Source organism: Hydra vulgaris, chromosome 02 (assembly GCF_038396675.1).
Source record: "Hydra vulgaris chromosome 02, alternate assembly HydraT2T_AEP".
NCBI classification, from domain to species: domain Eukaryota; kingdom Metazoa; phylum Cnidaria; class Hydrozoa; order Anthoathecata; family Hydridae; genus Hydra; species Hydra vulgaris.
Window position 1 is genome coordinate 61,043,219 of NC_088921.1, and position 66,782 is coordinate 61,110,000.

Sequence of the window (66,782 nt, forward strand, 5' to 3'; positions counted from 1 at the left end):
TTTTCAAGAACTTGATTCTTATTTTAAGAACTTAATTCTTATTTAAAGAGCTTGATGCTTATTTTAGGAACTTAATTCTTATTTTAAGAACTTAATTTTTGCTTTAATAACTTGAATTTTGTTTTAAAAACTTGATTCTTATATAAAAACTTGATTCTTATTTTAAGAACTTGATTCTTACTTTAAGAACTTGGTTCTCATTTTAAGAACTTGATTCTTATTTAAAAAACTTGATTCTTATTTTATAAACTTAATTCTTATTTAAAGAGCTTGATTCTTATTTTAAGAACTTGATTCTTATTTTAAGAACTTGATTCTTGCTTTAATAACTTGAATTTTGTTTTAAAAACTTGATTCTTATTTTAAGAACTTGATTCTTATTTTAAGAACTTAATTCTTATTTTCAGAAGTTGATTCTTATTTTAAGAAATTGTTTTTTATGTTAAGAACTTGATTCTTATTTTAAGAACTTGATTTTTGTTTTAAAAACTTGATTCTTATTTTAAGAACTTGATTCTTAATTTAAAAATTTAATTCTTATTTTAAAAACTTGATTTTTATTTTAAGAACTTGATTCTTGTTTTAAGAACTTAATTCTTATTTAAATAACTTGATTCTTGTTTTAAGAACTCGATTCTTATTATAAGAACTTGATTCTTATTTTAAGAACTTGATTCTACTTTTAAGAACTTGACTCTTTTTTAAGAACTTGATTCTTATTTTAGGAAATTGATTCTTATTTTCAGAACTTGATTCTTGTTTTAAAACTTGATTCTTGTTTTAAGAACTTGATTCTTATTTTAAGAAATTGATTCTTATTTTAAGAACTTGATTCTTATTTTAAGAACATGATTCTTATTTTAAGAACGTGATTCTAGTTTTAAGAATATAATTCTTGTTCTAACAACTTGATTCTTAATTTAGGAACTTGATTCTTACTTTAAGAACTTGATTTTCATTTTAAGAACTTGATTCTTATTTTAAGAGCTTGATTCTTATTTTAAGAACTTGATTCTTGCTTTAATAACTTAAATTTTGTTTCAAAAACTTAATTCTTATTTTAAGAACTTGATTCTTATTTTAAGAACTTGATTCTTATTTTCAGAAGTTGATTCTTATTTTAAGAAATTGTTTCTTATATTAAGAACTTGATTCTTATTTTAAGAACTTGATTCTTGTATTAAAAACTTGGATCTTATTTAAAAACTTGATTCTTGATTTAAAAACTTAATTCTTATTTTAAGAAATTGATTCTTGATTTAAGAACTTGATTCTTATTTTAAGAACTTAATTCTTATTTTAATAACTTGATTCTAGTTTTAAGAACTTGATTCTTATTTTAAGAAATTGAATCTTATTTTAAGAACTTGATTCTTGTTTTAAGAACTTGATTCTTATTTTGAGAACTTGATTCTTATTTTAAGAACTTAATTTTTGTTTTAAGAACATGATTCTTATTTTAGGAACGTGATTCTTGTTTTAAGGACTTGATTCTTGTTCTAATAACTCGATTCCTAATTTAGGAACTTGATTCATATTTTAAGAACTTGATTCTTGTTTTAAAACTTGATTCTTGTTTTAAGAACTTGATTCTTATTTTAAGAAATTGATTCTTATTTTAAGAACTTGATTCTTATTTTAAGAACATGATTCTTATTTTAAGAACGTGATTCTAGTTTTAAAAATATAATTCTTGTTCTAATAACTTGATTCTTAGTTTAGGAACTTGATTCTTACTTTAAGAACTTGATTTTCATTTTAAGAACTTGATTCTTATTTTAAGAGCTTGATTCTTATTTTAAGAACTTGATTCTTGCTTTAATAACTTAAATTTTGTTTCAAAAACATAATTCTTATTTTAATAACTTGATTCTTATTTTAAGAACTTGATTCTTATTTTAAGAACTTGATTCTTATTTTCAGAAGTTGATTCTTATTTTAAGAAATTGTTTCTTATATTAAGAACTTGATTCTTATTTTAAGAACTTGCTTCTTGTATTAAAAACTTGTTTCTTATTTTAAGAACTTGATTCTTGATTTAAAAACTTAATTCTTATTTTAAGAACTTGATTCTTGATTTAAGAACTTGATTCTTCTTTTAAGAACTTAATTCTTATTTTAATAACTTGATTCTAGTTTTAAGAACTTGATTCTTAATTTAAGAAATTGAATCTTATTTTAAGAACTTGATTCTTGTTTTAAAACTTGATTCTTGTTTTAAGAACTTGATTCTTATTTTGAGAACTTGATTCTTATTTTAAGAACTTGATTTTTGTTTTAAGAACATGATTCTTATTTTAAGAACGTGATTCTTAATTTAAGGACTTGATTCTTGTTCTAATAACTTGATTCCAAATTTAGGAACTTGATTCTTATTTTAAAAACTTGATTTTCATTTTAAGAACTTGATTCTTATTTTAAGAGCTTGATTCTTATTTTAAGAACTTGATTCTTATTTTAAGAACTTGATTCTAGTTTAAATAAATTGATTTTTATTTTAAGAACTTGATTCTTACTTTAAGAACTTGATTCTTATTTTAAGAACTTGATTCTTATTTTAAGAGCTTCATTCTTATTTTAAGAATTTGATTCTTATTTTAAGAACTTGATTCTTGCTTTAATAACTTGAACTTTGTTTTAAAAACTTGATTCTTATTTTGAGAACTTGATTATTATTTCAAGAACTTGATACTTATTTTTAGAAGTTGATTCTTATTTTAAGAATTTGATTCTTATATTAAGAACTTGACTTTTATTTTAAGAACTTGATTCTTGTTTTAAAAACTTGATTCTAATTTTAAGAACTTGATTCTTGTTTTAAAAACTTAATTCTTATTTTAAGAACTTTATTCTTGTTTTAAAAGCTTGAATCTTATTTTAAGAACTTGATTCTCATTTTAAGAACTTGATTCTTATTTTAAGAACTTGATTCTTATTTTAAGAATTTGTTTCTTATATTAAGAACTTGATTCTTATTTTAAGAACTTGATTCTTGTTTTAAAAACTTGATTCTTTTTCAAAAACATAGTTCTAAATTAAATAACTTGATTTTTGTTTTAAGAACTTGATTCTTATTTTAAAAACTTGATTCTTTTTTCAAGAACTTGATTCTTATTTTAAGAACTTAATTCTTATTTAAAGAGCTTGATGCTTATTTTAGGAACTTAATTCTTATTTTAAGAACTTAATTTTTGCTTTAATAACTTGAATTTTGTTTTAAAAACTTGATTCTTATATAAAAACTTGATTCTTATTTTAAGAACTTGATTCTTACTTTAAGAACTTGGTTCTCATTTTAAGAACTTGATTCTTATTTAAAAAACTTGATTCTTATTTTATAAACTTAATTCTTATTTAAAGAGCTTGATTCTTATTTTAAGAACTTGATTCTTATTTTAAGAACTTGATTCTTGCTTTAATAACTTGAATTTTGTTTTAAAAACTTGATTCTTATTTTAAGAACTTGATTCTTATTTTAAGAACTTAATTCTTATTTTCAGAAGTTGATTCTTATTTTAAGAAATTGTTTTTTATGTTAAGAACTTGATTCTTATTTTAAGAACTTGATTTTTGTTTTAAAAACTTGATTCTTATTTTAAGAACTTGATTCTTAATTTAAAAATTTAATTCTTATTTTAAAAACTTGATTTTTATTTTAAGAACTTGATTCTTGTTTTAAGAACTTAATTCTTATTTAAATAACTTGATTCTTGTTTTAAGAACTCGATTCTTATTATAAGAACTTGATTCTTATTTTAAGAACTTGATTCTACTTTTAAGAACTTGACTCTTTTTTAAGAACTTGATTCTTATTTTAGGAAATTGATTCTTATTTTCAGAACTTGATTCTTGTTTTAAAACTTGATTCTTGTTTTAAGAACTTGATTCTTATTTTAAGAAATTGATTCTTATTTTAAGAACTTGATTCTTATTTTAAGAACATGATTCTTATTTTAAGAACGTGATTCTAGTTTTAAGAATATAATTCTTGTTCTAACAACTTGATTCTTAATTTAGGAACTTGATTCTTACTTTAAGAACTTGATTTTCATTTTAAGAATTTGATTCTTATTTTAAGAGCTTGATTCTTATTTTAAGAACTTGATTCTTGCTTTAATAACTTAAATTTTGTTTCAAAAACTTAATTCTTATTTTAAGAACTTGATTCTTATTTTAAGAACTTGATTCTTATTTTCAGAAGTTGATTCTTATTTTAAGAAATTGTTTCTTATATTAAGAACTTGATTCTTATTTTAAGAACTTGATTCTTGTATTAAAAACTTGGTTCTTATTTAAAAACTTGATTCTTGATTTAAAAACTTAATTCTTATTTTAAGAAATTGATTCTTGATTTAAGAACTTGATTCTTATTTTAAGAACTTAATTCTTATTTTAATAACTTGATTCTAGTTTTAAGAACTTGATTCTTATTTTAAGAAATTGAATCTTATTTTAAGAACTTGATTCTTGTTTTAAGAACTTGATTCTTATTTTGAGAACTTGATTCTTATTTTAAGAACTTAATTTTTGTTTTAAGAACATGATTCTTATTTTAGGAACGTGATTCTTGTTTTAAGGACTTGATTCTTGTTCTAATAACTCGATTCCTAATTTAGGAACTTGATTCATATTTTAAGAACTTGATTCTTGTTTTAAAACTTGATTCTTGTTTTAAGAACTTGATTCTTATTTTAAGAAATTGATTCTTATTTTAAGAACTTGATTCTTATTTTAAGAACATGATTCTTATTTTAAGAACGTGATTCTAGTTTTAAAAATATAATTCTTGTTCTAATAACTTGATTCTTAGTTTAGGAACTTGATTCTTACTTTATAAACTTGATTTTCACTTTAAGAACTTGATTCTTATTTTAAGAGCTTGATTCTTATTTTAAGAACTTGATTCTTGCTTTAATAAGTTAAATTTTGTTTCAAAAACTTAATTCTTATTTTAAGAACTTGATTCTTATTTTAAGAACTTGATTCTTATTTTCAGAAGTTGATTCTTATTTTAAGAAATTGTTTCTTATATTAAGAACTTGATTCTTATTTTAAGAACTTGATTCTTGTATTAAAAACTTGGTTCTTATTTTAAGAACTTGATTCTTGATTTAAAAACTTAGTTCTTATTTTAATATCTTGATTCTTGATTTAAATACTTGATTCTTCTTTTAAGAACTTAATTCTTATTTTAATAACTTGATTCTAGTTTTAAGAACTTGATTCTTATTTTAAGAAATTGAATCTTATTTTAAGAACTTGATTCTTGTTTTAAAACTTGATTCTTGTTTTAAGAACTTGATTCTTATTTTGAGAACTTGATTCTTATTTTAAGAACTTGATTTTTGTTTTTAGAATATGATTCTTATTTTAAGAACGTGATTCTTGTTTTAAGGACTTGATTCTTGTTCTAATAACTTGATTCCTAATTTAGGAACTTGATTCTTATTTTAAGAACTTGATTTTCATTTTAAGAACTTGATTCTTATTTTAAGAGCTTGATTCTTATTTTAAGAACTTGATTCTTATTTTAAGAACTTGATTCTAGTTTAAATAACTTGAATCTTGTTTTAAGAACTTGATTCTTATTTAAAGAACTTGATTCTTATTTTAAGAATTTGATTCTTGTTTTCAGAAGTTAATTCTTATTTTAAGAAATTGTTTTTTATATTAAGAACTTGATTCTTATTTTAAGAACTTGATTCTTGTTTTAAAAACTTAAATCTTATTTTAAGAACTTGATTCTTGTTTTAAAAACTTAATTCTTTTTTTAAGACCTTGATTCTAAATTTAAGAACTTGATTCTTCTTTTAAGAACTTAATTCTTATTTTAATAACTTGATTTGTTTAAGGACTTGATTCTTATATTAAGAACTTGATTCTGATTTTAAGAACTTGATTCTTGTTTTAAGAACTTGACTATTTTTTAAGAACTTGATTCTATTTTAAGAAATTGATTCTTATTTTAATAACTTGATTCTTGTTTTAAAACTTGATTCTTGTTTTAAGAACTTGATTTTTATTTTAAGAACTTGATTCTTGTTTTAAGAACATGATTCTTATTTTAAGAACGTGATTCTTGTTTTAAGAACTTGATTTTTGTTTTAAGAACATGATTCCTATTTTAAGAACGTGATTCTTGTTTTAAGAACTTGATTCTTGTTCTAATAACTTGATTCCTAATTTAGGAACTTGATTCTTATTTTAAGAACTTGATTTTCATTTTAAGATCTTGATTCTTAATTTAAGAGCTTGATTCTTATTTTAATAACTTGATTCTTATTTTAAGAGCTTGATTCTAGTTTAAATAACTTGAATCTTGTTTTGAGAACTTGATTCTTATTTAAAGAACTTGATTCTTATTTTAGGAATTTGATTCTTATTTTCAGAAGTTAATTCTTATTTTAAGAAATTGTTTCTAATATTAAGAACTTGATTCTTATTTTAAGAACTTGATTCTTGTTTTAAAAACTTGATTCTTATTTAAGAACTTGATTTTTGTTCTAAAAACTTAATTCTTATTTTAAGAACTTTATTCTTGTTTTAAAAACTTAAATCTTATTTTAAGAACTTGATTCTTAATTTAAGAAATTGATTCTTCTTTTAAGAACTTAATTCTTATATTTATAACTTGATTTGTTTAAGAACTTGATTCTTGTTTTAAAAACTTATTTCTTATTTTAAGAACTTGACTCTTTTTTAAGAACTTGATTCTTATTTTTAGAAATTGATTCTTATTTTAATAACTTGGTTCTTGTTTTAAAACTTGATTCTTGTTTTATGAACTTGATTCTTATTTTAAGAACTTGATTCTTGTTTTAAGAACATGACTCTTATTTTAAGAACGTGATTCTTGTTTTAAGAACTTGATTTTTGTTTTAAGAACATGATTCTTATTTTAAGAACGTGATTCTTGTTTTAAGAACTTGATTTTTGTTTTAAGAACATGATTCTTATTTTAAGAACGTGATTCTTGTTTTAAGAACTTGATTCTTGTTCTAATATTTTGATTCCTAATTTAGGAACTTGATTCTTATTTTAAGAACTTGATTTTTATTTTAATATCTTGATTCTTAATTTAAGAGCTTGATTCTTATTTTAAGAACTTGATTCTTATTTTAAGAACTTGATTCTAGTTTAAATAACTTGAATCTTGTTTTAAGAACTTGATTCTTATTTAAAGAACTTGATTCTTATTTTAAGAATTTGATTCTTATTTTCAGAAGTTGATTCTTATTTTAAGAAATTGTTTCTTATATTAAGAACTTGATTCTTATTTTATGAACTTGATTCTTGTTTCAAAAACTTGATTCTTATTTAAGAACTTGATTTTTGTTTTAAAAACTTAATTCTTATTTTAAGAACTTGATTCTTGCTTAAACAACTTGAATTTTGTTTTAGAATCTTGATTCTTATTTTAAGAACTTGATTCTTGTTTTAAAAACTTGATTCTTATTTAAGAACTTGATTTTTGTTTTAAAAACTTAATTCTTATTTTAAGAACTTTATTCTTGTTTTAAAAACTTAAATCTTATTTTAAGAACTTTATTCTTTTTTTAAGAACTTGATTCTAACTTAAATAACTTGATTTTTGTTTTAAGAACTTGATTACTTTAAGAACTTGATTCTTACTTTAAGAACTTGATTCTTATTTTAAGAGCTTGATTCTTATTTTAAGAACTTGATTCCTGCTTTAATAACTTGAATTTTGTTTTAAAAACTTGATTCTTATATAAAAACTTGATTCTTATTTTAGGAACTTGGTTCTTACTTTAAGAACTTGATTCTTATTTTAAGAGCTTGATTCTTATTTAAAGAACTTGATTCTGTTTTTAAGAACTTGATTCTTATTTAAAGAGCTTGCTTCTTATTTAAAGAACTTGATTCTTATTTTAAGAACTTGATTCTTGCTTTAATAACTTGAATTTTGTTTTAAAAACTTGATTTTTATTTTACGAACTTGATTCTTATTTTAAGAACTTGATTCTTTTTTTAAGAACTTGATTCTTATTTTCAGAAGTTGATTCTTAATTTAAGAAAATGTTTATTATATTAAGAACTTTATTCTTATTTTAAGAACTTGATTCTTGTTTTAAAAACTTGATTCTTTTTTTAAGAACTTGATTCTTGTTTTAAAAACTTAACTCTTATTTTAAGAACTTGATTCTTATTTTAAGAACTTGATTTTTGTTTTAAGAACATGATTCTTATTTTAAGAACGTGATTCTTGTTTTAAGAACTTGATTCTAGTTTTAAGAACTTGATTCTTATTTTAAGAAATTGAATCTTATTTTAAGAACTTGATTCTTGTTTTAAAACTTGATTCTTGTTTTAAGAACTTGATTCTTATTTTGAGAACTTGATTCTTATTTTAAGAACTTGATTTTTGTTTTTAGAACATGATTCTTATTTTAAGAACGTGATTCTTGTTTTAAGGACTTGATTCTTGTTCTAATAACTTGATTCCTAATTTAGGAACTTGATTCTTATTTTAAAAACTTGATTTTCATTTTAAGAACTTGATTCTTATTTTAAGAGCTTGATTCTTATTTTAAGAACTTGATTCTTATTTTAAGAACTTGATTCTAGTTTAAATAACTTGAATCTTGTTTTAAGAACTTGATTCTTATTTAAAGAACTTGATTCTTATTTTAAGAATTTGATTCTTATTTTCAGAAGTTAATTCTTATTTTAAGAAATTGTTTCTTATATTAAGAACTTGATTCTTATCTTAAGAACTTGATTCTTGTTTTAAAAACTTAATTCTTATTTTAAGAACTTGATTCTTGTTTTAAAAACTTAATTCTTTTTTTAAGACCTTGATTCTTAATTTAAGAACTTGATTCTTCTTTTAAGAACTTAATTCTTATTTTAATAACTTGATTTGTTTAAGAACTTGATTCTTATATTAAGAACTTGATTCTGATTTTAAGAACTTGATTCTTGTTTTAAGAACTTGACTATTTTTTAAGAACTTGATTCTTATTTTAAGAAATTGATTCTTATTTTAATAACTTGATTCTTGTTTTAAAACTTGATTCTTGTTTTAAGAACTTGATTTTTATTTTAAGAACTTGATTCTTGTTTTAAGAACATGATTCTTATTTTAAGAACTTGATTCTTATTTTAAGAACTTGATTTTTGTTTTAAGAACATGATTCTTATTTTAAGAACGTGATTCTTGTTTTAAGAACTTGATTCTTGTTCTAATAACTTGATTCCTAATTTAGGAACTTGATTCTTATTTTAAGAAATTGATTTTCCTTTTAAGAACTAGATTCTTATTTTATGAGCTTGATTCTTCATTAAAGAACTTGATTCTTATTTTAAGAACTTGATTCTAGTTTAAATAACTTAATTTTTGTTTTAAGAACTTGATTCTTACTTTAAGAGCTTGATTCTTATATTAAGAACTTGATTTTTATTTTAAGAGCTTGATTCTTATTTTAAGAACTTGATTCTTATTTTAAGAACTTGATTCTTGCTTTAATAACTTGAATTTTGTTTTAAAAACTTGATTCTTATTTTAAGAACATGATTCTTATTTTAGGAACTTGATTCTTATTTTTAGAAGTTGATTCTTATTTTAAGAAATTGTTTCTTATATTAAGAACTTGATACTTATTTAAAGAACTTGATTCTTGTTTTAAAAACTTGATTCTTATTTAAGAACTCGATTTTTGTTTTAAAAACTTAATTCTTATTTTAAGAACTTTATTCTTGTTTAAAAAACTTAAATCTTATTTTAAGAACTCGATTCTTATTTTAAGAACTTGATTCTAGTTTAAATAACTTGATTTTTGTTTTAAGAACTTGATTACTTTAAGAACTTGATTCTTATTTTAAGAACTTGATTTTTATTTTAAGAGCTTGATTCTTATTTTAAGAACTTGATTTTTATTTTAAGAACTTGATTCTTGCTTTAATAACTTGAATTTTGTTTTAAAAACTTGATTCTTATTTTAAGAACATGATTCTTATTTTAAGAACTTGATTCTTATTTTCAGAAGTTGATTCTTATTTTAAGAAATTGTTTTTTATTAAGAACTTGATTCTTATTTTAAGAACTTGATTCTTGTTTTAAAAACTTGATTCTTGTTTTAAGACCTTGATTCTTGTTTTAAAAACTTAATTCCTTTTTTAAGAACTTTATTTTTGTTTTAAAAACTTAAATCTTATTTAAGGAACTTCGTTCTTATATTAAAAACTTGATTCTTAGTTTAAGAACTTGATTCTTATTTTAAGAACTTGATTCTTGTTTTAAGAACTTGAATCTTATATTAAGAACTTGATTCTTATTTTAAGAGCTTGATTTTTATTTTAAGAACTTGATTCTTGTTTTAAGAACTTGATTCCTAATTTAAGAACTTGATTCTTATTTTTAGAACTTGTTTCTTATATTAAGAACTTGATTCTTATTTTAAGTACTTGATTCTTGTTTACAAACTGGATTCTTTTTAAAGAACTTGGTTCTAGTTTAAATAACTTGATTTTTGTTTTATGAACTTGATTCTTATTTTAAGAATTTGATTCTTATTTTAAGAACTTGATTCTTATTTTAAGAACTTGACTCTTATTTTAAGAACTTGATTCTTGCTTTAATAACTTGAATTTTGTTTTAAAAACTTGATTCTTATATAAGAACTTGATTCTTATTTTAAGAACTTGATTCTAATTTTAAGAACTTGATTCTTAGTTTAAGAACTTGATTCTTATATTAGGAACTTCATTCTTATTTTAAGAACTTGATTCTTGTTTTTAAAACTTGGTTCTTATTTTAAGAACTTGATTCTTATTTTAAGAGCTTGATTCTTATTTTAAGAACTTAATTCTTATTTTAAGAACTTGATTCTTGCTTTTATAACTTGATTTTTGTTTAAAAACTTGATTTTTATTTTAAGAACTTGATTCTTATATTAAGAACTTGATTCTTATATTAAGAACTTGATTCTTATTTTAAGATCTTGATTCTTAATTTAAGAACTTGATTCTTGTTTTAAGAACTTGATTCTTATTTTAAGAACTTGATTCTTGTTTTAAAAGCTTGATTCTTATTTTAAGAACGTGATTCTTGTTTTAAAAACTTGATTTTTATTTCAAGAAATTGATTCTTATTATAATAACTTGATTCTTGTTTTAAAACTTTATTCTTGTTTTAAGAACTTGATTCTTGTTCTAAGAACTTGATTCTTATTTTAGGAACTTGATTCTTATGATAAGAAATTGATTCTTGTTTTAATAACTTGATTCTTGTTTTAAGAACTTGATTCTTGTTCTAAGAACTTGATTCTTCTTTTAGGAACTTGATTCTTATGATAAGAACTTGATTCTTGTTTTAAAACTTGATTCTTGTTTTAAGAACTTGATTCTTAATTTTAGAACTTGATTTTTATTTTAAGAACTTGATTCTTATATTAAGAACTTGGTTCTTGTTTTAATAACTTGATTTTTGTTTTAAGAACTTGATTCTTGTTCTAAGAACTTGATTCTTATTTTAGGAACTTGATTCTTATGATAAGAACTTGATTCTTGTTTTAAAACTTGATTCTTGTTTTATGAACTTTATTCTTAATTTAAGAACTTGATTCTTGTTTTAGGAACTTGATTCTTATTTTAAGAACTTGATTCTTGTTTTAAAAACTTGATTCTTATTTTAAGAACTTGATTCTTATTTTAAGAACTTGATTTTTATTTTAAGAACTTGTTTCTTATATTAAGAACTTGATTCTTGTTTTAAGAACTTGATTCTTGTTTTTAGAACTTGATTCTTGTTATAGGAACTTTTTTCTTATTTAAGGATATTTTAATAAAAACATTATGTCTAATTTTATAATATCATAATGGTTTTATTTAATTAGGAATAACAATAAATCCTGCGCAATGGGGATGGTGGTGGTGGTGGTGAGGGGGGAATTTAATCATTTTTGACAAGTCAGTCGTTAAATTAGACCTATCAGACAAGTTAGTCGGTAAATTTAAACAGTCAGTTAGCAATTGTCGATAAGGCAATCGGCATATTCTTAAAAACAAGGAAATTATTTATTTTTATTTTTTTAGTCAGCATAAGCTATAATGACCCCCCCCCCTCCACGCAACACCTACGCGCGCCGGCCCTTTATATATATATATATATATATATATATATATATATATATATATATATATATATATATATATATATATATATATATATATATGTATGTATGCATATATGTATATACAGTACTGGAGTTATAGGTGTATGGTGTACCTGGTATGTACATGGACCCTACAAATATTAGATTTCAGTTCTAAACAAATATAAAAGAAACTTTTAAGCAAAATTTTTAACATTTATGATCAATTTTGAAGTGATGGGGAAAAGAAAGGACCTAGGACCTAGAAAAAAAGGACAAATCTGTATTTTGTTAGAGAAATATGGCCTAAAACAAAAAGAGATAGCTAAGAAACTAAAGATTTCAACACAAACAGTTAGTGCTGTGAAAAGAAAGCTGAATCAAGGTAGAAAAGTTTAAGCTGGAAGAGTTGGTAAATGTTGTCGTAAAAGAATAACTACCACTAGACTTTAGAGAAAAACCAAAGTAATGGCCCTCAATGATAGTATATATATATATATATATATATATATATATATATATATATATATATATATATATATATATATATATATATATATATATATATATATATATATATATATATATATATATATATATATATATATATATATATATATATATATATATATATATATATATATATATATATATATATATATATATATAGGCCTTTCCTTTTTACTGCGTTCGTGATTTTATGTTTGATCGCCATTAAGACTAAAATTCCAAGGAAAAGGAGTCATGTAAACTACAAGAATTCTATAGAATTTCCATTCAATAAGTGCGATTTTCATATCTGTGAATCTGCATAAATCTAATCTAGTATAAATGTGAATCTTTTGTAAACGCGAAGTAGTTGCAAAATAATATAAGTGTTATGTGCAAGCATAACTGCAAACATGCATAAGTGCGATTTGGTTTGAAGAGCTCCAAAGCTGTGCACTTTTTTATAATAATTGAATAAAGCAAAAATGAATATACTGCCAAGCGACGTATCAAGGAATTTTTGCAGGTAAGTGCGTGGCTAAAGGTCTGCCCCCACTAACCTATTTGGGCCCAAAAATCTCAAAAACCTTTAATTAGGCACGGTTGATGCGATATGGTGCGCATATGCCAGATGTTTTTAGAAATATAAGAGATTTTAAAATGGCTGTGGTTCTTAGCTACATAATTTTTTTTATATGGCAATTGTTTTTTTAGTTTATTTTTGTAAAAATTTATGTTGCGACTATATTATTGATCTGACTCAATAAATGTCTTTTTTTTATTAGTAAAAAAATAAAATTGAGGCTATAAGAGAGTGAACAATCCAAAATGTGGACTGTACATATGTTTTTTTTTAATTTAATAACATGGCATGTTATACATAAGCATGTTTTACATTAGCATGATACAAGATGTTTTACATAAGCATGTTACATGTTTATGTAAAACATCTATATTTATGGTAAATATATTGCTTTTGGATGTTGTTGTTGTTGTAATATTGAGTGATTTTATTATTTTTTTGAAATAAACTTTGAGAATTTTTAACTGCACAAATTAAAAGTTTTTTTTTCATTATTATAATTTTTTTTTTATACTTGACTATTTTTCAGTTGTTGCTTAAATTTAATTTTGCTGTAAAAATGTATTTTAAAATTAGGTGTATAAAAACGTATTAAAGATCAAAAGAGCTTTCTGTTTATATGGTTAGGTTTTGATGGCTATTATCATTTTTTTGATTTAGGAATACTTTTTAAGCCCTTTTTTGGAGAAAGAATCGATATATGGTAAATAATTTATGATTTTCATGGATTTTGCTGTGTAATAGAGTTGAGTTAAGTTATTTTGTTTAAAATTTTTAAAGCTTAGTATAAAATGCCAATATTTTCGAAGACTTGATCAATAGGGGAGAGTGGGGAGAAGTGGGACGCGGGAGATGTGGCCTTAAATTTCTAATTAGGAGTGGTGCCTAAATTCTGTTATTTAATGAAAATAATTAAGTTTCTTTCCCTCTATTTAGCAGAAGTTGCATTGTTTCCCTGTGTGCTCTAGAAGCCCTAATTTTGAAATGTACCTTGAAAATTGTTTACATTGCTCTATAGTTTCTGAGATCCGAATTTTTGGCAGAAACCCAATTTTTATAAGTTCTAAAAAAGATTTTTTTTTTGTGGTACCTTAAAGTAAACCCACCAAAGTGATAATAAACGTGGTCTATTTTTAAATTAATTGCCTAGTTTGTTTTTAATACGCACTCAAGTTGTGGATATTTTTAATCTCAGCTTAGTTTGCAGTGAGTTAAGTGAGCTGTTAGTTTAATAATGCATAACTTTTGAAATTAATAACATTTTTGATTGCTGTAAAGAAAATTATTTTTATACAGATATATACTTTTTAAAAATATTTAATTAAATTAAAATACTGCATTATTATATTGATTATATAAAAGAAATAAGCGCGTGTATAGAATTTTTTCTTCCTTAACATTTTTAAAACTTTGATATGACTTTTAAAAAAATCTCCGTATTTCTATAAAAATATTTTTACACGAATAAATTTTGGTAATGTTCAGGAATATATTCCAATTTTCAAAACTTGCCCCTAGTTACCCCAATTAAAAATATATCTGTTTTTTGCAGTGATGTTCCGTTTCAAATACGAGGATTTATTTAATGTATGGCTGGAAAAGAAAGATATAAATGAGAAAAAGTCAAATATTTTTGAGCACGTCATTCAAATAGTTGGAAGTGATGAAACAGTAGTAGCAGTATTAGCACTAGTAGTAGTAGTAGTATTAGAAACAGTAGTAGCAGTATTAGAAAAGTAGTACACAGTATTAGCAATGATATTCAAAAGAAAATATGTCGTTTGTGCAATTCTTTTGAACAAAAATGGTCAGATTGCCAAAGAACAATATGCCGATTTAAAAGTAAAAATTCAGATTGGTTAAAAAGAGAAATTACATTTACTGATGATGCAATTCCATCAACATCTTCAAGTCAATCAATTACATCAACATCTTCTGGACGACCAAGGTTATCATATACCGAAAAATCGGATCGGGCCAAGAGATTGGAAGCATCAGAGTTATGCCGGGATAACTTGCACAAAACATCTCTTATATTACAAGCAGCAGGTATGGCTGCACGTCAGCAAAAGAAACGTGATTTAGCATTAGTTCTTAAAGAATTGAACACAAAGAGAAAGACTATATTTTCACCCAAAAAAGAAACAGTACGTTATACAGCCGAAAAAACATTAGAGTTAATTTTGGATTCTAATTTAAGTAAACAACAGTATCAAAACATTAGACAAGGAGCTGTTATCAAAAGTTGTAAAATGTATCCAGATTACAAAGAGATTTGGAAATGTAATTCAGCATGTAGACCAAATGGTATATCAATTTCTGATATCATTGCACAAGTACCATTAAAGAATTTGTTAGAGCATACAGTGAAACGTATTGTACAATTACAAGAAGAAGTGATTTTTTAGCACATTGAATCCATTAATAATAACGAAATTATAGCCGATATGATATTTAGTGATGGTTTTGATGGCAGTTCCGGTCATTCTGCTTATAAACAAAAATTTGATACAGCTGGTTATCAATCTGATTCAAATTTATTTGTGATAACTGTTGTACCACTTCGTTTGAACTCAGAAGATAATAACATCTTATGGAACAATCGCACTCCCCAATCTGAGCGGTTTTCTTGACCTTTAAAAGTCGAATACATAAAGGAATCCACAGAACACATTTTAAAAGAAAAACAAGATATTGACGGGCAAATAAATAAGCTAGAGCCAATAACAATTTATTTCTCTAATAATAAAAAAATTCAAATCAGCTTTACTTTATTTATGACGCTATCGATGGCAAAATTTTAAATATATTAACTGGAACAAAATCAGACCAAGCTTGTCCAATATGTGGAGCTACTTCCAATGATTTTGTTAAATTGCAGGAATTCAAAACCGCAGAATTATTTAAGTCTAAACCTAATACTTTACAGTATGGCATTAGTCCACTGCATGCTTGGATACGATTTTTTGAATGCATCGTCCACATACCATACGGATATGATTTATGTAAATGGCAAATTCGAGGCACTAGTAAAAAGTAATTTCTTTTATGTAGAAAAAAAGAAATACAACAACGGTTCTTTAAAAATTTACACCTTTACGTGGATAAACCAAAAGTAGGTGGTTTTGGAAGTACTAACGACGGCAATTCTGCACGCCGAGCATTTGAGAATGTTAAAAAATTTTCCGAAATAACTAACGTTAATGAAGAATTAATAAAAAAATTTAAAACTATTCTTAATGCATTTCTTCCCAGTATCAAATTAATTTAGATAAACTTGAAAAATATTGTTTTGATACGGCAAAACATTATATGTCAAAATATCCTTGGTATCCGATGCCTGCAACTGTAGATAAAGTTTTAATACATGGCAGACAAATTGTAGAAAATAAAGTACTACCAATAGGTTATTTTGATGAAGAAGGGTCTGAAGCTAGGCATAAATTTTTTAAACAAGATAGACAATGTCATGCTTGTAAAACCAGCAGAAAAAAAAATCTAGAAGATATTTTTCATAGAGCCTTAGATACCTCAGATTCTACCATATCCAGTATTAACTTAAATGAAAGAATTCAGAATCATCTAAAGTCACCTCTTCTTTCTGAGGTAATAAGTTTACTAACAGAAATACCATCTAATTCCTTGCAACATCAATATAGCGAAAGCGAAGAGGGTAGTGAAAGCGATGACAACTTTGACGATGCAACTTCCGACGAGGACTTAATATTCGTATACTATTTAGATTTAATTACATTGGATAATGAAATATAGTTAAATATTAACTGATTTTTTGAATATGTATTCATCTAATGATAATTTTTAAAACAGATATAAATAAAATATATCTATATATTAAGTATATTTATATATTATATATATATGTATATATATATATATATATATATATATATATATATATATATATATATATATATATATATATATATATATATATATATTTAATCGTATAAAATTTAGTTATGAAATATTTTGAACATATTGCCAATCTTAGAAATAAAAATTATAAGCTATTTTGTTTTTAAATTGAAGTTATTAATTTATGCCAAAAAATCGCGTCTCAGAAACCATAGTGCATTGGAGTGAAGTGGGACAGAAAAAAGAAATATTTATGCCCCGCTTCTTCCCATTGGCATTTGATTATTTCAATTGGTGAAATCTCTTGAACATTTTTATGTCGATAAGGTGATTTTATGATTTTATCAGTTTCTATTTAATAATTTGTGTTAAAATGTTGTTTTAAATTTATTTGTCCCACTTCTACTCACACTAGTCCCACTTTACCCCTATGGCACAATTTCTCTAAAACCAAAAATGTATATACTTAGTTATAATTGGCTGGAAACCTAAGGGGATTGAATTAGTGCCAAAAAAGAAGGTTTGTTTGTAAAAACTTGTTTGGTTATACATCAAATAAAAAAGATATTACCCTAAAAAAAACTTTAACTATTCGACTAACAATTTAAGTGTCCCACTTCTCCCCACTCTCCCCTATGTTTTATCCATGCTATATTCTCAACAAGATAAAATTTTAGAAATTTAATAACTTTAATTAAATTTAATTTTATCTCTTTTATTGTAGTTTCATCAATATAAAATTGACGCATGTTATTTAGTTAAAAACGTTTTTTTGCGCAGGAGTAAAAAATAATCCATTTTGTTAAGCTAAATATTTAAAGTTAAATTATTATCTTTGAACCAATTAGAAATGTGATTGAGTTCTTTGTTTGTAGTTAAAAAGAATTTTTTAAATATCAGTATGGGATAAGAAAAGGTTATGTTCAAGATAATGTACAAGGGTTCGCCGTCATAACTATACCGTCATAACTATACACAATCTGTTTTCGATTTGTTAAATAGCTTTCAAACCATTTTAAAATTCTATTGTTGAAACCATAATATTTAATCAACCTTATCAAAAACTTTTGATAGGTAAATATAATCACCTAGTGTATATTGAGATTTTTTAAAAGATTTAATGATGTTTTGTATAACTGAATAATGAAAGTGAATAATGAAATCTTTAGTTGAACTCCATTTTCTGAAACCATGTTGATTGCTATGTAGAAAGTTATTGTAATTAAAATAATTGTATACCCTATTAAAAATAATTCTTTCTAAATTTTGAGTAACTATAGATAGAACAGAGATAGGACGATAATTACAAATATTGGATCTGTCGCCTTTTTATGGATAGTGGTAACCCTGGCAAAATTTAATAGTTCAGAAAAAACACCTTGATGAATAGATGCTCTAAAAATTTTGATTATAATATTTTTTTACTGTTTGGAGCAATCTATAAAAATATTTTCCTTTATTTAATGTGCAACAGTTGCTTAACTCTTTTTTAAAGATTTTAAAGCTTTCTCAAGCTCATCGAATAATATTTTGGCATATAATTTTTCAGAACAAATATCTTTATCAATAGGTATCAAAAAAGCATAAAATGGCTTAAGTTTTTTGAATTTTACTTGACAGGATTTATCACATTTCAGTGAAATATTTATTAAATTCATCAGCTATCATTTGTGGCTCATATAAGCTATCTTTTTCAAGTGAAAGCATTTGTGGTAAAGAGCCTGTGCATATTTTTTGTTTTCCAATAATTTCTTTCAATACTTTCGATTATAAATTTGTTCTGAAATTTTCTTTAACTTTTTAAACTTAAGATTTTTATTAAAATGAAAGTTGAGTAAGTATATTTACCTATTTATGTTAGAGGTCTTTTTGTTGTTAAAAAATATATAAAATATTTTTTGTAAGTTAATCAAAACTGATTAATTTATGACTTATAAATTAATTTTATTGAATATATAATTGATAAATTTCAATGTATTTTTAATAAAGCTTTTCTACTGTTTTAAAGTTTAGCACTTGTTTTTGGCATTAATGATAAAAATTTGGCATTATTTGACATTTTTTAGACAAGCATTTGTCATTTTAGTTTAAAAAAATCTGACAACCCTGATTACTTCAGTTCTTCATAAAATCCGCTTAATCTTCTTTCCTGGAGGTGTTTTAGGTGGTCCACCCCAATTCAAAACGTACTTTTTACATTTTTTTGAGTTTTTTTTTTAAGTTTTTTTTAAGTTTTTAAATTTCAGTAATTGTAGAACATAATTAGAGCACTTTTTTAGTTAAATTCGTATATTAGTAAGTCTAATTGATCTCTTTAATAGAATAGATATATTTTATTTACCTAACAACGCCCATGGCAACCGTTTTTTAAAGAGTATTTTAAAATTAGCATCTCATAAATCAATAAATACACAACAAAAATAAAACTGTTTAGTCTTACATGGGTTTTTGATAAATTTGGCTATATTTTAAAAGCCAATCGCGATGTGCATTTACTGTAAAGTAATATAAAGTGACAACAGCAGTACAGACATTTAAAGTTATATTTTAAATTGAAGTAAAAATTGTAAGTTCTTTACAAAAATGCCAAGATATACTAAGTATATTTAAAAAAAGAGTACTTCGAGGTAACCAATATGTTAGGAATCAAAGCAAACATAGTTTAAACCAAAAATGTGTTGAAAACAAAAAAAGAAGTGCAAGTGAAAAAAAGTTGCAACAAAATGTTGACTTTAACGATGTAGAAAATGAGCTTGATGAGGATAATTACAATATTATAATAAACTTTAAAGTTTTAAAAACAATGTTTAATAATTGCATATTTAAAGAGTGTTGTTCAAATGATGGAAAACTGTTACTAAAAAACAGTTAACAAAACAAAAATGAGTTCTCATACGAGTTACAGTTATCATGGGATACATGTGAGTTTATCTCAAAATACGATACATCTCTTCAAAGTTAAACAAATCTTAACCTCTCCAGGAAAATCTGTTGCAGCTGTAAATTTTGATGCCATTGTAGCTTTTAGAGAACTTGGCAAAGGTTATGAATCTTTGTGTACTTTTGCAGCAGTCATGAATATGCCACCTCCTATGACGCTAAAAAACTTTATTTATTCGACTAACAAATTATACAAAGCATATGAGACTGTTGCTATATAAATTACTACTAGAGCTGCATTCCAGACCAAAATGAATCTTTTTGTTGATCATAATGAACCTATAAATTGTCAGTTATCTGTTGATGGAACCTGGCAAAAGCGTAGACATCAATCGCTAAATCGTATTGTAACCATAATTTCAAATGAGAATGGAAAGTGCTTCGATGCTATTGTTCTTTAAAAAAAATGCAGAGGTTGCTTGTTCTGGAAAACAAAAACCCTTAATCCTGGATATCTTCATTAGAGTTTAAATCATGTATGTGATGGTAATCATGAAAAATCATCTGGAGCAATGGAATCATGTGGGGCGGTGATATTATTTTCTCGATCGTTAATGAAGAATAATTTAAGGTACACTTCATATATTGGGGACGGTGGTAGCTCTTCATTTACTGATGTTGTTTCCTCAAAACCCTATGGCAATATAAATATTGAGAAACTAGAATGTGTTGGTCACATTCAAAAACGACAAAGTCAAAAAGGCAAAAAACTTATTGATATTAAACTTGGTCAAATTAGTCAAAGTGGCAAAGGTAACCTCACAAACAAAGCAATAAATTTGTTTCAAAACTATTATGGCATGGCCATTAGGTATATGACAAGGCATTGTCATATACCTAATGTTGCATTTGATGAACTTTTACCAATAGATCACTGTTTTGAGGTTTATTTCATTGGATCACAAAAAAACCTCCTGCTCCTAGCACCTCACCACTTTTAAATTTTTCGATTTTTCATTTGATTTTGTTCCCGGTTCTTACTTCCTTGCTTGACTTTGATTTTTAAAACTGTAAATATATAATATTCAAAATCATTTATATAATAGTCAAAATTATCAGTGGAAGCAGCTGGTGAAATGTGGACACAAAATTTGAAATCAAGCACGAAGCGCCATCCTAATATACTACAGGTAAAACAGGATATGAGCGACAAATTGTGTAAAATGCCTTCCAACAGAGATATCGTTGGAAGATTCTTGGGACTCTTTAATGAATTGAAAGGACGACATGATTGACTAACAAAAATATCCGAGGAATTGATGAATCTTTGGCAGAAGTTTAATTTTCCTGTTCTTTCCAAACAACAAGTGTCTGCTAATGTTGACAAACTTATCACACAGAAACACAGAAAACGACCAAATGCAGTATTTGAAGAAAATCTTGCTCATCTGTTCGATATAACAAAACCAGATGAAAATTGGCTTTGTAGTGAGGACAAACAACTGTACAAAGTACAAATTGAATCAGGTGGCAGGGTGGGATATACAACTATGAAATTGGCTCCTATGTCAACAATCCATCCATCAAAAAGGGCCAAAAGCACATCAGAACCCTCGACAAACCAAGCGGTTATCTCCGTACCACTTTCCTGCAATAGTGAGGATTCTGAGGAAGGAAGCAGCAGCGGTGACTCGGAGGCAGTTTCAGGAGAATCTCATATAAAGCATGCAACACGCCAGTTAACTAAGTCTGCTGCCAAACTAGTGTCTAGTCACTTTTTGTCAACCAGAAAAACGTCACGGGTGCTTCAAAGTCTGGCTGAGGATGGAGTTTGTGTCCCAACACCATCACAGTCTGGAGTCTGGCGTCGAAAAATCAAAGATGCAGATTAAGTTAAGAACCGCCTCATGGAACTGATCTCTAAAGAGAAATTTTTTTTGCATTTTGATGGTAAGAAAATTGACAAGACTGAGTACCAAGTTGTGTGCTTGAAAAATGACAAAAGAACATTAAAACTTGGCATTTTGGTTTATGACAGTGGATCCTCTGCAAACATATATAAAGCACTACAGGACCTATTTGATGATTACAATGCATGGAACAGTATTCAGATGATCATCTCTCACACAACAGCTGTAAATACTGGTGGCAAGAATGGAGTTGTAGTCAAGCTTCAGAAAACATTTCGAAACAAGGGATTCGATGAACCTCAATACATCAGCTGCCAACACCACATTCTTGATCTTGTTCTACGATATATGTTGGATTTCTTTTTTCCTATACAGTCACAGTCATCTAACATTAACTACAAATTTGTTGATGAGATTATGGAGCATTATGATGATTTAAAAAATGCGTACAAGGGCACAGCAGTGGTAGCAGAGTATGAGAACCTTGGCTGGAGAGATGACTTTAAACTTTAAAATTTTTCAGCTTTGTGAAGCATGCAAGTTGTACAAAAATGAGGAAAAATGGCCTCGTATCAAATGGCACAAGCTCCCATCACTGCACAGTGCCAGGTGGAACTCAAGAGGCATTTTTGCGCTTCTTGCATTTTTCATTCTTCCAAACTGACGAGAACAGCTGAGGATAACTTGCGATTTCGTTGAAACTACATGGTCGCGGGCCTGGTTTTCAAACCAGCACTATGCAGAGGCGGCTTATAAAGACCTGCTGTCAGCAATATCCTAACTTAAGTGTTCCAAAACTGTGAAATGCTTCTCTACCCACTGGAAGAAGGAACCATCAGTGCTTGATGTGCCTCTATCCAACATAGTAGCCGAGAGAGCTGTAAAGTTGATGGATGACATTCGTTCTTCTTGCAGAACAAACAAATATCTTAACTGTAAATTTATACTAATACACAAATCGGAAAGATTATTAACATCACTACGAATGCTGTAGGAAAGTGTAGGTACTCATTCTCATGTATTTCTCATGTGTATTGTATATAAAGCTGACATATTATAATTAATAGCTTTTGGGCCGCTATGTGTTGTATGGTTAAATATGAAACTGTCTTAGGTGCGGGAAGTTTTTTCAAGGTATGGTGAAATCAATGTCATTTCTGTGATTTATAGGCAAGAGTTCATCATTTAGAACCCCAGGCTAATTGATTTAAAATTTATCATATACCTAATGGCCATACAACAAAATGCTGACAATCTCTACAATATGCAGAAATTCGTATGGGCTGTGCTTTTTCATAACTCTGACATTGAGGATGGAAACATCCGCCATCAATTTTGTCGAAAGACAAAAACAAGCTGGTGCTAGTGGCAGTCTGATAAACTAACTTATTTAAATATCAAAAGAAATTAAGCCTTCCATTAGTTATTCACAAAATTTTAATTCCTATATTTAAAGATCTATCTAATCAAGATTTACAAAAAAAGTGTCTTCATGGTCAAACACAGAATAATAATGAAAGCTTGAATGGTGTTATTTGGAAAAGATGCCCAAAAGATATATATGTTCGTAAAAGGTCTTTAGAACTATCTTTAAATTCAGCTAATATTTCGTTTAATGATGGTTTTCAAGGAGTTTTAAAAGTGTTTAAAATTTTAGGTGTTAACACTGGGAGGTTTATGATTGATGCTTCTAAATTACATGATGCATTACGTATATCAAAAAGAAATTATAAATCCACTTATAAATGCAAAGTTAGAAGGCAAATATTAAGAGGAATTAAAAAAGGGTTCTTAGATAAAGAAGCAGAAGAAGAACCTGTATCGTTGTATGAATCTGGAGCTTTTTCAAATAAAATTTAATTTTCGCTTTGTGATTTTCTCCACAACTTTTTAGCGAATCAAGTTAAAAAAAGATATCTTCTGATAGGCTTATTCGTTTTCTTTGAAATTTTCCCAGTTTGTTGAAAATATATAGGAAGAGGGTGGAAGCAGAATATTTATTTTTGCTTTTTTTTATGTTTGTGTTTATGTCATCAAACAGTGAGACCTTCACAATAAAACAAGGAACCATTATGGCAATGCCTATAACTTTTAAAATATTTTAGTTAAATAGATAAAATTGCTAGGGTACCAGAGTAAATATGTTAGTAGCTGAAATACTATATGGCATTAAAAAGGGTCATTTACTTCCTAAGAAATCTCTTTTTTTAAAAATACACCAAAACAGGGAAAATGTTGAACAAATGAGGCAAATAAGATTAAGATTTTTTTTTTTAAATACTCTTTTTTAGTAAAAGACAACATAAATAGACTAATTTGAAAAATATAAAGTCAATTTAAAAAAAATTCATTAGAATTGGGGTGGACTACTAATGACGCTTTGTAGAGAGCTGAATCTGCTTTCTGCGAACTTGTCATTTCCATGTAGCAATTATTCGGACAAGGATAAACCACAATATCGCTTACACTGATATCGGGGTGTTCTTAGTATTAATTTTTCTTTTGATCGCGTATTTAATTATAATTGTTTTTATAATATGTTTTCTTACACATGTATTAAATCTGCATTTAAAAAAAATAAAAAATTGATATCAATCAATTTTCTAATATACCACGCGTCTTGTACTTAAAAACACTTAACAAGTAATTTAGGGAGACGTTATTAATAGATGTCTTAAATACATTATTATAAAGATGTCTTCTAGCCTTGCCAATCGTTCATAAATTATGTCACATAAACTTTCACAATAAACAAAAAAGATTAAAAGTTTTCCTTCACAGAGTTTTAATTAAAAAAAATCGAAGTAGCCAATAAGATAATGAAAAATGCAGCGTAAAAGAGCTCTCCTTCTTCTATTTTTTAAATATATTTTGCGTTGCGTAATTTATGGATGATCCCTTATAATCTAGATGTCTACGAAATCTCATTTTATATTTCTAAAAAGGTATCTTTTAAATATTTTTGTGTTTACTGAGTACTTTTACCATGGTTACTACCAGCAGACCATGGTTATTATATTGTTCAAAATAAATCCTAACAGGACATCCTGGACATGTATAGCTTTTTATAAATGTAATACCTTTAAATGAGGAATTCAACATTTCTAAAATTTTCTGAATATTAATACCAATAGTAAATACTTCTATTCCACTGAGTCACAACATTTTTTGGCCTAATAAAACTTATTCAAATTTTAGTGAAAAAAATAAAATGGACTAAGCAAACAATAATTTGGAAACTTTTCAAACCATCTTAGTTTAGTCATTTTTATATACACACACACACACACACACACACACATACACACACACACACACACACACACAGATATATATTCATATATATATATATATATATATATATATATATATATATATATATATATATATATATATATATATATATATATAATGACTTTATGTATATATTTATGTATATATTTATATTTTTTTTTTAAGAAAAAAGTAAACACAAAAAAACTTATTGTATGTTGTATTAAACAATGAAAACACAAAAAGGGTGTTAAAAGAAAAAAAAAAAAATGAAAAAAGACTAAAAAATAAAATCGTTCGAATAAAGTTTATCTTACTAATTTGAACCCATCTCACAATGCAGTGGTAATATGAATGTATCAACGTTCTGTGCTCGAGTTCCTCCTTTAACCAGGGCTGTGCACAGGATTTGGGGGCTCCGAGCATCCTTCTGTTTAGGGGCCCACCCCCTTTATTCCAAAAAAAAAAAAGGCCTGCTTAAATTTTTTTATTATATTACTGGAATATAAGTATAATTAAATAGTCTAGGTGTTGTTTCTTACAATATTATTTTTCTTGTCTTTTGTTTAGCAAACTTTTCAATCACATCATGGAAATCAATATTTTTTGCTAATAGACACTCGATACTCAAAATGGCGAGGTCACTTGTTCGTTCTTGTCCCATAGTTGAGCGCAAAAAATTCTTGATGAGCTTCAATTTACTGAATGAACGCTCACTTGAAGCCACTGTCACTGGAATTGAAGCAAAAATATGCAATGCAATTACTGTATTTCTAAAGAGTTCTCCAAGCTTCATTTCAGAAATTTTGTTTAATAAGTCAAATGGGGCAAGAGGTTCCTTTCCAAAATTTGCAGTATGAATTTGTTTTATGTGAAGCAATTCTTCACATTTTCGGTCACATCACAAGAATATTTTTGCGAAAAATGTGAGCAAGCACTCTTGATTTCTGCTTCAGACAGTTTTTGATACTTCCACAAAAAAGAGAATATAGAAAGGATTTCTTGAATTGCTGTGAAACGTGCAGTAAGTCCACCAATTACAGAATCAAAAATGTGATAAAAAACCGTTCTCCGAAATGTTGCCTCCTCTCCTGATTCTGCTTCTGTTAATTCCGTAATTTGTTCATCACCTTTAATTTGCTCCCAAAAAAAACTTTTGCGTTTCACTTTTCTGTGGATTGGAAATTCAGAACTGATTTTTGCAACATCTGCAACTAACTTGGCTTCTTCTAAAATTGTAGGCCATTCCTCCCAAACAGATTTGAGTTGACTAATCAATGCTTCAATATTTTCCACCTCAATATCAATAGTTGCTTTTCTTGCCTGAATGACCTGGTTGCAGCGGTCAATCAATGTGAGAACTTTCAGCCAAATTCCAGACATGAGAACACATTTGAAAGAGCTCATATATTTTAGGGCACCTCTAATCTCAGTTTTTGCTTTAGGCGTGAGATTCAAGCTCTTAACTTCTTTCAAAGGTTTAATGATTGGGCTCAAGTGATTATAGAAAGGGCGAATGCTGTCAAGTCTCTCAGTCCATCGTGTTCCTGATTGTCCATGCAAAGACACACCGTGAAGTCTCTTTTGCAATATTTTCCAGCGTTGCGGACTAGCAGAAAAGATCGTATATACGGTTTGAACAGTTCCAAAGAAAGTCTCAGCATCTGTACAGCTTGAGGCAGCATTCTGTCCACACGAATTCAATGAATGACAACCACAGGGTGAGAATACAGACAATGGGTTCTTCTTTTGTAGGATTGCTTGAACACCCTTATATTTTCCTGACATGTTGACTCTATTGTCATAGCCTTGGCCACGGCAGTCTTCAAAACAAATTTTTAATGTTTCCAAAGTTTCCAGAATTAATTCCGCAATATCAGATCCAGTCTTCTTGGCACAATCTGCAAAGATCAAAAACCGCTCATCAATTAAATATTTTCCAGGTTCTTTTTCATGTACATATCGAATGACAAACGAACTTTGTTCAGTATGGCTCACATCAGGAGTGGCATCAACCATAATTGAAAAATACTTTGCAGACTTGCACTCTTCTATAATTTGCCTGCGAACCTCTGCTGCACAAAGGCCAATAAATTCATTTTGAGAACGATTTGACAAGTAATGCGCCTGAAGACGTTGACCCTTGTCCTGTGATTATTTAACTTTTATCACATGTTCCTTAAGAATTGGGTCATAATGCGAAATCAGTTCCAGCAATCCTAAGAAATTTCCATTATGAGAATCTCCAATTAGGTCAGATTTTCCACGAATAGCCAATCCACGTTCACCAACAACAGAATCTTATCCAAGATTCGTTCCAAGATTTTTCTCCAGGTGTCAGCTTCATTGAGAATTTGGCGATTCATCAAATGTTCAATTGACTGATCAGTTTTCATTCGAGCTTCCAATTCACGCCACTGAATGTAGCATTGTTTATGGATTTTCGAATGCTCATGTTCAGGAATTCGACTGATGAGATTCTTCCACTTCTTTTCATATCCCCATCCTCCAATCATTGCAAGGGATGAAGTCATGTGTGGAAGTTGATTTCTAGGTAAAAATAATCGGCATGGAAAACAAAACAATGCTGTCTTTGCTGGGCTAAATACAAGCCGATCCCGCGAGAAGGATTCCCCATTCGGCATTCTGCTTTTCAAAACTGACATTGGAAATATGTGATTTCCATTATCTTTTGGCATATCCAGTGGGAAAGGAATGTGACCAGCCATGACAAACTTTTCCAGCTGAGAAGGGGAGAAATTTTCTGTTTCAAATTCACCAATGTCAAATGGCTGCAACAATGCTGGTCCATCACTGATAGTGGTCCTTGTAGAAGTATTATCACTACCACTAATTTGACAGTCTTCAAAAGTGGCTAATTTCTTTATACTGCCAGCACTATTACCAGAAACAGAAGATTGGATACTACCGTCATATTTTTGCTTCGTTGAGCTAGTGTAAAGGGCATCTGATGTTTTAGGAGTAGTTGTAATTCCAACATCAAATAATGTTTGCCTTCCTTTTTGTGGAGCCGCTTTTTTTACTTTACTGATTTTTAACTTTGATACACCAGATGGATACGTGCGTTTCATTTTTATTTTTTTAAATACTTCCGTCTAATAGATATATATACATATATACATATATATATATATATATATATATATATACATATATATATATATATATATATATATATATATATATATATATATATATATATATATATATATATATATATATATATATATATATATATATATATATATATATATATATCAATATCAATATATATATCAATATATATATATATATATACATATATATATATATATATATATATATATATATATATATATATATAATATATATATATATATATATATATATATATTTATATATATATAAGAACATATATTTGTATATACAAACATATGTATATGTATACATAATATACATATGTATATATATAAATGTATATATATACATATGTTTGTATATATATATATATATATATATATATATATATATATATATATATATATATATATATATATATATATATATATATATATATATATATATACACGATTAAATAATTAATACAAAATTTATATATATAATTAATCACAAAAATGAAAAAATTAAATTTATTTTTATTAATCTATAAATTAAATTGTACAATCAAGCAAATCGCCTGTAAAAAAACTAATCCAAATAAGCCATTTTTAAAATAAGATTTAAACACACTATAACTTTTCCCGCTAAATTCAAGATAAGCATGTAGATAAGATTTAAACAAAAGCACTTCCGCAGGGACCTTCTATAAATTCCGCAACGATAAATTTATTTTTAAAAAAATTATTATATCTCAAGCTCATTTTTGAGGCAATTTTCATTAAACTTAATGAGCTATTTTTATTTTTTATGTAAGTTAAAGCTCTTGATGGGGAAAAAGAGAAGGAAAAAAAAACCTGGAATGTTATTGCCGCTGTTGGGGGCCCCCATAGGGTCCGGGGCCCCGAGCAATTTGCTCGGGTGACTCACGCTCTGCACGCCCCTGCCTTTAACCACTCTACTACTCTTTTTTGGTAGCATAATCTAAATCACAATATATATAAATATATATATATATATATATATATATATATATATATATATATATATATATATATATATATATATATATATATATATATATATATATATCTATATATATGAAGACCTCAGTGGAAAAACCGGCGTTGTCACATTTAAAAAGTATTAAGAAAGTATTTATTGATCATTAATAAAAGTCTTAATTTAAAGCAAATGAAACTAAGCAATTTAAAAAAATTTATATTATAATTATTTTATTTAAAATTTATTCAAAAACAAAACATTTTGTAATTTTTTATACAAATATTTTTTTTTCTTTGCTTTAAATAAAGACATTTATTAATGATCAACAAATACTTTCTTAATACTTTTTAAATGTGACAACGCCGGTTTTTCCACTGAGGTCTTCATGTTATATATATATATATATATATATATATATATATATATATATATATATATATATATATATATATATATATATATATATATATATATATGTAAATAAATGTAAACTAAATTATTAATTTATTAGTAATATATTGGATTGTCTCGTTATCATACTATAATCATTATCTATATATCAGGCTCTGAATGAGCAGTTAACTACTTAACTAGTTTGCAGCTAACTACTTTTTTATATTTAAAATATCAGAGATTTAAAAAAAAAACACGTCAAGTAGTTAAGTTACTATGTGGGGTACTATTATAAACTAAATAAGGTGATAGAGTTTCACCAGTTGCGTCACCTAATATCACAATAGAAATTCTTGTTTAGAAGTGCTTCTTAAATTTTTTGGGTATTTATAACTTCATTTGGTCATGTATTTTTTTGAAACCAGTTTGTTAGTTAGATTTGTTTTTTATAGTTGTTGTGTATGTTGCGCAGAGTTACATTTGATTTCATTTTGGGATAAACTCCTAATTCATTTTTTTTTAAATTCTTTAATAATCGTTGCTCAAGTTGACTATACATAAAGCTATACAAGAATTTAGGGAAAAAAAATCTCATCATGAGGTTGTAGATACTAGAGATTCAGTTGATAGAACATGGCAAAAAAGGGGAAATAGTTTCCTAAATGGGATTACAACAACATTGTCCGTCACAAATGGGAAGGTTTTCTAATTTTATCTTTTTCGGCATTTTTTTCAGAATTATCTTGAAAACTTTCAAGTAAGTGTTCCTATTATAAAGATATATACAATAAATATACAACTTTTTAAAACATTTTTTAAACAGAAAAAATATTAGAAAACGTTTACCATTCGTGTTCTAAAAATGATTTCAAAATCAAACATGCCTAACACCTTGTAACAAGATTGTTAGTGAAAATTGTCTGGCTATTGCATAGATCTATCGATCTACTACAAGTTAGGGATCAAGCAATTTTACGTCAAGTCTACTCTTGCATTTAGTTTATATTTTTTGATATAATTTGATTATAATGTTAATTATGCTGCATACAATTTCACAAAAAGATATAAAACTGGCACAGATATATCATTTCATGGATAAAAGTTTGTATTTATAATAATAGTAATAAATAAATAGTTTTAAAGAAATAACATAGTAAGTCCTATACTTTGTCTTTATTAGAATATATCCCATAAAAATATATTGTATATATTTTTAATGAAAGGAATTTTGCTAAAATGTTTATATAAAATCTTTTTCTAGATTGGTTATTTGCCTTTTTTTTGCCACAAAGTGACGTCACATATGCAAAAATATTTTGGCTTCAATGCAAAAGCCGCGTCTATCATTTTCAATGGTCGATATAATGATTCGAATCGTTATAATTATGGTGATATTATGATTCGAATCGTTCTAATTGGTGTTTCGAGCTCTTTTTTTTATTTTATATGTATGCAACTTTTACGGTGAATTTTTTTCTTATCGTTGCGAACAAAATAGCGCTGGAACCGATACTCTTATAAAAATAATTTAGCACTATGTTATTTGAAATTTAGTTTCCTTTTTTTTTTTTTTGCTCGTGTAAATACTTCCGTAAGATATTATTAGTATCTACTGATAGCAGGGGGAAGACTTAATATGTCTTGTTGCCAAGCCCCTAGATAAATTTTGTTAATATATAAAAAATAAAAATAATTATTGATAAAACAGTCAAATATATAGAGTTTAAAATGTGAGGCTAAAATAAAAATGTTTATCATAAAAATAAATATTTATTGAAAAAAATTTCAAGCAACAAAAACCCAAAAAATTGTCAAGAAGTGTCAGAAATTATGACTTCGTTATTGATGTCCTTTATATTTTTAACGACTTCGGTGGGAATGTTTCTTCCAAAACAACGATCTATACGTAGTTTTTGTTAAATGAATAAGTAAATGCTCGTGCCTGTTTATATTTTTATTTCAGCTTTCATAGATTTTAAAATTTTACCAAAATATATCACTTTATCTTTTTTTTTTTAGGATTTTTTTGTTTCCAATTACATTTTTTCGCCAACCATGTATCATTGTTCCAAATATAGAAATATCTGTCATTTATAAAACTTGCAAACAGTTCAGTGGAAAACTTTTTATGAAAACTTGCTTTTGATAGCATCATTGAAACTAATTTTAGTTTATATAACTCATATGGTTATTATAAAAAATGAACACCGGTCGCTCAACTTGTTTTTCGCCCATATCTTCTTCTATTTTCTTCAAGTAATTCTGCAAAATTTTGGGTAAAAATAGTTTTTTAAGCGTTTCAGTATTGTTCCATTCAATTTTGAAATTGAATATTTGGTGCCAACTGGACTACCTCTTGCCCTGTCAGGACAAAAGTTTCTTTTGACCTTGTATAGGTCAAAAGAAACTTTTATTTCAGAAACTATCAGTTTGCAGCATTTATTATTATTATTTATTTATTATTTTCTTCAAGTATACCATTTAAAGATACATTTAATTTCGTGAAAAAAAGAAAATATATAAACAAAATTATTACGTATCGGATTGATAATAATTTATTAATATAATATTGATACAAACTTTAATATAAATTTTGGTATAATAAACGTTATAAATTTATTTTTCCAAATTTTAATACCTGATAAAAGGGAATCAAAGAAGGTTCAGCATTTTTGGGTATAAAACTCCAAAAAAAAATCTTTTCGCGGATTCCCTAAACAGCGTCATTTGGCGTATATTTGTCTATTTAAAAAGTTAATTTAAGTAAATATAGAAATATAGAAATAAATATAGAAATACTTTTTTTGTAACTAGCTTTTTAGTTAAACTAGCAATTACTATTTCTACTGTTGTTATTATTATTATTATTTATATATCTTTTTTCTTTTTAATTTATTGCAATCATTTTTACAAACCAAGGATATACAGCTTTACTTGCCGTTTTACATTATAATAAATTTTTTTATTGTTGACATTGAGTTTCAATACACATCTTGTCTCGTTTTCGACTACGGTTGCTTTTGCCTTGATTATTTGAAAAACCTGTTTCATAAAAATTCCAAATATGCGACCCAGAAGTTATACCAGTCTGTTGATATTTCTTGGTGACGCATTCAAAATAAATATCAATTATTTCTGGCGTACAAAAAGCGACTCAGTTAGATATTAAGTTGTCAGCTTTATTGTTAAAATTTCTTTGGACTATCTCTTCATAAATACATAAAACCAGTTTTAATTTGCAATTTTTAATCAGTAAAATTGATTTTCGCGTTTAAAGTAGTTAGTTACAAACTGGCTGCTTTAAAGTAGATAGTTATGAACTGGCTACTTTTAACGCAAAGAAAATGTATATTCTGCTTTGTAAAGAAAGGCTTAAGTTAATAGTAACTTTTTTTCTTCCTTATAGTTTCTAAGTATTCTGGTTAGCATAATTTTATTCTGGTTAGCATAATTTCTTAAAAGATATCACAGTTATTTTTCTTCCATTTGTGACAAATTACAAGAATTTACACACTGTCTTATTTTTAAACGTAATGAAAGCCAAATAAAAAATTTTTAAAAGCTTAATTTAATTTTCTTTTGCTGGCTTAAGAATTGATTTTTCAATTGGCTCGACTAAATTAATCACTGCTAAACTATCGAACTGCATTATATGTTTGAATTCAAAGCGAGAAGAATTGTTTGAGACCATGCGGCAAAAGAGTGATGGTGATTCTACTTTAAATTTGCTTATTATACATCAACAACTAAACATACTCACGGGTAAATATTTAAGTTAAGTTGTTCGACTTCTACTTGGACGAATTTCCGTATTCCACTTTCATCCAATCCTATGACAAAAGTACACAAATTAATTTAGGATATTCTTTAACTGCCAGAACCATTTGAACGAGAAACTAATAAAGGTTGGAAAAATTTAACAATGGGGTTTTTACCAGTTAGCAAATTATTAAAGAATTTTTCAAAGAAAACAAGGCTAAGGAAAAACCGTAAAAAAAAAATGTAAAAAATGAACTTATAAAAATAATACTTAGCAATTATTATTGATACAAGTATTTGAATACCCGTAGAAAGCGCTTTTGCGCCAAAAAATGTAATTGGTAATATTGGAGGTGTCGAAAATGAAATAAAATATATAAACTGTGCCATAAGATCCAATGGTTATTATTGGAAGTCTCGAAAAAGAAATAAAATACATTAAAATTAATGATTATTATTGGAAGTCTGAAAACCTCTGCACCAACAAGATTTTGACCGACTTAAACTTTAGACATATATTTAATCTCATTTATGGTTGGTTTGAAAAATGATCGGGCTTAGAAGTAGTAACCAGACTAGTCTATGGATAGACTTACAACACAGACATAGACAATTCTGTATGTCGTAATGGACACAACAAATGTTTAATTTTTTGTCCTTGTTGTGTCTATCAAATTTTTGATGGTGTCCTAAGATTGCTCAGTTAAAAAATAATTTTCACTTCATAAGTCTACAAAGCATAATTTTTTGTCTATTTGGTGTCTATGATTTTGTCTAAATTTACTTGATTTCATAAAACCAGAAATCTTTCATTACCGTATTATTTGAAGATTGTTATGTAGTAAATTTATAATATTAAAAAAATATTGAAATGACATCAAAACTCCAAATGACGATCATTGCCCATGATTAATTATTGTTTAAAACTTGCGTACATATTCATCAATAAAATGAAAGTAAAAAACATTTTTCTTTTTCACTATTGTTTTATTCACAAGCCTAAATAAATTTTAACACCTATTGGAATTTTCTACTTACTAATCCACATTTTATAAAGGACAACTCCTTGATCACATATTTTTAAAATAATTTTATTGAAGGTGATAAAGAATTTAGTGACTAAGGAAAATTTTTTAAATGATAAACTTACCTTCAACTTTTTTGAAGTAATCCCAAACTGGAGAGGGCATTTGAAAAATAAATTTTCACGCACATTCACTGAGAATTGAAAAACAACTGAACTGAGTAATTAATGAACTTCAATTGAGCACAAAATAGTCCATTTTGAGGTTTTTAAATAGACATTAACTTTTTAATCAACAGCACACGCTGGACAAAAAATTAAAAAATGAACTTCTGTTAGAAAAATTGTATTTTTAATTTTGTGCTCGTTTTCAGTTTTTGAAACGATGCTGCAGTGAAAATTTAATTACTCGTTATAAGTCCAAATTATATATTAAATAGATCTTCAATACCTCATTAAAAAATCGAGATTGTTCATTTAGTGTCCGTTTTTAAAATGATTGTCTAGAAAGACAAACATTTTTTATAGACAATTCATTTTTGATAGTTGTAATTAAAATTGTTGCAATTAGTGCTTTGTCGAAGTCTATTTTTGTCCTTTTATAATAAGTCCATTAGAGATTGTCTGGTTGCTACTTAGAAGTCGTACTAAGTAATTTAAAAGTGTAATTTATTTTGTGCACGACCAAAAAAACATTTTATGAAGCCAAAAAATACATTCTTACCGCCAAAAATTAAATTGTATTATAAAGGTAAAAAAGAATATAAAACAATAGATGCTAAATGTATCACCGTTTTTTTTTTTGTTTTTTTTTACCGCATTTACTTTTACGGTGAACAGACGTGTTTTTATTGATCGAAGAAATTTTTTTTATTTTTTTTATTTTTTTTATAATACAAATTTAAAAGTAAAAATACAAGTTGCTATTAATTATTAAATATGGCAGTAACCATTAGTGAAATTCGAATAATGTTCAAGGAAATGTTTGCGGAGTACAAAAAAGATATAGTATTACTAATAAAACAACAAGAAGAAAATATTCTTAAACTCATCAGTGCGAACGCAAAAATAACGAGCGATCGACAACAAAAAGCTGAAACAAACATTAATGACAGCATGGAAAAAATTAAATGACAGCATGGAAAAAATTAAACAATGGAAAATGATGTATTTGATATAAAGGAAAGTTTAAATTTTCACGAGGAACTTATCGAAAAAAAGGTAAAAAATAATATTGAGTCTATTGAAAAAAAAAGATTTTGTAAAACCGAAGCACATAAAAATGATGAGTATATTGACTTAAAAAAAAACTTAGGGAAATAGAGGATCGGTCACGAAGAAATAACCTTAGGATTGATGGCATCAAAGAAAATGAAACATGGTCTGAAAGTGAAATAAAAGTGATTAAACTTTTTGAGGAGACTCTAGGGGTGAAAAATGTGAGAATTGAACGAGCGCATCGTAGTGGACGCCGAGATGTAAAAACACCACGCACAATTATTATTAAGCTGTTAGACTACAAAGATAAGGTAGAAATTTTAAAAAATTCTTCTAAATTAAAGGGTAAAAATATCTACATAAACGCAGATTTTTGCTTCGAAACGAACTTAATAAGAAAAGATCTTAGAGAAAAAATGAAAATTGAGCGGCAGCTGGGAAAATTTGCATATATATCATATGATAAGCTGATTGTACGCGAGTGGGTGTCTAAGAAAACGAAAGAAATCCCGAAACCGTGTCAGTAAGAGTTTGGTTTATTACTTTTCTTTTAACTATTCCTAACTATTTTATTAACTATTTTTGCGTTTAATTATATATGTGTTACTTTAAAATGGAGGAAAACTTTATAATTGAATTTCTAGATGAAAATGTCGCACTCAGTGACGTCGATGACTCTAATAACTTTAATCAAAAAATTGAAAGCCAATACTATACAGTTATTGAATCTTCTCAATATCTTCAAAAAAATAAAAATAGTTTTTCAATTTAAAACATTAATATTCGAAGTTTAAATAAAAATTTTGAAAATCTAAGGTTTTTGTTGGATGAATTAAAACACGATTTTAAAATTATTTGTCTAACGGAAACTTGGTGTAAGCGTGGTGAAACAAATGCCCAATTTGAACTAATTAATTACTCATCAGTTCATCAACCACGTGGTTTTGGTGTTGGTGGGGGTGTATGTATTTTTGTTCACAACTCAATTAGTTATAATTTACGTCACGATCTCTGTGTAAATGAAAAAGATTGTGAGTCATTATGCATTGAAATAATAAATAAAACCACAAAAAAATAATTATAAATGCCACATATAGACCTCCATCTTCTAGCTTAAAAAAATTTAAAACTCATCTTAAACCATTCTTAACAAATATTAATAAAACCCGAAGTCATGCCTACTTAGTTGGGGATTTTAACATAGACTTAATAAACCATGCTTCAAATAATAATGTTAATAATTTTATTAATACTCTTCTTCAATATAATTTAATTCCGTCAATAAACAAGCCAACGAGAGTGACTAACAACTCTTCTACACTTCTTGATAATATAATAACTAATAACCATCTTAATAACAGTCTTTACACAGGCATAATCAAAACTGACTTATCAGATCATTTCCCAACATTTCTAGTTACTAACAATATATTATTTAACAGTATTCTTTCTATATCCATTATATTTAGGCGACAGATCAATGAAAACTCGGTAAAAAAATTTCAAAATCTTTTAAAAGACAACGTTGATTGGAATTTGGTATTGCAGTCACATGACGTTAACAACGCATATGATCTATTTTTAAATCAATTCTGCAAGCAATATGATAAAGCATTTCCTGAAAAAAAAATAACTGTAAAAACCAAAACTGTTTTAACTCCATGGATGTCTAACGGGTTACTAAAATCTTCAAAAAGAAAACAAAAGTTATATGATAAATACTTGAAAAAAAAAACTTATAAAAACGAAATGACATATAAAAATTATAAAGATATATTTGAAAAAACAAAAAGGAACTCAAAAAAGCTTTATTATGCAAAGCTATTAAGCAAAGCCACCGGAAACACTAAAAAAACATGGAGTGTAATTAAAGAAATAATAGGAAAAAATATTTATGCGAGAAACATTCTGCCAAAAAAAATAACAATTGATAAAAATACAATTTATGATAAATCAATTATTGCTGAAAAACTAAACAGCTTCTTTACTAATACTGGTCCGAATTTGGCATTAAAAATTCCTATGAATTCAACACCATTTGAATCTTATTTAAAAAGTTACGATAAAGTCATGGATGAACCTAATTTAAAACTAATTGAATTGCAAACCGCCTTTTTTTGCCTTAAAACTAACAAAAGTGCTGGATTTGATAAAATTAACGTTAATGTTGTATAATCAGTATATAATGTAATAGAACCCTCGTTATTTCACATATTTAATCTTTCACTTAAAACAGGTATCGTCCCTGAAAAGCTAAAAATTGCACGAATCACGCCGATATTTAAGTCCGGAGATGACTCAAATATTTCTAATTATAGGCCAATATCTATTTTACCTTGTTTTTCAAAATTACTTGAGAGAATAATGTACAATAGACTTTTTAATCACTTATCAGAAAACGACATGCTGTATTCAAAACAATTTGGTTTCAAAAAAAAAAAATTCAACGGAGCATGCAGTGATTGAACTAGTAAATCAAATATCAAGTGCATTCAGTAGTAACTACTTTACCTTAGGAGTTTTCATTGATCTGTCAAAAGCTTTCGATACCGTTAATCATAATATACTAATAAAAAAACTTGAACACTATGGTGTAAAAAATAACAATTTACTTTGGTTCAAAAGTTATTTGGCCGATAGAAAACAATTTATAGTTTATGAACAAAAACAAACATTTCCGACTGCCGTAAATTGTGGGGTTCCCCAGGGCTCTATTTTAGGACCACTGTTGTTCCTAGTGTATATTAATGATTTAAATTTAGCAACAGACCCATTAAATTGTATTCTTTTTGCAGATGACTCCAATCTTTTTTACTCCCACAGTGATATTAATACACTATTTGAAACAACAAACGAACAATTATTGAAAGTCAATGAGTGGTTCAAAAGTAATAAACTTTCTCTAAATGTGGATAAAACCAAATTTATTTTGTTCCACAAAGTTAATAAATCAAAAAATATTCCCATCAAATTGCCTAATCTAATAATAAATAACACTAACATTAAAAGAGAAAACTCAGTAAATATTCTAGGCGTAATCTTAGACGAACATTTACGTTGGAGTTTACATATAAAAAGTATTGAAAATAAAATATCAAAAAATTTAGCAATGATATATAGGGCTAAACCATTTTTAAGCAGTAGTTCTTTGAAAAGTTTATATTTCTCTTTCATTCATTGTTATTTAACTTACTGCAATATTGCATGGGCAAGTACAAACCATACAAAATTGAAAAAATTGTACTGTAAACAAAAAAACGCGTGCAGAATAATTTTTGGAGCTAATAGAACACTACCTTGTGAGCCTCTTCTGCGTATACTTGGAGCATTAAATATATATAAAATCAACTTACACCAAGTTTTAATGTTTATGTATAAAACAAATTTAGGATTATCTCCTAAAATATTTCAATCCTATTTTGACAAAATAGTTCATAAATATCCAACAAAATTTTCAAGTAACAACTTTGTTGTCCCAAAATATAATTCAAAACTAACTTCATATTCAGTTCTTTATCGTGGATCCTACTTGTGGAAAATGTTTCCCAAAATTGTAAATACACATAAAACTAGTATAGAGCAGTTTAAAAATGAATCAAAACAAGCATTCTTACTTATGGATTTTAATATATCCGATTTTAAATGTTTTTTTTAATTAAAACTCAAATACATAAAATAATTAATACAAAATGTCACTGAGTGTATCAACATTTTTTTTTTTTTTTTTTTTTCGTTATGGTATTACCTCTATGACGTTTGCTAATTTATTTACGTTATTTCTATGAAGTTGACTAATTTATTTTTGTTATTTCTATGGTGTATATTAATTTATTTACTTTTTATTTTTAAATCTTACTTTAAATTTTTAATTCTTAAATAAATGATAATATCTTATTTATTTTTTCTTATTCTGAAAAAATGATCTTACTCTTTCCTTAAAGTTTTATTCTTTAAGTTTTTCTTTAAATGATAAGGAATTGTTATCTATTTTACTTTTTTACTTTTATTTATTTATTTTTTTTTTTTTTTAAATAGTTTGTTAACTATAGATATTTAAATATTACGGTTTTTGTAAATACGTGAGAATAGGGCTCGGTGATAAGGCTAAATTAGTCTTCTTCTTGCCCTGCCAATATTTATTTTTATTTATGTGCTTCGAAACTGTATGTATTATTTAACGGCAAAAAAAAAAAAAAAAAAAAAAAAAAAAGATTAGGCGCATTTCATCGTGTAATAAATGCCAGTTATTAGATTGTTTACCTAGTTGGTGCCGAATTTTGTTGTTGCAAGAAATATTAAAAATAAATATTGCTTTTTAAATATTAGTTGTAAATAAAAAAATAATTAAAATTTTATTTTTATTTTATGTTATTTCAAGTGTGCGTTTTTATCAGAACGTCGCCTAAAATTGCACTTTTTTTTTACGTTTAGTAATTTTGGTAATTTTTTTTATATTTATTTATATATTTTAGCTTGGCAATTGCCACTCATGCTATTACTTTCGTATTCTATGCTTCTTGGCATAATGGCTTTTTGATTAGTGTGCTGTTTGATTAGTGTGCTGTTTGCCCCGATCTTACTTATTATTATAATAACTTTGTTTATTTAAAAAAATAATTTTTAGAGGGGTTTTTTCTCAAAGCACTTTTTCGCGCGAAAATTTCCATAAAAATTTGAATCGAAGAATCGACTTTAAAGTTAATGTGCAAACCTTATATATTTAAGTATTTTCCTGAAAATAACCATCCCATGGTGACTTAAAGTTTTATATTATAAAAATTAGGACCTAGATTAACTGGAAGAAATCGTTAATGTTATTTAGGTCATTTATTATTAAAAAATATTTATTTTATTATTTTTAATAAAATTTATTTTAAGTTATATTTAATAAAATAAAAAAAATAAAAATTATTTTCAACAATAATATATGTTGTTGATGGGTTAGTCCATATAAATAAAATTAGGATTATAAATAAAAGTAGTCTTATTAAGGCAAAAACACAATAATAACAACAACCGAAAATTGAAGGTTCAGTCCACCTGGCCTTTACACCATAACCATATATATATATATATATATATATATATATATATATATATATATATATATATATATATATATATATATATATATATATATATATATATATATATATATATATATATATATATATATATATATATATATATATATATATACACATACATATATATATATATATATATATATATATATATATATATATATATATATATATATATATATATATATATATATACACATACATATATATATATATATATATATATATATATATATATATATATATATATATATATATATATATATATATTTATAAATATATATATATATATATATATATATATATATATATATGTATATATACATATATATTGATAGATAGATGTAGATATAGATAAAATTGTCATTTTTTTCAAACGGCGATATTCAGCGGTGTGTTATTACACACCGCTGATTATCGCCGTTACATTATGTTACGAGCCTTAGTAAAAATTATTTATTAATCGTTTTATAAATCTTTTATTAATCGTTCAGAATTAATTTACAATAACTGGCATTTTAAAAAGTAGACAAAACATGCCAGCCAAAGTATACGTTTTTTTCCGTTTTTTTTTTATGTCATTTTACGTTGTATTCATTTTCATTTTTAATATATTCGAATACATTTTGAACATTTCTATTATTTAACGCAGTACTAACTATTGCTGCCTCTGCTTTTTGACAAGGAGTTTTTTAAATGGAGCTTTTTCACACATGGCCTTACATTTTGTCCTTTTACAAACTTAACCTCGCGTTAAGGTTTTCTTAAATCTTTATTAATCCCTAAATATCTGCCTAATCATTTTTAAGATTTAAACCTGTTTATTATACTAGATGATAATTTGATGTAATCATATGATCTGTCAGTAAATTATTAATAAGTAAATTTTATGTTATTTTTTAGTCTTGTTTTAGAGTACTGTAAAGAAGAAAATAATAAAATATTAATAGAATAAAAAAAAAAAGAAAGAAGATAGGAGGTAATGAATGATTTCAATCTTTGTCTGTTAATCCTCGGAGTCGGAAATTCGTCATTTATGTCGCAAACATCTACCATTATGAATGGGAGACACTTTACTTTTTTTCTGAAGCGTGAACACTTACATCAATAACAAAACACTTAAAAATGCTCAAGAGTTGATTTGTTTTTGACGATATGGTACTATTATGTAAAATGTGCTATTTTTGTGTTTTTTTATGTCTTTTTTTTGTAGATATAAAAGCATTCCCAAAAGTCCTCACGATCTTATAACAGTGCACCGTGGAAGTACATTTAACTATGAAGTTTACGCCTCCTCTCTTACCAATGTCGCTTATTGGGCAACGAACCTCGGACCTCTGGGTTCTGAGCCATAATTTTAACCACTGCGCTACGGCCACCATAAATATTAAGTTGCCTTAATGTATTAAACTATCTAGACAGTTAAATAACTAAACAGAGGCGTCTGTTTAATTTTGTGGAACTAGGTGTGGAATGCAAGAAACAAACTTGAAATTCGAAATCATACTTAAAATCTGAAATTTGGCTTGAGCAAATGCAAAGAGCAAACTTGAACTCAAGTTATACTTAAAAAACTTTTATTAACAAATTTTCTTTGTTCATAAAAAGATTTTATGGCCCACATCATTGAAACATCAAAGATGTTTCAATGATGTGTGCCATGAAAATAGCTTATTAACAAAGGGTAGCAAAGACATTTTTTAAAAATATATCTTTATTATTTTTAAACTTAATTTAATAAATAACCTACAATTCTTTTTAGAAAACTTGTTTTACCTTTTTTTTTAAATCTATAAATAACTTTGTGTGAAAGAAAAGCTAAACCATTTATACATGTTTTTTCTTCTACTTCAACTTCTTCTAGTATTTTGCTTTACGACGTCTTCTTATCCTTTTCTAATAAACTTTTAAACATATAAGTGAAGAAAAGGATTTGTACTATTTCTATGAAGTTAAAGGTACGGTAGAAGTAACTTAATATAAATTTCATTGTTTTCAAATCAAGGAAAATTTTTTGCTTGTAATGTTTCAGAATTATTAGATAGGAGATTAATTTTGAAATTTAACCAGTACGCTTTCGACAGGTCAACCTAATAAAACGTTTGGTTTGGCAATAGTAAACAAGCCTAATAAACCCTTAGGTAAAAAATTTCGTTAGTCTGTTATATAAAAGTCATTAACGGGTACGATACAGTTTTTCCAAATAATATAACAAGTACACTGAATTTATGCAACCATTTTTGCATAAATTCAGCTAACATTCTATAGCGGAATTTCAGTGGACCTTTATAGGCATTTTGAGCGGACTGCTGTAGTTTTGCTCATCAGTCACTTAATGGACCATTAGTGGCAGCCGCCAAAGTGGCTAGCCGATAACTAGCCATTAATAATATGCCGGAAAGTTATCGGCTCACCATTTATTGCAGCTCCCACTAATGATCCATTAAGTAACCAATTAGCAAAACTCCAATGAACCCCTAAAAAATGCGTATATAGGTCCGCTACAAAACCACTAAAACAATGTTGCTGGGTAAAAGACAGGTGCTTTATAAGACTTCAAAAATGCAAAATAACTTTTTAGCCAAACTGTTGTTTAATAATCTACGGTTAAGTGTCTGGTTTGATTTATTTTGAATAACGGGTAAAATATTTTAGGAGACATATTTTTATCAATTTTTAGCAAAAATATAAGTAGATGATAGATATATATATTTGACAGACATTCCTTATATTTGACCTATATAGGCATATAGATCCACTAAAATTTCTCTACACTCTAAAAATACTAACGCCAATATAACGGATGATTTTGAAAAAAGTAAACACTATCCGTTACATTGGCGTTATATTGGCGTTATTTTTTTTTGTGTGCGTCATAATTTCGTTATGCTTGATCAATTCCCTACAAATGGTAAAGTCTACCGTTATATTCATCCGTTATATTTATCCATTTTATCTATCTCTTATTTTATGCCTTATATTTTTTCGTTCTTAGGCTCTTCTTGATCCAAACGCTCGAAAAGAACCTCTGAAGTGATAACTATATTAATAAATAAATATAATAACAAAATTTAATAAACATAAGATTTATATACTTAAAATAAGAAAAGCTATAAAAGTTACTTATAAAAATCGTAGCGAAATAGTTGTGGCAAGTTCCGATTTGTTTGCATTTGTTCAACAAAGTAGGTATTTGTGTTGGTATATCAATAACCCATATGTAAATATATTATAAATTATAGATACAATTATTGTATGTATTACTATAATTTGTAATAGACATACATATGGCTTATATAAATGTATGTACATATGGGTTATATATATATATATATATATATATATATATATATATATATATATATATATATATATATATATATATATATATATATATATATATATGTATATATATATATGTATATATATATATGTATATATATATATATATATATATATATATATATATATATATATATATATATATATATATATATATATATATATATATATATATGGGTTATATATATATATATTTATATATATATATATATACATATATATATATATATATATATATAATTATATTTTTTAGTTTGTCTGACATTCATTGAAATTATTGGTTTGAAATGGCTTGGATGTCCAGTTAATGAAACAAATTTTAATGCATTATTAAATGAACAATCACAGGAGTTTGTGGTCGACATCCAACAAACAGATACTTTTAACAACCAATCTCCATCTCAATCTTCAGGTTCTCATTCTGATCTTCAATCATCATGCTCCACGTCATTCAGCTTTCTTAATGAATTACAAAACAACGATATTTTTTCTGAAGATATTAATAGTCGCAAGCAAAGACGCCTTAATGATTTTTTTCTTGTTCCTTTTCCAATAACTCCATCAGTTCAAATCAATTTTGCAACCCCAATTGATGTCACCAAAAATCAAGCTCAACCATGTTCAACAGCAAATTTATCTTCAAATACCAATCAGTTGACAGACACTTTAAATTCAAAACGAAAGGTATTTTCATATAAATGTAATTGCTGTACTTTTACGACTTTTAGGTATTGTTTAATGAAGAATCACTTACATATTCATGGAAACAAAGCTTCTATTATTTGTGATATATGTTTTTCAAATTTTAAGACACTCTATGGATTTCAAATGCATACCGAGAAATGTTTAGCACTTGTAGAAAATAGTCTTGATGTTGAAATAATTGAAGAAGTCGAACAATATCAAGTAACTGACGATTACTTAGGAGCATTAGCTTTGCATCTTCAAGGTAAGCACAGGTGTGCTCAAAACATTTTAGATTTACTTTTTTTGCATCTAAAGGAAATGCTGTCAGTGCCAGATATTAATGTTTCTAAACTAAAATCTTGCTGTGAAATTTTATCATCTCAAAATTGTCGTGAGAAGTATTTTGTGAGAGTATTCAAAATGCCTTTAGTTAAATCTGTTGGACTGAAGAAGCAAGGTTGTATTGTACCATTTTTAGACACATTGTCTTTTTTACTTCAATCTCCTGAGATTGCTAAATTTATTGATCATAAAATTAGTATAGCAATTTACTGTGATGATCTCGGTATCACAAATCCAATTGGTAAAGCTTGATCTAAACACAAACTTTGGGCAATGTATTTTCAAATTCTTAATATTCCTGCAAAATACCGTGGCAGAACATCAACCATATTTCCTTTAGCATTTACAGGTAGCAAGATGTTGAAAGACAGTTTCTTCCTTTTTGAGCTGTTAAGTGATTTTTTTGATGTGATGTCAAAACTTATGACAGGGATAGAGTTAATAACAGGTGAGTTATGTTATTTTTCTGGCGATTCATTAGCTGCAAATGCCATTGGTGGATTTAAAGAAGGCTTTAGCAGGAAGACTGTTAGGTGCTGCAGAGTGTGTAATTCAACTAGAGGGGAGATGTATGCAAATACTAGACACGAGCAATGTTCTATACGTGATTTGAAAAAACATTTAATAGATTAAAAGAGTTAGATTAGAATTAAGTGGTCAAAATATTATGGGATATCCTCTTCAAGTGTGTTTTCATCAATTCCATTATTTGATGTAACCAAACAAATTTTATTTGACCCTTTGCACGATCTTTTAGAAGGTGTTGTTCCTCTTCAGTTAGAACTGTTTCTTGCATATGCAGTTGAAAGTAATTTTATAACAGTATTATCACTAAATACATGGCTACAATCATTTATCTATCCAGTTGGGATTGAAAAAACCTGGTCTAATTTTAAAAACATGTAAAGTTAAAGGAAGTTTTGGAAGTGGTCAAAATACTGACTCTCACAAGAGTTTTACCTTTTTTTTTATTGAAAAATATTTTACCTCATAATGAACATCTTAAATGCTTGCTAAAGGTGATGCAAATAGTTCAGCTATGTATGTCTGCAATGATATCAGAAAAATATCTTACTGATTTAAAAGAAATCATTGCTGTGCATCATGATCTATTTTTGGGTTTATATCCTCTTAGATTTATAGCTTCGTTTCCTAAAACACTATCCAGTTCAGGCATCTACATTAGGACCTTTAAGAGAGCACATGTGCATGGCTTTTGAGCGAAAACATCAAGTGGTTATAAATTATCGACATTTTAACTTTAAGAACATTCCATATACAGCATGTAAGGCAATGATTGCAAACACCACTGCATAAAATTTTAATTCAATAAGTGTGATTAAAACTGATATCTATTGTGAGGAGGATGAGTTAAAATATATGTCAGGAGCAATACAAAGTGCAAAAATTTATGGCATTTTATATAAAATTGGATCAGTTATAACTGTTTTTGAAAATGACCAGCTTATTTTCCATCAAATCACTAAAATAATATCAAAATCTGGAAAGAGACACTTTGAAACGATCAAGTTAAACACTGTACATTTTAACGTTTATTCCACCTGCAGATTGATTGCATTTTCTTCAAGGAATATTGTAGTTCCTGAGAATCTACAGTTTCCATGGTGCACGATTACACTATCAGTTGGTGATGTCATCCTTGTATTTCCACTTGCTATTCCAAATTTATCTTTTACTAGTGTTTCAAATCAGCAAATGCAATAAAATTTGTTGAATTTATTATCTTTAAGACTGTTCAAGATCATATTTTAAACCAATCTTTATTAAAGTTTTTAAAAAGAGTTTATATATACACTAAAAGCTAAATAATAATAAATATTAGGAAATACTAAAACTCTAATTTATTTATTTTGTAGTTATTAGATAATAATGGCTATAAAGCAATATAAAATCTTTTAATAGATTTAGATTTTAATAGATTTTGATAGATTTAGTTTTTAAACCACTTATAGAAGTTTAAATGGTTGAATAAAAGTTTATATGTTTTATAGTGTTATAGACTAGATGACTTTATTATGATGGATAGTTAGATATTCTTTATATATAAAAATAATACAACTAAAATTAGTTGTGCTAAATCTACTAACATGTTGAATAAGATACTAGTATGAATCTAGGATTATGAAACATTTTATTGAGGAACTCTCTGGTTTTCAACTTTTTAATAAACTTAACTTAAAGTTTTACAGTAAAAAGTTGTATTATTGAATGGTATAAACAATTTTTTTTCACTTATATGTGATATTGCTGTAAAAAATGACTATTTTACTATTTTCTAATGTTGTTATTTTACTTTTTAATGTTGAGATTGAAAAGTTCATGCTTATAAGGTTTTAAAATTAGGATATTTTTAGATGTTTAAAGTCAAACTTCCTCAATCGGATGTGGATCTTCTGTTAACTTATTTTTCTAAGCCAATTATAGAATTGCTCAATGGAGCTAATAATGTTTATGTTATGAAAGAACTAAAGAATGCTCTTACTTAATTTTCAGCATTAAAGGTGACTGGCAATGACCCATTTGGTAACAGAGAGTTCTTCTCGCGACTCAAGACTACTTTAAGAAACTTCTATCCTGAGTTCAAGGATGAATGGGTATGTTTTTTACAAGTAATTTTCCACATACTTTTTTCTTGTTGTAACTCTTTCATTTTATAAAAAAAGTATTAATAATAATAAAATTTTTTGTTATTAATAATAATAACAAAAAAAACTGATCAACCGAAATTGCTTACTGCTTAAAATAGATTAATGTGTATGTAAATTGCTTAACTCTTAAGACAAAGCCTGAAATTGCTTTTTCACATTGTTTTCTGTCATTCACATTCACCAACTTAACTTGCATTTATTAGTAAACTTGTGTCTGACTTGTTGGTTTATAAAATAATGCACACATCCAATGTAACAACATTATGTAGTCTTCATAGATTGTTTAGGAATTTTTCATCGATTTTGATTGGTTAATTTGTGAGGTTTCCACTGTGTTGGTAGTTTTTTTTGTTAAGCTTGTTTTGAACAAAACAATTGATTATGGAAGTACAATGATTAGATTTGATGAAAAAAGGATAACTGTTTAATAATTGTATTTGGTTTAAAAAAATTTGAGCACGGTACTACCAGGGACTATATAAACTATATAAAACGTTTATTTATTTAGGTGGGACCTCAAAGTGTTTAAGCCCCCGGTTAGTTGATTTCGCCATACTTTAAAGTATTTTAATTTCCGTGTTTAATTTTATTTAACTATATATATATATATACATATATATATAAATTATGTTAGTGTACCCTACAAACAGAGTGCTATACATATATATATATATATATATATATATATATATATATATATATATATATATATATATATATATATATATATATATATATATATATATGTATATATATGTATAGTTAAATAAAATTAAACACGGAAATTAAAATACTTTAAAGTATGGCGAAATCAACTAACCGGGGGCTTAAACACTTTGAGCTCCCACCTAAATAAATAAAAGTTTTATATAGTTTATATAGTTACATATATTTACATATTACATATAGTTAAATATTACCAGTGGCGGATTAGGACTTTTCGGGGCCCAGGGCTATTTAAAAGTAGGAGGCCCCGTTCCACTAACAACGACAAAAATGAGTAAAACAAAGACTTTCTTGAAAACGCTATCACTGGTATTTATTTATATACAAATTTTATATTTATTTTATTGAATTAAGCTGAGTGATTTTTTTCTGTTTTTCTTCCCCGCAAACTCTGCAACCACATCGCTGAAATCCAAAGTTTCTAATAATTTTGACTCAATAGTTAATCTTGCTATATTACTTAAGCGACTATGGACCATTGTTGATTGGATCATGTTCTTAAATCTTTTAAGAGTAGAGAATGATCTTTTAGCCTCGCAATTTGTAATGGGAATAATTAGAAACATGCGATATGCTATATAAACATTTGGAAATATATCAATAATATCGGTTTCAACAATCCAATTTAAAACATGCAGAGGAATCAATGTGTCTCAGATTTATCTTTTTTATGCGAAAAAAACCCGGAGGCTACAACTTTAATAATGTTACAAATTGTTCTATTTCAAATATGAAACTATCTTCTAAATCATTTGAGTACACTTCTACAATTTTTTTCGCGCTAACTTGCAATTCTATGGTACTAATAGTTAACAGCTTCGATAGAAATCCAAATAACTTATTTACGTGGTTACTTTTTATAGTTAATTGTGTCACAAGTTTGTCAATAATGACAAAAAATATATTCACTCCAAACTTGTTGCATACGCTTAAAGGATCAACTTGGTTTTCTCCGTTGCTCAATTTTTTAATTACCTTTCTTTTGTTCTTATCCGAATAGCCTTTTTCAATAAACGAGCCAAGTTTTTTTGATTCATTCTCAAATCTCGTAAAGTCGTTTCGTAAGTTTTTTACAAAGTCAATTAGTGAAAGTAACATACTGCTTGCTGTATGCAAATCTAGTTCAACTTTTTGAAGAAATTTGCTAACTGCATTACACCTCTTAAGTATGTGATGCCAAAGTACAGCCATGAATGCAAACTCTAGCTTAGTGATCTTATTTAATAAACACAAAGCTTCATGACGAGTATCAGATTTTTCTTCTGTACCCTCAGCTTTATGACATAGCGCTGCATGAATACCATCAAAACTTTCTACTAAACTTTTTGAAGCATCTGACCTACATGACCATCGTGTATCTGATAGGCGCTTAAGTGTAGCATGATTTCTTTTCAATAAATCCCATCTATGTGTTGAAGCTACAAAAAATGAATACAAACTCTGGAGAACGCCAAAATAGTTGATAGAATTGATGCACTCATTGACACTGCACTGCCCTACTAAATTTAAAGAATGTCCAGCGCAGGGGATATAAAAAGCTAATTCACTCCGCTCTTTTAAACGCGCTTGTAATCCAGAATATTTACCAGACATATTGCTTGCATTATCGTACGCCTGTCCCCGACAATTGGTTATATCAATATTATATCTTTCCAGTAGATCTAAAATGTCAATAATCAAAGATTTACCTTCGTGGTTTTTAATTTGTAGAAAACAAAAAAATCGTTCATACACGTGGCCATTTAGATAACAACGAAATATCACAGAAAGTTGATCCAAGTGAGAAATATCAGGAGTCGAATCTACAATAATTCCCCAGTATTTTGCTTTTTTTATTTCGGTAATAATGTGCGTTAAAACCTTTTGAGACGTAATATCAATCAGCTCTTCACAAGTAGTTTTAGACAAATAATTTACCTTTGCCTTTATTTGCAAAAGTGTCAATGTGTTGCTTTAAAACTGGATCAAATTGAGTCAATAGTTCTAACATGCCTAAGTAATTTCCGTTATTTGACAATCCTATAACTTCATTATGGCCTCGAAATGCTAAACCTCTTCCGGCTAAAAAACGAATAACCGCTACTATTCTATTTAAGATTGCAGACCAATAATTAAATTCCCTTTTAATCTGGCTTACCATATATTCATCGACATGAGTAATTTGTTTTATGAATTCTATCTACTTAATTATACATTGAAAATGTTCCTTGCTGTTTTCGTGGCCGAAAATAGTTTGTTTAGCTTTTTTCCAATTGTAAAAGCCACTTTTGACAAATACGTTGTCGTAATCGGTTGAAAAAAACTTGCAAACATAACAAAATACACATCCAGTGGATTCAGAAGACATAAACCATTTTCGGTCACACTTTTCGCCATTATTCGTTACTTTTTCAAAATATTTAACCGAATAATATCTGTACTGGTTTTTGAACATCCGCTTCGAAGATTCGAAATTAGAGTCTTTATTTTGAAAAAAAGCATACCCCTTGTTTAAATACTTCATACGTTCATTTTTCTTTAATGGTAATGGCCATAAAGCAGGGTCTTCGCGTAGAATGGTATCTAGGAAAAAAAATCATCATAAATAAGCCTAATAAAAAAATAATAAGTGACAATTTATAGAATAAAAATATTAACTGCCTAAAAAGTAAATTGTTTGTTTAGCAGATATTAGAGGTGTCATTAAAGATAGTAAAAATTGGAGTACCTGAGTCAAGCTCATTATTATGAATTGTAGATTTAACACTTTCAACTTCTTGAATTTCATTTGAAGGACCTTGGCAGGCTACCTAATTTTCCGTGTTTTTGTTTTCATCTTTTCTTTCATTGTTTTTATTACTATCTACAGTTTGTGGAAATTGCATATTAGTTTAGTTTGATGAAAAAATTTGTCATTTTCGGAAGTTTAGCTACCATTTCCTCTCTCTCTTTCTTCAATCTTCTTTTAGAAGCTCCACTTTCATATTTTCTCAGCATTTTAATTATAACTGTATAACCTGAAAAGTGTTAAACTGTTCTTTTTTTCTTTTTCACGAATTTAGCGCTTCAGCTAGTGAACGGAAACTTTCGGCTTCGGCCGAAATTTCGGACGAAGTTTTGGCCGAAACCGAAGTTTCTGCTTCAACAATTTTTTTACTTTTCCTGTTTCGGCCGAAATTTCGGTTCAAACCGCAACCGAAATGAACCGAAGCTTTTATAAGATTTTTTTTAAGTTTTAATTTAGAGTGGGATCATGACGGTTTCCTAATTGTAATTGTTTGTTAGTAAATTAATTTTTAATTATAACAATTGTTGAAATTTTAATTGAAATCACGTTACATAATAGTTTTAAGTTACTATTCTCAAATCATTCTTAAAATGATTTAACATTTAAGTAAAGCAACCCAAACCAATAGTTTCATCAAAAGTTTCTCAGTGCTAAATTTTACAATGGAAAATAATCGATAAAAAACTGGTTTATGGAATCATTTTACCGTGACAGCTAGTGATTTCAAATACGGAACTTGCAATATCTGCAATTTGAAAATATCTCGTGGATCGCACAATCCAAAACTTTAATCACTAAGCGGACTTTCATCACATCACATTTCATCACATTAAGAAGTCGTTTACTCTAAACAATCTCCTAACTGAAAAAGCAATATTCAATAATCAAGACATTCTTTCAAATGAAAGAAACAGACTTTTGCCAGAAAACATGAAAAAAAAGTATTCCGCAAAGAAAATACTTCAATTATTACCTTTAATTATTGAAATGTCTTGACATATTATAGTTTTTATCAAAGTATGTTTCATGGTGATTGCTTAAATATATGTAAAATAGTTTTTTTTGCTTTAATTCGGTGATCATAAAAGGCTTAGGGATTTTAAACATTCTTTCTCAAATTTCGGCTGAAATTTCGGTTTCGGTTTCGGCTATGGCTTCACTGAACCGAAATTTCGGTACTTTCGGTTTCGGCTCAAATTTCGGTTTCGGTCGATCACTAGCTTCAGCTATTAAATGCATTTACACAAGAATTCTTTTGTGCGGAAGTACAAAAGAATTGTAGAATTGCAATCGTTAATGCATTTTCAATAACAATATAATTATTCAAGTCATTATTAATTTTCCGAAGGAAATTGTTTTTGTAGCAATTTGTACAAATGTTACATTCAATTATTGCTATAATGCCCCTATATTTGTGGGGCCCGGGGCTATAGCCACCCTAGCCCCCCCTTGATCCGCCACTCCATATTACATATATTTACTGCTTATAATTTTGATTTGATAAATCTTATTTGTTAACGGTAATAACCGAAAGGTTTTATTGTGCATTAAATAGATGCAGAGAGGTTAAGGCTATTGCTTTCGACATTTCTAAATCATTTGATAAAGTTTGGCATGATGGTTTCTCCATACGTTCTCTTCTAACGGTGTGTTAGGCATTGTCGAGGTCAAGCAAATTCGATCAAATACAAATTCAAATACAAAAATATTAAATCGACATTTCCAAATACTAATAAAAATACAAATATTTGTATTTGTGGTTTAGAAAAAATTAGTGGCGTTCCATGGGTTTATGTCGCCCGGGGCAGAATCGGATTTGCACTGCAAATTAATTTTTATTAATTTTAGTTATAAAAAACTTCTCTTATAACTAGCCATACTTACTGCAGTTGTTAGAAAAACTTGTTGCAGTATAACGATATAAAGAGCTTAGTTTTCAAGAGTATAACTTAGAATGAACCACAAGAGTTTAAGCAGACCACCGTCGATCCAAATTTTTGTATTGTCTTTTGATGCAGCAACAGAACTAGAACTTTTGAGTCTTTTCTTTTTAGCGAAGAATTTCTTTTTCTATAATATCATTGTGGTCATAACTCGTAAAACTAAAATTCGTATTTAACTTTCAAAAGTATTGTTAAAGTAAGAATGGAATATAGAACATAAAGTTGTTAAAATCATGAAACAATTTTTTGGATCACTCTGTCAAGAGACAAAAAGATTTCCCTTATCAGCTCATTTACATGTGACAATGCAGCATTATGTGATTTTATCTTCCCCTTCGGTCTCTTTTTTATACATTCATGAATCATAGTTATGCTCAGATTATCCCAAGTTCTTTACTATTCAAAAAGGACAGCTTTATTATCTAATTGATCTCTCTTATCTGTTGAAAATAACTTTAAAACTTCTAGCTTAATACCACATTGTTGTATGTTCAATCCTTTTGTTTGAAGGTAGATCTGTTTAACTTTTTTTTCCGAAAGGACCGACTCCCACAATCTGAGAAAGCGCATAAACGAAACTGAATAAAATGCAACCAACTGCATTTAACTTGATAAATTAATTACTCCACAGCATTTAAGATTTTAAGCAATTTTTTTTTTCATGAGGCTAATTGTATTGAATCTCTCTTTGCACTCTTTGTTTCCATTATGTTTTTTGACTCTCTGACCAGTGACGGAAGTCACAACATTCCAGAGATGAGTTAAGAGAAAAACTTGAATAACTGCTTCATAGTTCTAAAAAATTTAACAGAATACACGGCAACAGGTACACCTACTAAGTTTGTGATTGATTTGTGCATGCAACGAATTCTTCTTTGCCGTTGATTTCCTTAACACGCACCTGAACACCAGTTAGGTAACCAGATATCACAGCAACATTGTCGTATACTTGTCCTCTTCGATTTTGAATATCCATTCCGTCACTTTCTAATTATTAAAATATCATCGTTGAAATAGACTCAGCATTTTTTCCTTTTGTATCAACAAAATCAACAAAAGATTCGACAACATGCACTTGGTTTCCATTAATCCACACCTATCGTAAAACTTTGCTGATATGAATCTCATGAGAAGTATTAAGGATGCTGTCAAATATCAATACTTAGTTTCTAATACCTGTTGGATGGCTTTTCTTTTAACTTTTTTCATCAAAAATTTCAATAAACTTGTTTTGAATGGAAGGTGACTAGTAAGATAAAGAATTTTTTCTCCGTTTGATTCACGCAGGACGGGGTCATATTTTGCCAAAAAATGAACTATTTTTTAAAAATTTTGTCTATTTCTAGTAGTTTCGTCTTGATCTTCATTGCAAAATCTTTTCGATGATCTCTTAGAGACAAATTTTCTCAGAAATGTGACTTTAGTTATTGTAATAGATAAATTACTGTTATTGATTGCTTTGTTGTTGTCAACCATATACAAATTAAATGTTGCAATAAAATATATTTTGGGTTTTGTAGTATATTCTCAGTAACTTACAAAACTTGAAATATATTTATGTATTTATTTTAATATAATAACATTATTTATCAAATATTTAAATGTTTTTATTTGTTATGATTATTGTAAATAATACAACTTTTTAAAAGTTAATATGAAAATGTAAAAGTCTTTTAGATTGTTATATTAATCGCAAAAGATAATTATTATTTCAAAAGGTTTTAGATGGACCCTCCCCTAGCCCCCACGTCAAAAGTAAAAAAAGAACAACTTAGGTACCTATTCTGCAATAATAAGTAAGGAGCCGTCCATGAAGTACGTACGTTCATAAGGGAAGGGGGTCTTTGTATAGCAAGTAGGTAAAGACTGGAGAAACCAAAGATTTAAGTTTTAAATTTTTTAGTTATCCTAAAATTGTTTTGTAATGATAAAAATAATAATTTTATTTAGATAAATAAAAATTTATATGGTTCTTTGTTAGATGCCAAGACTTGTGAAAACTTCCTATTAATCTAACTATCTACATGTTGCTCTTGAAATCTTTTGTTAACATCCATTTAGCATATTGTTTTTGTATACGAAATATAAACATTTTTTTTAATGATCTTTATTAAAAATGAAGAAGTAAACAAGCATGGGCTCAAAATGATGAAGATGACAATAAGTCACTGTAATCTTTAATATGAGCCCCTTGTTTTTTTTTGAAAAAATATGATAATTATTAAAAAGCACTTATAAACATAAATATACTGCGCTGATAAGCATTTCGAATAAAGACAAAAGTATCTAATTTAGTTGTAAGGCACTAAGCTATTTTTATGTTATGCAGATGGCTAGGACAAATAACGGCATAATAAAATCAATTTTTTATTAACAAAATGTATTTACAACATTTAAATAAAGTCATATATTCTCAAACAAAAACTGAAGTCGTCGGTTATCAATACCAAACATACCTATTTTATCCATAAACTCTTTTTTGTTGCAGTTTATTTTGTCTCTGTGTACGCTAAATTTGTACAAATCAGATCAGGTCATTTGACATTGTTGACCTAAACCATGTTTTTACGCGACGCAATGTGTTAAACAATCGTCCTACGGTAGAGGAACCTGTTGTACCTTTGACTGCTTTTTGCTTTAAGGCATTTTTTGCATAGTCTATTGAGTAAACTTAGCCCTTTCAAACTATATAAGATTCTCTCATATTTTGCTAAAAAATTATACTTAGGAATTTTTTTTCATTCAACCAAGAAGTATCTTTTTCCCGCGTTTTAAAAAGAAGTCAATTGGTCAAAGATACAACACGTGCATTGTACCTTTGACTGATGCGCGTTGTTCCTTTGACCAAAATGTTATTATTAAAAAATCATGCAATGTTAAAACCTCTCTATTATTTTAGCTTTTTATATATTATATAGCAACTTTTGGCCAAACATATATCAATAAAAAAATAAATCTAACTATTTTGTAACCAATCCTAATTGTCTAATAAAAATTAGAAAAATTAATCTTGCAAAAACAATCTTGCAAAGACTTGCGTATCAAAGTTACAATACTCAGTATTACTAATAGTATTAATAATTTTTAAAAATAAAATCAGTTATTTAAACTATTTGGAAAAAGCCACATTTTTTTTTTAGTTTTTGTTGGTCAAAGGTACAACATCCTAGTCTGGTCAAACGTACACGAGATGGGTTTCTTTAACAATTATCGTTTTAATTCCCATTTACGGTCAGACATAATCATCCAAACTTTTACATAACAAAAAAATGATGATGAGTAATGTTTATAATGTCGTAGATAAATCAAACAACAATTTATCACATTTTTAAAATCAGAATAAGATTAACACAAATATTTACTTTTTAATGAGCCAAAACATATAATTACTTGTGGATCAATACAACCTATCCCAAGTATGATGCTTTACTCGTAAAGTTTAAAAAACTAGTATGGCATGACTGACACCCATAAAACTGTTTAAAAGTAGTTTTTGAACTTTAAAAGTAGTTTAAAAGTAGTTTTTGAACTTGCAGTTGGACTTCTGGAAGATCAACTTGAACAACTTGTAGAGTCTGGTAGAGAGCTTGTAGAGAACTGGTTCAAGTAAGGCTTAGTAGTGCAAAATAAAATGGAGACAAAATATTATTGTTCTGAACTTTAATAAACAATAAAGCTGATGTGCCACTTGTCGATTACATTCATTTGCATGCTATGAAAATTCGTTCAGTTGAAAAAAGATATCTTTAAATTTACTACAAAAAATTCTAATACATTTACACTTACTAGTCTACCTTGTATCACACAGATGAAGATTAGGAGAGAGGCTTACAGAGAAAAGAATTATTTGGAAGAGAAGATCTTCGTTTTTGGCTTTCACAAAAAAAATGAAAAAAATTGTTTTATAGTTCCAATAGTAATTTGAATCACTGCCAAATCATTTAGATCATAAGCTATAAGATCGAGTCTATCGGAGGCACAGTGAACAAAAACGGCTTTGGGGTGAGTCCTTTGAATTTTCACCTAAAACCCTTTTTCTTTTCCGGCAAAATCATTTGTTCCGCAAAATAAGATTGTAGAAAAAAAGGATTCAACTTCTTTCTGTTTTCTTCAACAACTCTTTTTACTAAATTATCTATCTGACAACGAATATCTTTATTTGGATTTCTTATTGTATATGCAAAGTGTTCGGCATCTTGTTGAGCACAATAATGCCAAGCTGAACTGATATGGTTTTTAGCACATTTATTAAAATGTTATACTTAGTAATGATTAGTACTATATTAATAAAACGATTACTAATGATGGCACCTTGAATTTCTTTTTGAATTAATTGTGAAAACAAAATACAAAGTGCGCAAAAAAATCTTTTAATTTAGGGGAATATTCTTTTTTCTTTTTTTTTTTCTTTAATAATTCACCTCCCCAAAGCCGAGAAGGCCACTACAGATGAGGAGGCTGCTTGTGGTTATCACCCTCTCTCAACTCTATAACCCCGAAACACAAACCTTGACAAACAAGGCCGCTGCGCGCAGAAACAAGTTGAGCGCGGTACTACCAGGGACGTGGTGGGAATCGAACTCGGAACCTCTCGCTTACAAAGCGAGCGCTCTACCACTACACCACTACCGCATATATGATATGAAGTATACTAAGATACTAAGCCTGACTGAAGAATTTCTCAAATAATGTTTTTCAATTCCAGAAATACTGCTTTTAAAATTGTAAGACGGATGAGGCTGCTATAGATCAATTAGCAAACGATATTTATAGTCAGTAATTATATAACAATGTAATAATTTTTCTAGTGATTGTTATTCGAATTTGTTTTTTTATTGATAGTTTAGTTAAAGAAAAGTATAAAAAAACTAAAGCGTTTTAATAAACCTTTCAGTTACTTATTTGTACGGTTTTAGTCTTTTTGTAATTATTTTTCATTCTTTTAGTAATTTTATTAAAGCTGCATCATTTTGGTTAAAACTCTATCAAAAATCTTGACAATATTTTTACCTTGACTGCAATAAAACAGTTGTGAAGTTGTGGAAAATATATATATATATATATATATATATATATATATATATATATATATATATATATATATATATATATATATATATACATTATATAATTTTATTTTTTACCTAATTCGAACTGACTTATTACTATAATTTGTCGAAACCGATTAAATAAGTAACTAAGTTTTTTCCGAAAACGTAACAAAATCAAAACAACTAAAGGTAATTTTTTACCGAAACCGTGCCACACTTTTGCAACCGTACGGTAGTAACAACTTTTATAGCACGCCGATTGGGAACAAACACAAAAACATTTTTTCTAAACTTATAAAAATTAGAGGAAAATCAAAAGGGGTAAGGGCCCTATTATCCCTTTTGCGGGCGCTCATACCGACAGAGGTTAACTTATTTTAAGGGGAGTTTTATTATAGTATTTATTTTGAAATAGATTAACTTCCCGGTTAAGTTTTATACCAGACCAAAAAGAAGACAAGTTATCTTATCACTGAGCCCCGTTACATTAGTATTTTTAGGCGTTTATAAAATTTACATACGTATTATATATAATGCGTATAAAGCATTATATAATGGTCTTCATACTTGGAAGTCTAAACTAATGGTTTTAAGTTTAGGTTATCCGTAATGTTAAGCTCATTCTCGACAACCCCAAAAATGTAAAACTTTCCAAACTAAGTATTTTATGCAAATTTTAAGTACGAAGACATCGCTTAGTTATAATTAGATTTTATCATCCAAGGAAGTTAAAAACGTTTATTAAACGTTCATAAAACATCATAAAAGAACAAATAAGTTTATTCCATAAAAACGTTAAAAACATTTAGACTGTCTAAACTGAAGAAATATATTATTTTTAGTATAGAGACTTTAGATAAACTATTTTTTGCAAATTTAGTTCATCATTTAAAATGTGACAAGAAATATTTTTATGCTTTATGCTGTATTCTATTGATATTATTATATTTTTATATCCAGCTTTATATATATAAACATATACATATATATATATATATATATATATATATATATATATATATATATATATATATATATATATATATATATATATATATATATATATATATATATTAGTAGAAAATCACTTTACAAAAATTTTTTCCAATTGACACTGTGTTTCATCAACAAAGATTCATCAGAAATGCATTTCTGATGAATCTTTGTTGATGAAACACAGTGTCAAATGGAAAAAAATTTTGTTAAGTGATTTTCTACTAATATATAATTGCTCTGTTCTTTTAAGAACATTGAGCACTCTATTGTGTAGAATACTTTTTAAAGTTGTTTAAATATATATATATATATATATATATATATATATATATATATATATATATATATATATATATATATATAAATATTTATATATATATATATATATATATATATATATATATATATATATATATATATATATATATATATATATATATATATATATATATATATATATATATATAACAACAATAATCTGAATAATCGTCTTGCAGTTTTAGATAAAGAAAATAAAACTAAAAATAACTTGAAAAATAATGCCTCGATTGTGTTGAGAGGTTAGTTTAAATGAGATTTTAAGCCATCAAGACAATTATTACCTTAACTAAGGACATTGGAAGGTGAGAAAGCATTGTTTTTGGAATCTCTCATAGGAGAAAGGAGATTGAAACTAAAAATACCATAAAAAGCAGGGCTGACGACACGGATTTCAAGGTGTATGGAAAGGGGTGGCGAGGGAGCGTAGCAATTTTTTCAATTTAAGCAAACACATATTGTTATGAAATGTGAAGTATGGCAAATTGAATTATTAACACCAAGTATTCCGAGTTATTCCTTGAACAGACAAAGCAGACTGATTAATAGGGGGCATGGAGTATGCATTTATAATCATAAAACCAATAGTTCTTTTAATTTGACTAACAGTCCTTAACATAATGACAATATTGAGTAAATATGGTTCTCGGTTTGTACAGTTTCTGAAATAATTTTTTGTGGGAGTATCATTAGTTGTAGTGAGAAAAATAAAAAATAAAATTGTAAAATAATACGTAAAAAAAATTTACGTATATGTGGTGACTTTAAATACTCAAAATATAATAAACTCAAAATATAAATCAACCAACATTTCAAATAAATAACCAGGAAACAACAAACTATTAGACTTAATGATATTAGAATCTCTGGCTTGAGTTTTTCAAATAGAACGATATTAAATATTTTTTTGGATATTTCTTGAATATTTTAATATTAGTCGTTTTTTTTCTTTTTTTTTAAAGAATACAATTTTAGCATTTGTTATAGGGGAGACCAAGGCTAGTTGGCAGCAGGAAAAGTTGACGAACTACGTTTATCTTCAGAGCGTTTCATCATAAAGTGACAAAAATTACACAGAACCTTCCTAATTGACTATTTCATCATTCACTATAATATTGTTAGGATTTGCGCATGCGCATGGGAGATATCAAGATGTATGTGTTTTTTGGACAAAAACGTAACTTTTGGAACTTTGCTTTCTTTTTACTTTACAAAGAAAATAGTGTGTCGCATGAAAAAAAAATTATTGTAAAAGTTTCAGTCACAATTGCTTTACTATTTCTAGTCAAACTTTTCTCAAAGTTGCCGTTTTTCAAGATCTAAAGACTGTTTATTGAAAAAAAAGCTTTCGGGGTAAGTTGGCAAAATTTTCTCGGGGTAAGTTGGCTCATAATATTTACTATGGAAAAAAATAAATATTTTTATAAAATTAGTTATTTTTTTTTTAATTTTTTAACTATATTGAAAAAAATTATTCGTACAAAAAAATTGAAAAAAATTGTTTTAAGGTTTTTTTTTCACAATCAAAATGTGGGCTACTGTTTTGGCTGTTATACGGACTAATATTTGGCACCAGCACATATATATATATATATATATATATATATATATATATATATATATATATATATATATATATATATATATATATATATATATATATATATATATATATATATATATATATATGTATATATATATATATATTTATATATATATATATGTATATATATATATATATATATATATATATATATATTAATATATATATATATATATATATATATATATATATATATATATATATATATATATACACGCATATATAAGGGAGGCTCAGGTTACCATGGTAAAAAAAAAGTTAAAAAGTTGGAGTTGTTAGTGTTCCACTGCATTATTAGACTCTCCCCGAAAATCTTGGGGACTATTGAAACATATTTAGGGGATGATAATAGTTAGGCTGACTTAAATATCTCAGTCAAACCATTATCATCCGTTATTGTCATACTATTTATGCTGTGTTATTATTTATGTTACTAGTAAACTATACATTGTGTTTGAACTTTTAGAATTTAAACATGGCTACTAAAACCAGGGCTAGGAGTGCTGTTAATGTATAGCTTGCTGGAATGCCAGATGACTATCTAGTAATCATACATTGGAACGCAAAAAAACTTCGTTATGCGTTTGCGTTCCGAAATAAAAACTCACACGCAAACTCAAACGCATTTGACGCAATTTATGCGTTTTCTTACGTAAACGCAATTTACGCAAATAACGGCGTTTACGCACGCATTTAATACGCATGTAAAATGCGTTTATAAACGTAACTCAAGCGCAATTTACGCGTATAAATGCGTTTGCGAACTTTTTTGTATCTTTTCAAGAAAACGCGAATTATTAAGTAGTTACTTTTTATTTTTTAATTCAAAGATATAATATAATTTTTTATTTAAACCGTTGTGTTATTATTAAAATTATTCTTATTATGAAAATTATTGTATTATATATTCATTTTATTTTTGTGCTTTTCAAGTTCAAAAAATATATTATCTTTATATTACAAGTTTACATTTTACTATCTGAGCCATCGTCGTCTAAAAAATCATTTAAACTTTCAAGAAGTTTTAAGTTTACTTTTAACAATGAGAGACTGATAATCAGATCAACATTCATGTTGCCTCGTCTCTTTTCACATACAAAATCAGAAGTACTAAAATATCTCTCTATAAAAGCTGCTGACGATGGAATATTTAGATAACAAATAGATTTTGTAACATTGGCATTTTAGATTTTTCGAACCAAAAATTATAAGAAGGATACACAGATATTGCAAGACCTTTCTCTTCGATTTGCTTAAAAAAATAATTTTTTTCTTTTTCGATTTCAAGTAAATAAAGTTATAAATTAGGCTACCGAGCTCTGGGCAATAGTTATCATCTAGCATAAATCCGCTGTGCTAATCAGTTTGCTGATCACTTGAACTCAATCGTTCTTTCGTTTATGTTAGTTCATATCCCGAAAATAAATAAAGATTCTGAAGCACTTTGATAAATATTATGTGGCGTAAAGAATATCAGGAAGGAAGGAAAAATTGTATAGGATAGAAATGCTAGCTTTTTTACTGCACCTAAACAATTTTTTGGATTTTTGGGTTGTGATACAAACTTTATTATAATAAATTAATATATAAACGTAGTTAAATTTATAAATTAGGTTATGAAGAACTATTTTTTAAACTAAATTTCAAAACTTTTTTTTGTCTTAATTAAATAGTTTAACTTAATAACTAAATACCTTTAACAATAAATTGACAATCAGGTTTAAAGAACCACAACTTAAGCTTTAAGATATTCAACAGTGATGCTACTTGATAAAACCACGGTAGTTTCGATGTTCGCAAGAAAACCACGGTAATTTCGATGTTCGCAACTCGATTTCAAGATCTTTAGTTAGCTCAGCACTATGAAGATCATATTCATTATCTTCGTTAAAGTCATAAGTGATGTTTACTTCCTCAGCTGTTTTGGCTAACTGAGTAACATTTGTAAAAGCAAGCTTCCTTGATTCAGTTAATATCACTTCAAGAAGTTCATCAGAGGTTTGAATTTCATTATTTAAGACTTCATCTTCACCTATTTTTAGCTGCTCATTATCTGCTTCTTCAATATAAAGGGCAACCTCTTGGTTCACCAATGGATCATCTTCATATGCACTATCGCCACCTTTCGTCTCTTCAACTCTTTCTTCTTTAGACTTTTCAAATAATCGCTTAAACAGTCTGACGAATGATCTCCCTTCATCATATGTAATAGTTTTTAAATAAATTCAACTTAAGTTATCAATAAATTCATTGTGTTTACAGTAATTAAAGCTATAAAATTAAAAAAAATTACCATTTATTTTTGATTTATTGAAGGTAAAGGTATTGATAATCTTTTCAACTCTCAATTTAATATTTTCTGCATTGTGACGTCCCTTCATCTGTTCCACTAGTAATGATGATTTTTTTTTTTAGATCACTGTTCGTTAATGTTACACCAACCGCAATAAAGTCCAACATTTCAGGAGATGTCCATACATTACTAAATAAAGTGACAATCAGAGCATCGACTAATTTTTCGTTAATTATGTTTGATAATTTTGCCATCGTTTTTCGTATCAAGTTTTCTCTAAAAATTTTTGCACAAGCAAGTGGATCTTTGACTATTTTACTAAAAAAGGGATTATTAAATGCATTAATCGAGCAGTTCGATGTAATAAAGAACTTGATAGCGTTCAAAGTATCAGCATCTTGCACGTTTCGCTTTTTATTTGATTTGTTTTGTGTGTCGTATGAGTCAAACCACTTACCCAAAATTTTTTTATAAACTCCATATCCTTTTATCATAAGGAAATGCCAAAAGGAACTTCCTTATGCTATAAGGAAATGCCAGTAGACATATCGCTTAAAACAAAATACTACGTGATTTAATATGCTTTTAGGTCATTTTATAACAAATTCAAAAAAAAAATTATGGATTAAATTTGTTAAAAATTATATTTAGTTTCTCATTATAATGACTCCTTTTGAAATGAGTGTATTATGTTTTTTATATTGAGTGAATATAGTCAGATTTTTATAATAATTGAAATGAACTTACTAATTAAAGGTATTAAGTTATACTTTTTTCTAAAAATTGTTTTGGTTAAAATAATAGTACCGTGTACAACTGAGTATTATTGTATTCAATTTGTGAGCGGAAAATAAGTTTTCCTTTGTTTTAAGCAATTTTTAAAGTATGCGTGTACGCTGATCAATCACATTGTGTTTTTGTGGTTGGTTGCTCGTTTTAAGCAATCCTTTTTATATATAAAATAAAAAAACATACATGGGACAATTATTCAAAGGAATTAATTGCCCATGGCTGGGAAAAGATCTACAAAACTAGCTAATTGCAAATAAACGAGTTTTATTGATTGAGAATTTTTATACTATGAATATCGTGAAATAAATTACCCACAAAACAAACATTTCTTTATCATAATCACACAAATAATAATAATACAACTATTTTTTTTTTAACTTTTAGTGAAGCAAGATGTTCCTAAAGTCAAGTCCCTTGTGCATTTGTGAGACCTAGGTAGATTAATATTGTTTAATTCCTAATATCCTATTGTTTTAAATTTTTATATATAAAGTTTTAACTTTTCTAGTAATTTACTAACAAAATCCTTTAAAAAGTTATAACTTGATTGAAACCAATTATTTGTTTGCATATGTAAATATCTAAAATGTTATTTTTAAACGCATTTATACGCGTAAATTGCGTTTGAATTACTTTCGTAACGCAATTTATATGCGTATAAATTAGCATATAAATTGCGTTTACAAACTATAAATTATATAATTATAATTATATATAATATTACGCATATAAATTGCGTTTACGATTTTATATGCGTTTACGCATATAAAATGCGTGCGTAAAAGCAGTTATATGCGTATATTGCGTTTACGTTTACGTAAGTAAACGCAATAAATTGCATCAAATGCGTTTGAGGTTGCGTGCGAGTTTTTATTTTGGAACGCGAACGCAAAACGCAGTTTTTTTTTGCGTTCCAATGAATGCTAGTAATGGGTTGATTTAGAGAAACTTTCTGATTTTTTACCAAGAACTTAGGAGTTACAGAGAGGCTAAATCAACCACTGATGCTGCACTGGTTATTTGTGTTCGTATCTCAACGGAGCGGGTTTATTCCTGTGTGCGCAAGTGTTTGATTACTATTACGACTTAAAAAAGAATCTTTTGACACGGAAAACCAATTGCAGAATGAAGGAATTGTTGTTTCTGAGTAATCTTGATGATTTGTTATGTATCTCAACTAAAGAATCACTAGCAACAATGACAAATGATGAGGATAAACAATTTCCTCATGATGCGAGATAATCCATCTAATGTAAGTATAGACGGTTTAGACAAGTCTCTTGCTAATAAAGATGCTCGTAAAAATAGTAGACTGTTGCAGGCAATTTCTTAAAAAAAAAAAGTCGAATATTATAGTGTAGAAAGCACTTGCAGCTGCTATAGTGTCAGTTGACATTGACAAGTCTAACAGCAAATCAGACAACAATTCAAATGATACCAACTTTGATGTTCCTTTAATTTCAAAAACACATAAATCAAAACCAAGAAGAGTTAAAAAAACTATCGTTAAAAAGTAGGTTGCTGCTGCTATCTACAGCGCGAAGCTTCCAGACGTGGTGCTTGTGTCGTCGGTACTGTCGACACAAGCGCTTGGCGTTGATCTGGATGATGTTACTTTATCTCGCAACGCAATTCAACGAACACAAGCCAAGAAGTATTCCGCTCTTGGTGCAGGGGTACAATCTAAATTTGAGGTAGATTACTTCTGCACAGTGATGGCAAACTACTAAACTTGTTAATGTAACTGGCAGTTACGTTAACAAGTTCAACAACTAGTGTTTGACACAGTTTTAAACTGGAATTCATCTTGGTGCATGCATTTTAATTGAGAAAGCTTTGAAACGTAACCTGATGTGGATTGCATGTCGTCACCATATATTTAAGGTCACAGGAAAAAAAAGAACTTTAATCAAAAGATAATTTACCATCATGAAAAGAAAAATATAGAGTGCCCGAGGTAAAACAGAAATTTGTTGTTTAATTTGCGAAAAAGAATATTAGGATTCGCCAACAAAACACTTGATTATGTGTCATAAATGCAAGTCCTGGTTGCGCGAGAAGTGCATAAAAGGTGAAAGCACGTCCCGGGGTTTTCTTTGTGCTATTTGTTTGTAATTTTTTTAAAAACTTTATTAATTAAAAAAGAAAAGATCAATTTTAAGAGACTGTTGTTGTAATAAGTTGCGATAAAAAGTTTAATGTTACAATTGTAAGGACTGGACTGGTGAAAGTGAGCTTCTTACAAGATTTCTTCTGTGATTTTTGCCGTTAACTATTACAATTTATTTTTTATTACACCAAACTTTTTTTAATTACTCAACGGTGTTTTCGGAATAACTCGACGTACGAAGAAAAACTCTGAACACCAAGATTTTATTTTTGCACTAAATTTTTATTTTATAATAAGATTTGTAAAAACTGCATTTTAGGGTTTGCGACTGAATAGTTAGACTAAATGAAAAGCAACAAATATCATCAATTATGAGTTATTGATGTTTTAATTCGTATTCGCGCTAGGCTGTTCGC

The 66,782-nt window shown here is 27.1% G+C and overlaps 2 protein-coding genes across 2 annotated transcripts; both read right to left on the reverse strand.

Moving 5' to 3' along the window:
* Positions 1 to 25,994: 25,994 nt before the first annotated feature.
* LOC136076208 (zinc finger MYM-type protein 1-like) lies at positions 25,995 to 28,219 on the reverse strand. Its single transcript, XM_065789682.1, has 2 exons — positions 27,416 to 28,219; positions 25,995 to 27,275 (listed from the first exon to the last, which is right to left on the reverse strand). The coding sequence occupies exons 1-2, from the start codon at positions 28,217 to 28,219 to the stop codon at positions 25,995 to 25,997; spliced, it is 2,085 nt and encodes a 694-aa protein (XP_065645754.1).
* Positions 28,220 to 49,183: 20,964 nt separating this feature from the next.
* On the reverse strand, positions 49,184 to 54,179 carry LOC136076209 (zinc finger MYM-type protein 1-like). The gene is made up of 6 exons (XM_065789683.1): positions 54,040 to 54,179; positions 52,893 to 52,989; positions 51,201 to 51,282; positions 50,687 to 51,055; positions 50,411 to 50,554; positions 49,184 to 50,295 (listed from the first exon to the last, which is right to left on the reverse strand). Exons 1-6 carry the CDS (start codon positions 54,177 to 54,179, stop codon positions 49,184 to 49,186), a joined length of 1,944 nt encoding a protein of 647 aa, XP_065645755.1.
* Between the last annotated feature and the right edge of the window lie 12,603 nt (positions 54,180 to 66,782).

Excerpts from the sequence above, each read along its gene's own strand:
- LOC136076208 (XM_065789682.1), bottom strand. The coding sequence starts at position 28,219 with ATGAAACGCACGTATCCATCTGGTGTATCAAAGTTAAAAATCAGTAAA. Across the intron at positions 27,276-27,415 it reads TGGATAAGATTCTGTTGTTG|GACAAGGGTCAACGTCTTCA; the intron begins GTGAACGTGGAT and ends AAATAATCACAG.
- LOC136076209 (XM_065789683.1), bottom strand. The coding sequence starts at position 54,179 with ATGGATATTCAAAATCGAAGAGGACAAGTATACGACAATGTTGCTGTG. Across the intron at positions 51,056-51,200 it reads TAATAATGAGCTTGACTCAG|ATACCATTCTACGCGAAGAC; the intron begins GTACTCCAATTT and ends TTTTTTTCCTAG. Across the intron at positions 50,296-50,410 it reads TTTTGCAAATAAAGGCAAAG|ATTCGACTCCTGATATTTCT; the intron begins GTAAATTATTTG and ends GAATTATTGTAG.